Source organism: Brassica napus, chromosome C4 (assembly GCF_020379485.1).
Source record: "Brassica napus cultivar Da-Ae chromosome C4, Da-Ae, whole genome shotgun sequence".
Lineage (NCBI taxonomy): Eukaryota > Viridiplantae > Streptophyta > Magnoliopsida > Brassicales > Brassicaceae > Brassica > Brassica napus.
This window is the reverse complement of record NC_063447.1, coordinates 27,749,805-27,821,086: the sequence shown is the minus strand read 5'-3', so window position 1 is coordinate 27,821,086 and position 71,282 is coordinate 27,749,805. Positions and strand designations below refer to the sequence as shown.

Sequence of the window (71,282 nt, the reverse complement as noted above, 5' to 3'; positions counted from 1 at the left end):
TAAAGCTAGACAACTTATTTGTAAGTCTTCTCAGGTTAGTTTGCAATTCGAAAAAGAAACTTAAATATTTAACTTTACCCAGACAACTTACTTGAAAGTCGTCCAGGTAGACGACCTACGAGAAAGTCGTCCAAGATAAGCAAGGTTTGACCAGAATCTAAGAAATAAATCTGGACGACTTTGTTTATCCTGGACGACTTTCAAGTAAGTCGTCTTACTTGACGACTTCCGCGTAAGTCGTCTGGGAAAAGTTAAATATTTAAGTTTTATTTTTCAATTGCAAAAGTAACCTGAGTCGTCTAGCTTTAATAAAATATTTAAATTTTTGTTTTCCCGGAGGCGACTTACTGGTAAGTCGTCCAGGAAAAGTCAAATATCTGACACAATTCGGTCAAATGCAAAACTAACCTGTTTATCCTAGACGACTTACCAATAAGTCATCTAGGGAATTCTCTAGATTTTTTTTAACAAACAAAGATGACGACTTACAAGTAAGTTGTAAGTCGTCCGTTTGACTAGAAGACTTACCCGTAAGTCTTCTACAGCTAGACTACTTACGGGTAAGTCTTCTACGCGAACAGATCTGGAAAAAAATTTCAATTTCATACCTTAAACTATTGAGATGACTTCCTTAGCACACAGAGTCTTCTCCAAGCACCCAGAACCTCAAACGAAAGTAACCCACCAAGAATTGTATGCTTGAATGGCTCTATCAACCATAAAAAAAATTGAATCAAAAGCTTGAGTTTTTTTGATGAATATGGAGGCAAAGTGAAAGAGATGTTGTTTTTAGTTCATAACAAGTGAGAAAGAGAGAGTGTAAATCGATTTTAAGTGGATTAAGAGCTTCAAATTGGTTGTTTATGGTGGTTGGGGTATTGAAGACAATGGCAATTTTGTAATTACTTGAAGATGATGAGGGTGAGAGAGTAAAAATGTCATTTTCGGAAAGAAAAAAAATTTGATGGCATTTTCGTGAATTATATGAACTTGTGGGGTGAATAGGACAAAAGAAAAATCCAAAAAAAACATGAGCTAGTTTTAGGTTTGACTCGAGTTTTGAGTCAATTTTGCAAAAAGTCCAATCTTAAAATCAGAATTCAGATTTGCTTTGATATTTTGATTATGGTTATATTAAGTTCCACAAACATAAGAAACATAAAATTTGATAGCAAATTTAATACTAAAAACAAATAACTTTAATAATGATAAATTATAATATATCTACCTCATTAAACTATTTTGTAACTATTTGATCAAACGATGTTTATTTTTAAAATTTATTTTTAGTTTTTAAATATCTCTTAAAAATAAGCAGTAAACAAAATTGTGATTGTATTTAGAAAATAATATTATATAAGTAAAATATAATTTATCAATATTTTTTTTATGTGATTGAAAGAGATTATAGTCAACTAAATATATGAAAAATAAATAAAACACTTCAATAATACTAATTATAAACTATTTTAGTCAATTAAACATATATCAGTTTATGTTACTTAATTATTTTATGTAATCATCTACGAAAATAGATAGATATATAAAAATATTTCTATTACTTTGAATTTTTTTATTGTTTAAAATTATGTTTTAAAAGAAATAATATTTATTTTTCTAATATCAAGATTATCTGTGTAAATTGTTTTTAATGAAATAACATTATATACAAATTTATATTTTTCATCTAAGAAAATATAGATATAAATAAAATATTTTATTACTTCAAAAGTAGATTTTATGTTATTTAAAAATATTTTTTAAATGTAATATTACTATTTTGTAAACTTTCCTTTTTTTATGAAATCATATTATATATACATATATATTTTTTCAATTAGTTTTTTTTTTAACTTTATAAAACTTCCCTTTTTCTTATATGTATATGTTTTTGGAAAAATTTAAAAAGAAATCTAACTAAAAAATAAATAATAGTATTTTAAATGTAATATTTTTAATTCATTAAGGGTATCAGTGTAATCACCACCGTGAGAGTTAACGTGAGCGTGACACATAGGAAACTGACTTCTCAAATAATATTATAGAGATTTTCAAAATAAGATATCTAAAAAGATATTCTTAAGTATCTTTTTTTAAGATTGCATTTTAATAATATATTTTAATACCTTTTTATTTAAAATGTAAATATACATTTATTTTTCATATTTACTTTTAAATAATAAAATTCATAATTAATATTAAATATAATTATTAGCGAATGTTAATTATTATTTTTATATAAAATAAGAAATAACATTCCTAAAATATTTATATTCATAATTAAATTACTACACCAGTTAATAAATATAAAGAAACTTAATACGTTTATTAACTATTTTATACATTATAAATTTAAATAATGACATATATTCATGAATTTTACAACATACTTCAATTTATTAAACAAAATGCTAAAATAAGATATATAAACTAATAAATAATTTCATATTTTAATATACATATTTAAATTATAATATAAAAAACAATTCAATAATATGTATTTACCAATTATGATAGAAATTGAATGACATATAGTTAATTTATATAATAATAAAAATAATCTTGCGATTTAAAGACGAGTTGAATAACATATAGTTAATAAAATATATATATATATATATATATATATATATATATATATATTTGATAAAATAAATATTAATAGTTAGCTACTATTAATATTTAATGATATGATGGAACATGTTATTATTGATATTTTTGTGAGATAGTTTTACGGGTTATTCCAACAAATATGCAAAATATTTATCAAATATAAATCTAATTGAACAAAATATAAACCACATTTTAAGTTAGGATTCTTTCGGGTATCCTTATTTGAATTTTTTTCTAATTTATATTACATCATAGGTCTCATTCTGGAAAATTTGTAGATAATGATCAGGTTCGGATATAACACATCAGTTTGGTTCTAATTTGTATCATGTCCTAAATCCATAAAGTAACTTTATATCGTTCGGATTTGGGTTATATTGGTTTGGTTTGGATATATCTAAAGTTAAATCCAAAATTTAAAAGAAAAAAATAAGAAATAATTACTTATTTATATAAAATTGGATATTTAAGGTACTTATTTAAAATTTAAATACTTATTTTTAATATCATTGAAAATAAATATAGAATTTAATATTTGAAGTACATGTTTATGTATTAAATATTTATATTTGTGCTTAATTTGGACTTTCGTTTTTGTTGGGTTAGACGTTAGGGCTCAGGTAATAATACTTCTAGTTTATATATGTTTTATACCACCCTATAAGACCCAATCTGGTATTTCTTATATTTCGGACCAGGTACGGATCAAGTTTTTTTTTGGATTTAGTTTGGACTTCAGGTAATGGATTTTATATCCACGCCTATTTTAAATAAAAAGAAAATGCGATTAAATAAAACAAAATCACTTTTTATCTACTTAAAATAGTCTACATTGAACCATTACATTTAATTAATTTTCCTATTATTTTGACGGACTCCTAACTTAATTATTATTATACACCATAACTTAACAATATCCCAAAAAAATAAGTCAACCATAATCCCAATAACAATTTGTTAGGATTTTATCTATTTTGTTTTTTTTTATTTATCTAACGATTTCATTAAAACTATTTTGAGGATATAAAATACATCATATGTACTTCACATATTCTAAAATGTTAACGTTCATATAATTTATCATCGTGTAAAAAATATAATTTATGGAGATGTATATTGCATGCCATGTTATCAAATTTCACAGCCCTAAAAACGACATCTAGCCCAAAACGAAGGAGGGATGGGTTCCTAGTTAGGAATCTCAGAGGATATTAGTGGATCAAAGTGTAAACTATTTGCTTTCTTAAAAGAGAAACTATTACACAGAGTGAATAGTTGGACTGGTCGCCGGTTATCTAAGGGAGGAAAGGAAGTTTTAATTAAGTCTATCTTGTTAGCTCTTCCGACTTATGTCATGTCCAGTTTCCTGCTTCCTTTGGAGATATATGAGAACTTAGCGAGTGCCATTGCCCAATTCTGGTGGAGTTCGAATCCACCAGAAAAAAGGAATTCACTGGGCAAAATGGGAAAAAAATGTGTCCACCGCGAGACGAGGGAGGAATTGGATTCCGTATGATCCATGAATTCAATCTAGCTCTTTTGGCTAAACAGCTATAGCGTCTTGTCCAATTTCCAGACTCATTAGTGGCGCGAGTTCTTCGGAGGAAATATTATCGTCTGAGTTCGCCATTGCGAACCGGCGCAGTGGATACGCCATCGTATGTATGGACAAGTATTATAGCTGCGCGGAAGCTATTACTTCTGGGTATTAGAAGCAAAGTGCACTCAGGATATGAAATTAGCGTATGGTAAGATCCTTGGATTCCTTCGATGCCAGCAAGACCGGCTCGCGCCCGGGTCCCAGTGGTAAACCCAAAGATGATCGTCAGCAGCCTAATGAATGGGATGCCCGATTATTGGAACAATATGTGGATCGAGAGGATATACCGATTATTCAGAGTTTAGCCATAAGCCCTACTCACCGACGTGATACATTTTGCTGGAGTTATACCAAGAGTGGACAATATACTGTCAAGTTTGGATATTGGGTTGCTACAAATAACCGAGTATAACCAAACTTCAAACCTTTGCTTGGAAGGTAAATGCGCCACAAAAGATTTGTCATCTTATTTGGCAATTAATTTCAGGACAGATAGCGGTAACGAGAAACCTGGTACGTCGCAATATGTGATGCGATAATTATTGTCCAAGATGTGGAGAGCCAAAACAGAATGTTACTCATGCGATCTTTGAATGTCCACCGGCCGTACAAGCCTGGGAATTATCTTCAACACCATCGAGCCCTCAAATCTTCCCTGTACCAAGTATTTATGCTAATATGGACTATCTTTGTTGGAGGAAGAATGGTATTCTGAAGCCGGAAGATGTTAGAGACCCTTATCCTTGGATAATTTGGTACATCTGGAAAGTTAGGAATGATAAGTTGTTTAGAGGCATAGACAGAGACCCTTTGTAACTAGTCAGATATGCAGAGAGCGAATGTCAAGCATGGTACAATGCGAGGGAAACTATACCGGTTCCTCCGCAAGCACATATTGCTGAAGAAACACAGGCCTTAAGCTTGAGTAATATTTGCATGGTGGATGGTTCATGGACCTCCACAACTCAGTTTAGTGGATTAGGATGGGTGTGGAAGGATATCATGGGGAAGATTCAACTCATGGGGACTAGGAATCTAAGGAGGCGTGAAACAACACTCCACTCGGAACTGGAAGGGCTACAATGGGCAATGGAGAGCATGATACAACACTCGACCTGTCAAAGATTTGGGACAGATTGCAAAGACATGATTGCAATGATAGAACAGCCACAATCTTGGCTTAACTTCTCAACTGAGCTGGAAATCATTCAAACTCTTCGGTTGTGTTTTTCGGACTTCAAGATCAGCTACTTCCCAAGGACGCAAAATGAGATTGCAGATTTGTTAGCTAGGAATGCACGTTCTTTACATCGACCTTTATGTTTTATTGGTTGTTCTATTCCGGTTTGGCTACTCAGACCACCTCATGTTTGAGTAATAGAATAGCATTTTGCTGCAAAAAAAAAAAAACAAAACAAAAAACGACATCTAGCCACTTTAAAATTAGTTTGATTAACTAGAGCTTCCAACTCTTGCGGTTAAAAACATATAGCTGTGAATACCACCATTTGGATTCGATTCTTGCGATCCGGAACGCTTTAAGTGGTAAAAAAACATAGATTTTGCGGGGTTCATGATGATTAGTCTTTCGAACTACAAAATCTTTAGGATCACATCACAGTTATCCGAAAAAAGTCTGATCACATCCGTTTCATATACATATATTTTAGGGAAAATTGGAAAAATGAGACACTTTGAACTTTTATTTGTCACAATAGGATTTCTGATATTTTGGGCAATTCTGGACATATTTTACCTTTTTTTTATGGAAAAAATAGTAAACTGAATTTTTAAAATGTTAAAAAATATCAAAACTATTGGAAACATAAGTATGACAATATATATGTTTAAATTGTTTTTTTTTAAATGAATCATATTTTATTTCATCTTTTAGCTACAGTTACAATACTCATTCTAGTCATTGATATCTTGCATATTTCTATTGTTTTATCCATTTATCCATGTGCATTTTAATCATATAGATTAGGATTTAGCCATGTTTAGGTTGCATTTTGCATACATGAGTCCTTATCAGGCATTGGAGTACCACATGGAGTTCTTGGAGGCACTTGGAGGCATTTGGAGCTCAAAAATGAGTGTTTAGAGTGGTCATTGGGCGAGCAAGGCATGGGAGCGACCAGTCTGGAGCGACACCACCAAGTCGCTCTGATCACCCTACTGGAGCGACCTAACCAGAGCGACAGGGAGAAGTCGCTCGCGGTTTCATCACTCGGAGACGCGAGAACGAGCCCGGAGCGACCTCTCGGAGCGACACAGCGAGGTCGCTCCAGCTGAGAGCGACGTTATGGGAGCGACAGGGAGAAGTCGCTCGCGGTTTCATCACCCAGAGACGCGAGAACGAACCCGGAGCGACCTCTCGCAGCGACACAGCGAGGTCGCTCCCGAAGCCTAGAGCGACTTGTCGGAGCGACGGGCTGAGGTCGCTGCGCGTTTTATTTCTACTCGAACTTGTGATTTCTCAAGGGCCTTTTGGTCATTTCATTATGCACGTTTTTATTTTCTAAACCTATGTTTTAATACTCTAGGAGCCACCAAGAGGGGGATCATCTTTGTTCTTAGAAAAACCACCAAAAATCTTTGGAAAGTCATCTCTTTGAATCAATTGATCAGTTTATTATTGAGAATTCTGTGTTCTTATCTATTTCCTGTGTTTCTCTACATGATTAATCTGAAATCCAACATGGGTTTAAGAGGAATCATGGAGATTAGTGAGTAATCACCTTTTGAATTCATGGGTTAGGGAGATTGAGGGTGATTAGGTTAGAACTAGGATGTTTTAGTGTAGATCATTCATATTTCCTTGCTAGTAGAGTGAGCATAAAGCATCTTCTGAGTTGGCCACTGAGTAGTTGAACCTTAGGCATTTCCCCCCCGAAAGGTGTTCGAGGAAATGCCCGAGACAACTCTTCTTAGCTTTTAGCATACTTTGCCAAAGACATTTGTTGTTAGAGGTGCTAAGATAGCCATTGGACTTGCTAGTTATGATTGCTTTCATATTATTCAACCAAAGACATTTGATGTTTGAGATATGTTAGCAAATGAGCATTCATCTAGACATAGAGCTTGCTTAGAATTGTGTCTAGGCTTAAGGTTGATAGTTTGATTGATCATTTGCCATCCTTAGTTCGATACTTGATCACCAAAGGTCTAATCCCTATGCCCGTGAGTTCTCTTTTCCCTTAGTCAAGAAGTATCATTATGTTATTGCTTTCTAGTTTTAGTCATAGCTTAAAACCCATCTAAATCATCGGTTGCACTTAGATTAAGTGAGTACTTGCATTCTCAGTGCTTTGATATCCCTCAGAACTGGTTCGACAATCATTTATACTACAGCATTTGTCTTAGGAGCCTTGAAAACTCCTAACATCAAATTGGCGCCGTTGCCAATTTCTGAGTAGATTTAAACATTGAGATTTAGTCAATTGCTTGAGACTAAGTCATTTTTATTTTCTTTTGTTACTGACTCTTCTTCACCTCCCTTTAATCTACAGGTGTATGAACTTGCGGAGCAGGGGTCCATCAAACCTAGTTCCAAGAGCAGCAGACATCAGAGCTTTAGAGAGAGAGTGTGCTAGAAAGAGAAGAGAAGAAGAACATCAGGCTCAATTGCAGAGACTGAACACTGACATGGGAGACGTTCATCAAGAAGATGCAGGCGTCAATGGCGCTAACAACAATGGTCCACCTAACCAACAGCGAGCAGCTCGGCCCATTGGCACTTACGACCGTCCAAACATTCATGGTTATCGATTGGGAATCCGAGCACCCGCTGTGGCAGCCAACAACTTTGAGATCAAGTCAGGACTCCTCAACGTGATCGAGAACAACAAGTATCATGGCTTGGCTCTAGAGGATCCATTTGATCACTTGGACAGGTTCGACAGCTACTGTGGGTTGTCAAAAACCAATGGTGTCTCCGAAGATGCCTTAAAGCTCAAGCTATTCCCTTTCTCTTTAGGGGATAAAGCACGTCAGTGGGAGAAGTCTCTACCAAGCGACTCCATCACCACTTGGGATGACTGCAAGAAAGCATTCTTGGAGAAGTTCTTCTCTACTTCAAGAACTGCTAAGCTGAGAAACGAGATCTCCAGCTTTCAACAGAAGGGCTTGGAAGGTTTCAGTGAAGCCTGGGAAAGATTCAAGGGGTACCAAGCTCAATGCCCACACCATGGTTTCTCTAAAGAGAGCTTGCTGAGCACATTCTACCGTGGTGCTCTTCCTAAGTACAGGGCCAGACTGGATACAGCTAGTAATGGATTCTTCTTGGGGAGAACTGAGGAGGATGCAGAGGAGCTGGTTGACAACATGGTTAAGAGTGATGCAGTCTACAGTGGAGACCACGACAGAGGCAGTAGATCTGATGATAAGCAAACGAGGAAGGAGTTGAAAGCTCTACAAGATAAGATAGACATCCTCCTTGCTGATAAAGCTACCCAAGAGCAGCTGCACTTTGTTGGCAACCCAACCCAAGAGACACCAGCTGTTGTCCATGAAGTTGAAGGTTTGGAAGGTCAGGAAGAGTTGTGTTTCATCAACAACAATGGTAGCTGGTACAAGAAAGAGCCCAACTTTCAGTACAACAACTACCAACAGAAATCCTATTCCAACAACCATCAGAGTGGTTACCAGCCTCGAAACAATCAGCAAGGCAGCTATCAACCACAGCAAAACCCTCCTCCTGGTTTCAACAACAAAGGCAACAATTCTTCCCAACAACAATCTAATCCCTCTACCTCCACCCCTCAAGTCAGCAGCACTGATGCTCTACTGAAACAAATCCTGGAATCTCAAACAAGAAGTGAGAAGCATGTTGGCTATGAGTTGAAGAATCTTCACTCAAAGATTGATGGGAGCTACAATGAGCTCAACAACAAGTTCAGAGCTTTGGAGAACCAGTTTGCTGCCATGAACACTCAACAAAATCGCCAACAAGGTTCTCTACCTGGAAAGTCTGAGCAAAACCCCAAGGAAACCATGAAAGCTATCACTCTCAGGAGTGGTAAGGAGTTACCTCAGAGAGCTCTCACCAAGGATGCTGAGAAACAAAGTGAGGGGGTTGCCATCACCATAGATGATGAAGTGGTGATTGTTGATGAGAAGATCAATGACGAGATCTTGGAAAAGATAGTGGAAGCCAAAGGAAAAGGAAAGGTTGGAGAAGAGAAGAAAACAGTTAAAGATGGTGAAGTTGTCACTCCTGCAAGTGAAAGTTCTTTTGTTCCTCCTGCCTATGAACCTAAGCTTCCATTCCCAGGTCGATTCAAGAGGCAGTTGCTAGAGAAGTACAAAGCTCTGTTTGACAAGCAAATGAGTGAAGTCCAGGTCACAATGCCCATTATTGATGCTTTCATGCTGATTCCTCAGTACAGTAAGTTCCTAAAAGATGCTGTAGCTGCAAAGAAGAAAGAGATGGAGGGCATGGTGATTCTCACTCATGAGTGCAGTGCTATCATTCAGAGGCTGGTCATACCAAAGAAGCTAGAAGATCCAGGATGCTTCACATTACCTTGTGCTCTTGGGCCTATGGTATTCGATAGGTGTCTCTGCGATTTGGGAGCTAGTGTCAGCTTGATGCCCCTATCTGTTGCTAAGAAGCTCGGTTTCACTCAGTACAAGAAGTGTAGACTTTCTCTGGTATTGGCTGATCGTTCAGTTAAGTACCCTGTGGGTATCTTAGAGGACCTCCCAGTGATGGTTGGAAATTATGAGATCCCTACAGACTTTGTAGTGCTTGAAATGGGTGAAGAAGCTCAAGACCCTTTAATCCTTGGAAGGCCTTTCTTAGCCACAGCTGGAGCCATTGTTAATGTGAAAGAAGGCAAGATTGATCTCCATCTGGGTAAAGGGCACGTTCTCCATTTCGACATCAAGGAGGTAATGAGGAGGCCAACAGTTCAAGGGCAGGTGTTCTACATTGAAGAGATGGACGCCCTTGCTGATGAAATCCTTGAAGAGTTGTCACTAGAGGACCCTCTACAGCATGCTTTGACTGTAGAGAAAGAGGCTGAGGTGGTTGAGAACCTGGAGAGTACTGCCTATGGGATGATGCTGGATTCACACCAGGGGTTTTTCAGTGAGGATCAGTACGAGGAGCTTCCCCAGATGGTTCACCAAGAAGTCTCAGTCACTCAACAAGAGGACAACCAGCAAGATGACTGGAGTGAACTTAAGGCACCTAAAGTGGAGCTTAAACCTCTTCCCCATGGTGTAAGGTATGCATTTCTTGGTCCTAATGAAACTTACCCTGTCATTGTGAGTAGTGAACTTACTGAAAGTGAGCTATCTGAACTTTTGAGAACACTTAAAAGATTTAGAAAGGCAATAGGTTACTCACTAGATGACATCAAGGGGATATCACCCTCTCTGTGCATGCATAGGATACATCTTGAGGATGAATCAATGACTTCTATCGAGCATCAAAGAAGGTTAAATCCTAACCTGAAGGATGTTGTAAAGAAAGAGATTCTTAAACTCCTAGATGCTGGTGTTATTTACCCTATCTCAGATTCTAAATGGGTATCACCTGTGCATGTTGTACCAAAGAAAGGTGGTATCACTGTGATTAAGAATGACAAGGATGAATTGATACCAACAAGAACCATCACATGTCATAGAATGTGCATTGATTACCGAAAACTAAACTCTGCATCTAGAAAGGATCATTTTCCATTACCATTTATTGATCAGATGCTTGAGAGACTTGCAAATCACCCATTCTATTGTTTCCTTGATGGGTATTCAGGATTTTTCCAAATCCCCATACATCCCAATGATCAAGAGAAAACGACATTCACATGTCCATATGGTACCTTTGCATATCGAAGGATGCCATTTGGTCTATGTAATGCTCCAGCCACCTTTCAAAGGTGCATGATGTCAATTTTCTCTGATCTGATTGAGGATGTTGTGGAGGTATTTATGGATGATTTCTCTGTCTATGGATCTTCGTTTTCTGCTTGTTTGTCAAATTTGTGCAGGGTCCTACAGAGATGTGAAGACACCAACCTTGTGCTGAATTGGGAGAAGTGTCACTTCATGGTCAAGGAAGGGATTGTGCTAGGACACAAGATTTCAGAGAAGGGGATTGAGGTGGATAAAGCCAAAATCGATGTTATGGTTGGTCTGCCTCCACCAAAGACAGTGAAAGACATCCGGAGTTTTCTTGGCCATGCTGGATTCTACAGGAGGTTCATCAAGGATTTCTCCTTGATAACTAGACCTTTGACCAGGCTGCTGTGCAAGGAAGCTACCTTCAGTTTTGATGTGGAATGCCTACAAGCTTTCAAGAAGCTAAAAGGTGAACTCGTTAGTGCCCCAATTGTCCAGCCACCTGATTGGGATTTTCCTTTTGAGATCATGTGTGACGCCAGTGACTATGCTGTGGGAGCTGTTTTGGGGCAGAAGAAAGATGGCAAAACCCATGTGATCTACTATGCCAGCCAAACCCTCAATGATGCTCAGATGAGGTATGCCACAACAGAGAAAGAGATGCTGGCAATTGTTTTTGCCTTTGAGAAGTTCAGGAGCTACTTGGTTGGGTCTAAAGTCATTGTCTACACCGATCATGCTGCCTTGAGACACCTTTTGGCCAAGAAGGATGCAAAACCCAGGCTTTTGAGGTGGATCCTTTTGCTCCAAGAGTTTGATATGGAAATCAAAGACAAACCCGGAGTTGAGAATGGAGTAGCTGATCATTTGTCCAGGTTGAGGGTAGAGTCTGGTATCCCTATTGACGAAGGACTTCCTGAGGAGCAGATCATGGCTATCGAAGCAGTGATAGCAGTCTGTGAGACTGGTAGGAAGCTGGAAGAAGTCCAAGCAACAGAGGAGAAAGAACCTTGGTATGCCGATTTAGTGAACTACCTAGCCACAGGAAAAGAACCTCTGAATCTTGTGGGCTATGCCAAGAAGAAGTTCTATAAGGATGTGAAAAGATACTACTGGGATGAGCCCTACCTCTACATTCTCTGCAAGGATCAGCTTTATAGGAGAGTGGTTGCAAATGAGGAGATTGATGGGATCCTTGCACAGTGTCATGGATCATCCTATGGAGGTCACTTTGCCACCTTCAAAACAGTTGCAAAAGTATTACAAGCTGGATTCTGGTGGCCACATATGTTCAAGGATACACAAGACTTTGTTTCGAAGTGTGATTCTTGCCAAAGAAGAGGAAACATCACCAAGAGGAATGAGATGCCTCAAAATCCAATCCTTGAAGTTGAAGTGTTTGATGTCTGGGGTATTGACTTCATGGGACCATTTCCATCATCTTTTGGCAACAAATATATCCTTGTGGCTGTTGATTATGTCTCCAAATGGGTGGAAGCCATTGCAAGCCCCACCAATGATGCTAGAGTTGTAATCAAGATGTTCAAGAGCATCATCTTCCCAAGGTTTGGAGTTCCAAGAGTTGTAATCAGTGATGGAGGTTCCCACTTCATTAACAAACTGCTTGAGGGACTTCTCAAGAAGAACGGTGTGAAGCACAAGGTGGCAACTCCTTATCATCCCCAAACAAGTGGCCAAGTTGAGATTTCTAACAGGGAGATCAAATCTATTCTGGAGAAGATTGTGGGGATTACAAGGAAGGATTGGTCCAATAAGCTTGACGATGCACTTTGGGCTTATAGGACAGCGTACAAGACACCACTGGGCACCACACCTTTCAACCTAGTGTATGGGAAAGCTTGCCATCTGCCAGTGGAGCTTGAGTACAAGGCACTATGGGCAATAAAGTTGCTGAACTTTGACATCAAGAGTGCCAAGGAGAAAAGGCTCTTTCAGCTACACGAGCTTGATGAGATAAGAATGGATGCTTTTGAGAACTCAAGAATCTACAAGGAGAAGACTAAGGCTTTCCATGACAAGAATATCCTGAAGAGAGAGTTTAAAGAAGGAGATCAAGTTCTTCTCTACAACTCTAGGCTGAAGTTGTTTCCAGGAAAGCTTAAGTCAAGGTGGTCCGGTCCTTTCAATGTCAAGGAGGTTAGGCCATATGGAGCAATAGTTTTGTGGAGCACTGATGGAAGAGACTTCACAGTCAATGGACAAAGGGTTAAGCTCTACATGGCTACTGCACCAGAGGAAGATGGAGTTTCAACTCCACTGTCTGATCCTACCCCGGCCTAATCTAAAAGGAGGCAAAGTCAAGCTCGGGACTTAAAACAAGCTCACTTGGGAGGAAGTCCCATGCGTATCCTTGTATATATTGCATTGGTATTTTCATTTTTCATCTTATTGCATAAAAAAAAAAAAAAAAAAGGGGAGAGAAGTTGTGTGCAGGTGCTTGATCGGTTCAGTTTTGAGCAGGAGTCGTGTGTGGGAGCGAGGTCTCACAGCGACACCTTGAAGTCGCTCCAGCTCAGAGCGAGGTTTCTAGAGCGACACTCCAAGGTCGCTCGCGGTTTAGTCGAAACACGACGCGAGGAAACGACTCGGGAGCGACCTCTCCCAGCGACACCCTCACGTCGCTCCCAAACCGGTCCATGTAAGTTTCCTAACTCTAAACCCCGGTTTAATTCAAGTAAACCGACCCTAACCACCCTAGACCGAACCGGACGACCCTAAACCTACCCCAACCCCTGCGACTCCATCTCTATCACTCTCCCCTCCTCTCACAAACTCACAAACTCTCTCAAACTCACCCACACCAAAATTCCCAAAACCTTCTCAATTCTCACCCAAATCAACTAGTTCTTGTTTCTAAATCCAAGCTTTCGCCCCTGTAGTCTATTCTTCACTACCCATTCACCATTTCCTTTCATCCAGAGCAAGGTATTGAGTTTTTAAATTCAAATTCGTAGGTCCATGAACCCTAGAATTTGAAAGTCGAAATTTGGTCCTTTTCTTGCTAGAGTGTGGTGAAATAGACTAGGGAAAGTTTATCTATCAAGTTGGGTTGTTGAATTAATGGTGAAATTGAGTTTAAATTGCACTTTGGCAAAATTAGGGTTCATGGATTTGGGGGTTTTCGAATTTGATCTTAATTGGGTGTGTTTGTGGGTGGACTAGATGCGTTAAGATGTTACATTGTTGCATTGTGTTGAACTTGAGTTTAAACTGAAAAATTCACCTGTTAAGTTCACTTTTGCAAAATTTTCACTTGCAAAGTCTTGCTTTTCTTTACTTCCATCTACTTATCCATTTCCAAGTTTGTAATTTTTCAGGTGAAAATGGTTAAGAAGACAAAGGGAAGGTTGGAAGCTGAGAGGCAAGAAGCCGAAAGTCAAGAGTTTGCCCTAAGAGGAAAAGCTTTAACCAGCGAGCCAACTGGCTCAGGGACGCAGAGGACTGTGCGACAGCAGACGTTGGCTGCAAGGAAATCGAAAGAACACGAGAAGAGGGCAGGGAAAAGTGTACCAGTTCCCACCCATGAGGAAGGTGAAACTGAGAGTGAAGATGAGCCGGCACCTACGAAGAAAGCCAAGATGTCAAAGGGCAAAGGGGTTGCTGTTGATCGAGACAGAGCGAAAACTCCATCTGTGGAGGAGCTATATGATCATTTGAAGAATGGAGTCACTTGGGCTCCAACCAGGTTTGCCGACCTCGATTTGCTGAAGGAGTTGGGTCTAGAGTCTGATATTGAGGCGATGCTGGGACATTTGAAGATGCCAAAACTCCTCACCATGGCTTATCCTTTCTACAAGGATGTCACTTGTCAGTTCCTATCCTCTCTTGTGGTCACTTACCACGACACGGCGCATGTGAGACAAGGATGGGGAAAAATCAGGTTCAAGGTCAATGGAAGAGAATACAACATGAACTTCAAGGACATTGGGAGGGTCATGGGGTTCCAAGACCTAGAAGACCACTCACTTCCCAAGTGTGAGAACCTCCCCACAGAGCTCTGGAAGTTGATCACTGGAAACAAGCACTCTACCGGGGCGGACAAGAACTCACACATCCGACACCCGTCTGTACGCTACCTCCACAGATTGCTAGTCCATGCTTTTTACCCACGGAAGCAAGCTGGTACGGTTACTGAGGAAGACATGCGACTGCTCTGTCCGGCTATCCGTCCCTACGCTCAACCTGGAGTGTTACCCCTTCCCAGCACTGACATCTATGCTACCTTTGGGATGGTCAGTTTCTTTGTGGGCCGTCTCGAGCACTACAGAGACTGGGCGTGGTACACCACTGATTCACGCCCAAAGATGGGGATAGGCGGAATGATCACACCACTGCTCCAATTTCTGAATGTTCCCTTGGGAAAGGACGCAGCGGGGCCTAGGTTCATTGATGGCACCTACTTGAGGATTGCCACCTATTTCAGTGGGATGTATGGGAAGGACTACGTCTACCACTACTACTTGCAGGGCAAGCCAGTCGAGGTGGTTCTTCCAAACCGGAACCTGACGAGTTTAGAGATACCTGGAGCTGTCAGCTTCAACATTCCCCAGGAGTACTTTCTCGGAGAACACGGGCCTCTCGATCCAATTCAAGCAGCTCCATCAAGGAAAAGGAGTGTCCCTACGCAACCTGATTCGCCTGTTGCAGACACATCTGAGCATATCTATGGACCTCCGCGCTACTACTTCAAGCCCCATGACGGAGTCCTTCCCCCTGGAGCTCTCCGTGATGCTCATGACCACATTGGTCGTCTCCAGAGGTGGAACAAAGCTCAGGACAGAACGATAGAAAAGCTGAAGGATAAGTGCAAGGCGCTCAGCAAGACTGTGAAGAAGCAGGCAAAGACTTCAGCAAAGTTCATGAAGAAAGTAGCTGATGTCTTAACTAGGGGAGGAATAGCTGGATGTAGCTCAGCCGATTTCGCTTTCGCGAACACCTCAAACCCCCAGCCTCCACCCCCGCCTGATGCTCTTGGCTTCCCCCTCACTGCTGCGCAGCTTCAGCGTAAGTGGAGGAACCCACCCACTCAACCTTCCACTTCCGGCAACAAATCCCCATCCCTCGCTTCTTCAGACAGTGAGGACGAGATTGACGAGGTTGAGAGCCAACCATGGTATGGAGGCTCCGGTTCAGCATCTGGTGGTTACTACACCACCTTCCCTCCTGACGACGACGATGCTGGGGCATCTGCCCCCACCTACTATCCATAGGAGGTACTTCTTTCTCTCCCTTGTATATACCATTTCATTTTTGCATATTATTTTTCTTCTCGGTATCTCTCTCTTTCCTTGACCACACAGAGACTGTGTATCTCAAGTTTGGGGGAGGTACCAAGCATTTGATCATGTTTGCTTTGATTGTGTTTCATTTGAGTCATGCATTGCACACCTATTTGCATAAAAAAAAAAAGATTTTTCATTTAGTTTGCATCATTTGCACCATTAGGAGAGTCTAGAGCATATAGGTTGCATTCACTTGCATTGGGAGCAATGATTTTAAATGCCTTGTAAAGAACACTACGTTGCACCTGAGTAGCCATGCACCTCTCGAAAAGACTTGTATGTTTCGAGCCTTGAAAACTCTTCTTGAAACTTGTTGATTGTAGAAACTCAGTCTTTGAAGCCAGCTACAACCTTATTTGAACTGAATGAACTTAATGCTTCTTGCTTAGGGTCTCTTGTGTACTGAGTCATGGCTATACACACTTGAGTTGTCACATCTTTTATGCCATTCTTTTTGACAAACTCTAGTGGTAGACCACTCCCAAAACCTTTCCTTCCTTTTAAGCTTTCATTGTTTGATGAGTGAGGCCTTCTTCGGAAAGTTTTACATGTGCATAATGTTGAGAGTATCGGGAACGACAATGCTTGATCTTCATTTTTGCTGGATTGGACACTCTATTGTCTAGCTATAGGTGGGAGGGTGAGCGTTGTAATCATGATTTGGGAGAAATAAAAAGGATAGATTCTTGTGCTCAAGTGAATTGATTTATTGGGATAAGTAGAGAACCTCCAGCTCTAGTTTTGAAAAGTCTTGGCTCCCAACCTAAAAAAAAAAAAAAAAAAAAAAAAAAAAAAAAAAAAAAAAAAAAAAAAAAAGAAAAAGGGGGCTAGCAAAGTTGTTAGGAGCTGAGAGACATTTTGAGGTTGTGAAAAATCCCTTATAGATTTCAAGGAAAAAGAGCTGATGTTTTTAGAATCTTTTGGTGAGAGGTGTGAGTTGGGTTTGACATTTGAGAGTGAATGTGTAACTTATATGTTTGGGAAAAGGGTAGAACAATGGAGATTGAGCATTGTATGCATGAGTTGGTCCCTTTCTTAGATATATTATGTGCAATGTCAAGGCTACTTGTTTTGAGAGTAAACCACCTTAAAGATCATATGTTTTGAACCTCTTGAATCACTTGAATAAAAACCTTCCCTTACCCAACCAAATGACTTGGACCAACTGACCATTTGCAAGAATTCACTTGATATCTTATGCTTAATGAATGTGAGAGTTGGCAGATTTGAATGTGTGGATGCTTGATGATGAGTGTAGGGACAAAAGGAGTTGAGATAGGCCTAGAGAAGCTAGAGTGTAATAAGAGAGTGGGCTAATTGTGTTTGCTAGTGGTGTTTCTTTTGGCTATGAGCTCCCACCTTCAACCTCTCTCCCTATGAGTTCTAGAAAGTTCACTTGTGGACAAGTAAAGAACAAGTTTGGGGGAGTTGATATCTTGCATATTTCTATTGTTTTATCCATTTATCCATGTGCATTTTGATCATATAGATTAGGATTTAGCCATGTTTAGGTTGCATTTTGCATACATGAGTCCTTATCAGGTATTGGAGTACCACATGGAGTTCTTGGAGGCACTTGGAGGCATTTGGAGCTCAAAAATGAGTGTTTAGAGTGGTCATTGGGCGAGCAAGGCATGGGAGCGACCAGTCTGGAGCGACACCACCAAGTCGCTCTGATCACCCTACTGGAGCGACCTAACCAGAGCGACAGGGAGAAGTCGCTCGCGGTTTCATCACTCGGAGACGCGAGAACGAGCCCGGAGCGACCTCTCGGAGCGACACAGCGAGGTCGCTCCAGCTGAGAGCGACGTTATGGGAGCGACAGGGAGAAGTCGCTCGCGGTTTCATCACCCAGAGACGCGAGAACGAACCCGGAGCGACCTCTCGCAGCGACACAGCGAGGTCGCTCCCGAAGCCTAGAGCGACTTGTCGGAGCGACGGGCTGAGGTCGCTGCGCGTTTTATTTCTACTCGAACTTGTGATTTCTCAAGGGCCTTTTGGTCATTTCATTATGCACGTTTTTATTTTCTAAACCTATGTTTTAATACTCTAGGAGCCACCAAGAGGGGGATCATCTTTGTTCTTAGAAAAACCACCAAAAATCTTTGGAAAGTCATCTCTTTGAATCAATTGATCAGTTTATTATTGAGAATTCTGTGTTCTTATCTATTTCCTGTGTTTCTCTACATGATTAATCTGAAATCCAACATGGGTTTAAGAGGAATCATGGAGATTAGTGAGTAATCACCTTTTGAATTCATGGGTTAGGGAGATTGAGGGTGATTAGGTTAGAACTAGGATGTTTTAGTGTAGATCATTCATATTTCCTTGCTAGTAGAGTGAGCATAAAGCATCTTCTGAGTTGGCCACTGAGTAGTTGAACCTTAGGCATTTCCCCCCCGAAAGGTGTTCGAGGAAATGCCCGAGACAACTCTTCTTAGCTTTTAGCATACTTTGCCAAAGACATTTGTTGTTAGAGGTGCTAAGATAGCCATTGGACTTGCTAGTTATGATTGCTTTCATATTATTCAACCAAAGACATTTGATGTTTGAGATATGTTAGCAAATGAGCATTCATCTAGACATAGAGCTTGCTTAGAATTGTGTCTAGGCTTAAGGTTGATAGTTTGATTGATCATTTGCCATCCTTAGTTCGATACTTGATCACCCAAGGTCTAATCCCTATGCCCATGAGTTCTCTTTTCCCTTAGTCAAGAAGTATCATTCTGTTATTGCTTTCTAGTTTTAGTCATAGCTTAAAACCCATCTAAATCATCGGTTGCACTTAGATTAAGTGAGTACTTGCATTCTCAGTGCTTTGATATCCCTCAGAACTGGTTCGACAATCATTTATACTACAACATTTGTCTTAGGAGCCTTGAAAACTCCTAACATCAGTCATCTACTTAGTCTAGAAATCGGCTACTAATGTTTATACATAGATATATCTTTGGTATACAACGTAACCTATCTTTTCTTATATATTCTAACCAAAGCTAGGTTACGTTACGCTATAATCAAGAAAGATGTCTTTCTTATACCTTTAGCTTGATAACGACATATAGCCACAATGCGTTGATATACCCTATCTATATTTGGAGCCATGACATGGTCTGTCTTTTACCTTATGTGGCGCCTAGGGAAGAATATGTTTCACATCTACTCTACTGTATTCTGACTTACATAGGTTATACATTCTACAGGAAATCCGAAAAATATGGAAACTTCCATAATCGGTTAAAGATGTTTCCTAAATGTAAACTAAATCTTCCCTAAATATCTCCAAGAATATTTTCTCCCACGTTTTTCTCCTTCTCCCACGATCTTTTGTCGTCGTTCTTTGTGTTTCTCTCTTCTTCATCGACATAATCATCTCTCTTTTCTCTATCAATACAACATGGTTCTAATCTATGTCAAATCGGGTGAATGGATGTGTAGTCGCGGTGATGACTGGAGTTTCGTGGTAGACAAAGAAAGGCGTGGTCGAATGGTAACATTAGCAACTACTACTACGTTGAAGCAGCTCAAGATAACGGTGTGTGAGGATTATGGGGTGGACCATAATGCCATTAATGCCGAGTTCAGTTATTCGTTGTTGAATCAAAAAGGGAATCCTCCAATTATTATCACCAATGATCGGCAAGCATCTAATTTTGTGGGCTATGCAAAGAGGGAATCGTCTACTACCTTGTGTGTGATGTTCTCTGTTTCTGGTGTAAATCAAAAGGAACGAGTCAATATCGATTTGAATAAGGAGCCTTGTGATTCAAGTAATGTTGAGGATGAAGAAGTTCCTGAGATAAATCGAGCAGAGTTTGTCAAGCCGTCAAAGGAGTCTTTTGTTAAAAGAACGAATCATGTCGCTGCGGATGGTTGCGGTGCTTTAAGGAGTGAAAACATTGAACTTTGTCAAAACAATGGAGACAGTGATAAGGATGGTCGAGCTTGGAGAGGAGACTTCGTGAAGAAGGATCAAATTTTCACAAGTAAAGGGGTTCTGAAGGCAACAATGGAAATTTTGGCGATGAAGAATAATTTCGATTACACTGTTATCAAATCCACGAGAAAATGGTGGTATATTCGATGTAAGGATGCATTGTGCAACTGGACTGTGCGTGCAGAAGGAATAGATGGGTCTACATATTTCATGATCAACCAATGTGATGGAAGACATTCATGTGCTCCTTCAAAGAAAAGGAAATTCGGAAAAACAGCATCTGCAAGAACAATTGGGACTCTGATACAACATCGATTTGATGATGCAAACGATGGCCCAAAACCGAATGACATCATTCAATTTATGAGAATGGAGCATAGTTGTGAGATTACTTATTGGCACGCTTGGGAAGCTCGTGAGTTTGCTATTGCAGCTGCTAGAGGTATACCAGATCGCAGTTACTCTAAAATACCAGCATATTTGCATATGATTAAAGAAGCAAATCCTGGTACGCATACTCACTACGAAACTAATGAGAAGGGAAGATTCATGTATCTATTTATGTCATTTGGGCAATCAGTTAGAGGATTCTACAATGCAATGCGAAGGGTGATTGTCGTTGACGGAACTTTTCTGAAAAATAAATACAAAGGGACACTTCTTGTTGCTACTGCTGTAGATGGTAACTCTAATTTGTATCCGATTGCATTTGGGGTTGTTGATTCAGAGAATGACGATTCATGGGGGTGGTTCTTCAGACAGTTGAAAGTGGTTATTGCTGATTGTCAAGATCTAGCTTTTGTCTCAGATAGAAATGCGTCTATTTCTAAAGCTATTGGGACTGTCTACCCTCGATCAGCACATGGAATTTGCATTCATCACTTATTGACCAATGTGGTCTCATTTTTCAAGACAAAAGGATTGACTGCGTTGGTGGAAAAGGCTTCACGGGCATATAGGTACACTGAATTTCAAGAACGTATCACCGAAATTTTTGATATGAGTCCTGAGCTTGGAAGATATCTACGGGAGGCTGATGTGCGCAAATGGGCTCGTTCTCTCTTCCCTGGCTCCAGGTATGACATTAGGACCACGAACCCTGCAGAGTCTATAAATTCAGTTCTTAGAATACCTAGAGAATATCCGGTTATTCCTTTGCTTGATAGTATAAGAGAACTGTTGACTCGATGGTTCTATGAGCGTCGCTTGTTAAGCTCAAAGCATGTAGATCCTTTAACCGCTAAGGTGGAGAGAAAGATTGATAGGAGAATTGTGAAGGCAAAAGGATTCCAGGTTTACAAGGTTGACAACTTCAGATCGGTTGTAAAAGGAGACATATATGATTGTCATGTTGATTTGGAAAGAAGAACATGCACATGTGGTAAGTATGATATAGGAAAAATTCCTTGCCGACACGCCATTCCTGCAATTTATTCACGAGGTATGGAAGTATAAACACATGAATACTTGAGAATTATTTATTTTCGGGATTTTCATCATATAGACTTCATATTGATCAAGTTTTTTTTGAGATTGACAGGTATGGAAGTGCACAGATTCACTGACGCCTTATACAGCACTGCAGCGTGGAGAACCGCCTATGCAGATTCCATTAATCCAATAGCAGTTCTAGAGTCTGAATGGAATGTCCCTGCTGAGGTTAAACTTGCAAAGGTTTTACCACCAAAGACAAGAAAGAGTGCTGGTCGACCAGTAAAGAGAAGGTATGAATCAGTAGAAGACAAGATCGCATCTTCTCAAGGATCAAGGAAGAATAAAAAGCATAAGTGCAGCCGTTGTGGAACTGAAGGACACAAGAGAGGAACATGCGATTTACCCATCTAGTTTGTTATGTGTCTGCATCTGTCTCTGTTTTTTTTCTTATTGCTTTTGAAACTATTTGATCTTCTGTTTAAGAACCTATTTGACAATTTGGTATTTGCTAAACTATAGAGACAAATCGATTTATTCTAGTAACAACCAAAGTATTTGCAAAATAATTCGTTTCAGTAGATGATGATCACCTCGAAATAACAAGAAACATGGTCTTAACTTCTTTGAAAAAAAGAAACAACAAGTTGAGGAAGCACATAAAAGTAGTTGTGCGCGAAGTCGCTGCCTTTGTTGAACATCATGCATAGATATGGTACAAGAAGACCATCACCAAACAACACACAAACAAAGCTTTTATGCCCCTTAGTTCCCTAATGCATTCCGAGGTCTTCTCTTCGTAATGGCACATTGCATCTTCCATCTCTTGAATTCTACTCTCATGGCGTGTCATCATGGCCTCACCAGCTCTCACTGATTTCTGAAACTCGGAATTGTCAACGAGTAACACGTCAAACAGGTCTTGGAAGTCTTCAATCTCCTCAACAACTGACTTGTCAGTCCATTTGAACAAGTGGGTTTTGTCCTTCATCAGTAACATCCAATACACAATTAGATTGACTAATTCTACTCTCATCGGACAACAAGGAGACAGTTATATGATAACACGACTAACCTTCTGAGATCCCAAAGGACAACAATGAAATAATCTTCCCGGATTTTGAATTGTTTTTGAAGTGAAACGATTCACTGCCTCACCGCAATTGCATCTTGTGGGAATTCCCCGTTGTTTCGCGAGGCGATCTCTTGTAGTGGATGAAGAATTTACTGAAGACATGAGGGAGTCGATCTCCAACTTTTCGCCGCTGCAATCTCTCTGTCGAGGAAGAATGAGGAAGAAAAGTGATTAGGTCAAAAAAATAACCAAAACTACGTCGTTTCATACTCCCATAACGCGTATTCTAGCTAAGGCAGAGCAGAAAAAAGTCACTAAATTTATCGATAACACCACAAGAACTTTGTCTTTGAACCCTCTAAATTAGTGTTTAAACATCTATCAAACATAGTGGACGGACGTACTTAGATAGTGACCAATGTACAATAATCAATAAATAGGTGTGTGTTTGAGGCGTTGGATTAATTTGTACTTTGGTTTTAGTTAAGGGTTTGGTTAGAGTATGTCTACGGTTATGGTTTTAGAGTTTGTTTAGGGTTAAGGGTTTGACTATGAATTACGGATTTAGGGTTTGTTTAGGGTATGATTAAGAATCATTATTGTATTATGGTTTTAGGGTTTGGTTAGGGTATGTCTATGGTTATGGTTTTAGTTAAGGGTTTGTTTAGGGTTTGGGTCCTCAGGTTTTATGATTTTGTAGCACACAATTCTTTATAGGATTGTTTCATAATTTATACAAAATCAAATCTATAGTTGTTTCTTAATTCAAATCAAATACCAAAGCCAAAGTTATTTTCTAATTCTAACAAACCAAACTAATAAAATCACAGTTAATCAATCATCCTCGAGGTCAAAGACCTCAGACCTCTCCCATGGTGAAGGCACATATCGTGTCATAACCTCAGCAAAGATGGGGTCGTGTGCAGCCTCCCATAAGTCCACTCCAATCTTCTGGACCAAGTAGCGAGCATTCCAAGTGCTTCAGAGCGTATGCACCGCAATCACAACAACTTTTGTACAATCTCAACTTCATAGGCACATCCACGATAGAATATGATGAGAGGAGTAGCTGCTTCTGTCTTTCTTGTGGTGCAACGGACTTCACTATCCTAGGAATGATAGCAGCAAACTTCTCAACGTACTGTCTGTTCTTTCCCCGTCCGCAATCAAAGACTTCCACTTTTCTTTCAATGATGTTTACACAGACACCAACCCAGTGATTACCTGCGTTCGAGTCCACAAAAATATGTAAACGAAGAAATGTATACTAGGATGTAAAAAGAACTGAATGGTTACCATTTACAAACAGAGGAAAGTAGAGTCGATCAACATCAACACCCCAAACTAGATCAGTCTGCCCATGAGATGGAAGCTCTCCTCTGCCGTACCCAAGAAGGAAATCAGGCAATTGATAGGCTTTTTTGTTTGGTAAAAACTTCTTGTATGCAGCGTCTACTTGGAGGCAAAACATAGCACTCATGAAAGCAACACGGCGAGGGGCCCAACGATTCAATGTAGTGTTCACACGCCATATAAACATAACCGCATCCATCTCCTAAAAATTTACAATGAAAGTTAAGTAATATAGCATATAAGAAGTATTAGGAAGATAAATTCACTAAAGGTTAGTACAAGATTCATTACCTCGTTTCCAAGCCATTTTCCAGCACTTACTACTCTTGTAGCTACAGACAAATTAAAGCATGTAGGACCAATTGTTAAAGGTATAGGCTTTAATGCCCATTCCGTGAATCCTTTCCATGACTCTTCGGAGATATAATAAAGTGACGCCTGCGGAGAAGCATCTTCTGGCAATGGTGAATCGCTAAGCTGAAGTCCATGACCTTTTCTTTTGCACCATTTCTCCCACTGTGACGGCGGTGGAGCTGTATTCATCTCTGTCTTTTCTTTCTTTACTGGATTATCCACTGAACCTCGGACCGAAGTCATTGGAGTCCACCAGTCTTCTTCTTTTTTGTCCTGAGATGGATCAAAGCCTGGCACATACGACGTCTGAGAAAGCCCTTCAACCCCTTGCGTACCTATCCCGCGACCCATATCATCTGCTTCACTATAATTCACATCGAATGTAGTCTCGGAACCATCCTGTTATGTCACGACAAATAAGCAATAATTGAGACACCAAAATACATTATCATTACATAATTATTTTACATAAAAGTTCCAGACCATTACATAAGTTCAAACAAGACACTTACAAACCAAGGACACTTACACACCAAGCACACATACAAACCGAGACCTTATAAAGTACAACAAAATTCAGGCCGATAACTTAGATGCCAATAAAACAAACAGACACGCAAACCACGAACTTAAACAAGACAAAATAACATTGAAGAGGATGGTGAAGACTAGTGTTTGTTTACCCCGCGTGTGGACCTCCTCAACGGTGCCTGGCTCGTCGATGGCTTTGTCGGTGAAGGCTCTCCAAGCTCAACTTCAACGCTGGCTTCCTTACGTGATTGTTTAAGCTCTGTCCGCATCTGCTCAAATGTCTCGGCCATCTGTTTCTGTATCCTTTGTTCCATTCCAGAGAAGTTGTGCTCAAACAACTGTGTCATAAAAGCCTTCATGTCTTCATTAAAAGGAGCTTGCTTTGCACCACTTGCGAGAACCTTATGCTTTCTCTTCTCCATACCACGATCGGGAAGCCTCTTTTTACCCCTCTTTGATCTAGAACCAACGTTTTTTGATCCTTTCGGAGTCTGAAAGTCGTCATCACTCTCGGCTGCTTCAACATTCACGCTTGCTTCATCATTCACAGCTGATTCGTCATCGAGAGATAAAGAAATCACTTCATTTTCTTCAGTTTCCCAAACATGCTCACTAAAATCATGCCCCTTCTTTATCATCTCCATCAGAACATTGATTCTATCATCCTCCACATCATCATCTCTGCGAAACGCCTGAGCTTTGACAACATCATAATTTCCTGTCCATGAGATGTATGGGTAGATGTCATCCTACACAAGAAAGGGAAATACAGTTAGATACTAAATACTCATTTCAAACCGGAAGGAATCGTCATAAATAGATAAAATTACCTTGGGTGTAATAATCTCCTCCAAGCGAATGATCTCCTCATATGACACCTTCGCAGCTCCCATCCAGTTTATGCATCTAGGACCGTCCTTGAAACCCTTATCCAGCTTTTTTCCACAAAGCTTCCCAATTTTTGGTACCGCTTCCATTGCCCAAATCTGCAAGGCGTATGAGAAGCCATCCAAGACATAGCTAGTGGTCTTTTCCTTCAGTTGGGAACGATTTTTGGCTATTGATTTGCAGAGAAGGTCATAAGCAGCAACTCCCCAAGGATACCTTCGAACTCTGTCAAGATCCATGACCACCGCGATGTACTTCAGGGGGATATTAGCCTTCTCATCTCTCGCCAATACCACACAAAGAATGATCGCCAAGTAGACAAGACGTATGCGATCTGCATTCCTCCACTTCTTTACAGCTTCCTTGTCCTTAGTCCACAGGTTGAAGAGTGTAATTGTTCCATCTTTTCTCCTCAAAACCTTGCTCCAAAACCACCATCATATTTCCACTCTTCAAACTCCTCAAGCGAGATATGAGTATCGCATTCAAACCCGGTTACAGCGTGGAACTCTTGCAATGAGAATCGAAGCGGTCTCCTCGCAAAGACAAACCATAGCTCGTGCTGTAAGAAAGTCACCAGCTCCCTACACAAGAAGCTGTGTATCACCCTGGCAGAGTATCCAAGACCATTCTCATGGAGCTTAAAAATCTGATGAAAAACCGGGTCTTTCTTCACGACATCCAACTCCTTTGGCAGCCACGCTTGGAACTTTCGGATTATGTAGTCGATCCTGCAGTTGTTGTTGATCTGAGTAACTCGGGGCTCCTCGCCCTCCTTAAAAAGCCTCTTCGGTAGCTCCTCAGACATAGCAACAAACCGTGACAAAATTGTTAGTTCAACATGTAAAGGTTTCAATATCATCACACAAATAATGATGTATAAGATGTTTAACCAATCCGTGAAACAAAATTAGTTTAAGAAACACGCCAAATCGTTTTTAAAAAAAATCGAGCTTTAATGGAAGAACACTTCGATTTCGTTTAATATGAGAATCTATAGATGTAATCCAATACCTTATGTGAAGAATTGTGAGATTGAGAAGCGAAATTGATGGAAGAACACTTCAAAAATCGATTTGATCCAACGAAGAGGAAGAACGATTCGCAGCCGTTGTGTCTTCAGTGAGATCGAAAAGGATGGTGACGGAGACGAGAGTAGAGACCACGGGCTGATGAAACACCGACGAAGAACAGAGCTTCTCACCGTTGAACCCTAAATCGCCGTGGGAGAGCGACGACTCTACGACGGAGAAGACAAGGAGAAAGAGGAATTAGGTTTGCGGCATCTCGCGTCTCCCTTTTTCCCATTTAGTGTTTTTTTTTTTAATTTTTATAGATTTTAATTTTAACATTAAAACGACTTTTTTTTTAATTTTTATAGATTTTAATTTTAACATTAAAATGAAAATTATTACAATTTATAATTTAAATTCAACATAATTGGTAAATTAAGGGTACTTTGGTATTTTACAAGATCTAAAATCCTATTTTCCTAAAATATCTTCTAGAAATCCTAATGTGACAAATACAAGTTCAAAGTGTCCTATTTATCCAATTTTCCTTATATTTTACTGTACAAATATATCAAATATAAAAAAAAAACTTGCGTCACTCTATCATTTAATATTTTTACACTTCCATATCATTTTTTTGAAACTACACTTCCAAATCATATCACTGGAACATGATGATACAAATTCCTTAAATCATACTTATATTGCTACACAGTTAACCCTCTTGCACTCATATTTGGCATGAACACGTATTTGCTCTACATTAAATTACATACGAGCAAAAACAAATTTAAGAGAGCTTTCCATGTTACGTTATATTTTAAAATTTCTTACCGAACCATGATAATCAAATCTCAATAAGTTTAGTAGTTTTACTAATATAATTCTTATACATATGGTATTAAAATTAGATATATATATATATATATATACATATTTGATATAAATATTTAAATAATTAGATACTACTGATATTTAATGATAAGATGGAAAAATGTTATTATTGATATTTTTATGAGTATAGTATTAGGGTTGTTCCTACAAACATGTAAAATATTTATTAAATATAAAACTAAACGAAGAAAACATAAAACACACTTCAAGTTAGGCTTGGATGTTCAGGTACCCCTTGGGATAAATGTTGGGTATTTTAATTTCAGCTCTAATTTATAACACATCATAGTTCTTGTTCTCGTAAATTTGCAAAGTACGGATCGGGTTCATATATAACACAACGGTTTTAGTTCTATATTTTATCACATCATAAAACTCATAAAGTAACCATATATCATTCAAATTTGGGTTATATTTGTTCGGCTCGTTATATCTGAAGTTTAATTCAAAATTTAAATTAAAAAAATATAAGAAATAGATATTTATTTATATATGATTAGATATTTGGGGTACTTATTTAAAATTTACATAATTATTTTAGATATCATTTGAAAATAAATATAGAAATGAATATGTGAAGTACATATTTATGTTTCATATATTTATATTTTGATTAATTTCGACATCAAGATCGATTTTTCAGATTTTTTCGGGTTTTTGTTCTTTCAAGTTACTCATTTGGGTTCCGCTAATAACACTTCGGGCTTTGATGTTATTTTTTACCACCGTACAAGATCTATTCTGGTATTTCTTACATTTCAGACTGGGTACGGATCAGGTTTTTTAGTTTGGGTTCTGTTCGGACTTCTGGCTACAGATTTATGACCAAACCTATCTTTATATATATAAAAGAGTTTACTCTCTCCCTAGAAAGACAACTAGGATGCCATATAGGAAAGTCATCTCTTAATAGCTCGACACGTGTCCCTCTCTTCAAAAACTCACTGTTTCATTAACTTGGGAAACCAATTGACGTGGGCTTATCTATGTGTTAAAAACAAAAGTCCATCCCAATTGTCCAATTAATACATCATTTTCGAGAAGGCAACCATTGGCGGTCACCGTCTCCTTCGATCTCTGCATATCTGAACCGCCATTGGAGTTCCTGTATGGTGCTCTGAGACGACCCTTCGTGAAGAATCTCTGGAATCAAGCTCGGTTCGTGTCGTTTTGATTGAGATTCTTCCCTATGAACGGTTACGGATGCATTGATTCATCGTAATTAATGACGTTCTTAACTCATTCAACCCACCCCAAGCACGATTCCTCATTCAATGCACTCTACAAACGATGAATCTCCAACAATAAAAAGATGAACCTTCATCCCGTTCATCCCGTAGACAGAAGACTTTGTAACGAACAATGAGTGGAAAAAGTCTTCGTTTTTCATGTTTTACAGTTTGATTTCATCTCACTCCTTCTCCAAGAAGGCTCTGACGAGATCTCCAGTGACTAATGGGAACTCCACGCCGAAGAGATTCTTCAAACGGCCGTTTCGTCATCCGTCTCTGGCTAAACGCATCATCGCGAGACGGCACGGCTCTGTGAAGCCGAAGGAGGCAGCGTGGGTTTTGGATAAGAGCTTTGATTCTCCAAGAGTTTCTCTAGGAAGTACGAGCTCGGTTATGAAGTTTGTCGTGGCCAGTTCTCTTAAGTTTAAGAAAGGTGATAACAAGTCGCTGTTAATGTTATTCACGAAGCAAAGTTTAGTGCTTTTTGATTTTTGATTAAAAAGTGTTTTTTTGATTTGATGTCTTTTGGCTCTGTATAATCTATTAGATTGTTTGTAATTGTTGTGTTAATTAGGACGGCTATTGCCATTGAAACGTGAGGAGAGAAGTGAAGATATTGAAAACTTTGTCTGGTCATGATAATCTCCTCATTTCTATGATGCATATGAGGATCATGATGATGTCTACATTGTGATGGAGCAAGCTCTCTTTTAGCTCAGACTTCCTTGGAGAGTCTTAAAGAAGTGGTTTGTTGCTTTAGGCTAGGCTATGTGAAGAAGGTTTTGGAGATGTCTAGTAACAGAGCAATAACAACAGTTGTAAGAAAAGATTTAGAGCCAAATTCTCTAATGAGAAACTTAAGAGTCATTCTTCATGCTAATAATATCTTTTATGTTTTTAGGTTCTGAGCCAACATTACAGATGAAGCTTCAACCATGTTAAGAAGGTGTTCTATTCTGTTTTAATAACATGCCAATGTTTATATCCCTATCTATATATCTCTTTTTATTTGGATGCATTATCGACTCTTTATTTACTTTTTTTCAGGTGATCCAGTGGGCAAAATAGGCAGAATAACCACACGCTCTTTGTTTAAGAGTTGTGTTGACCACATTGTGATGTCTCCACTTTTTTTTTTAAACTGATTAGTCTCCACTTTGATTGATAATTTTCCATGCTTAAATGATAGAAAAGAATGTGTCACTGATATACAAAAGATAGTTATGCAGATTTTCTAGAGTGCAGTTTGAAACTGATTGAACATCCAACGTAAATGGTTTAACTTCAAAAGGGTCAATCTTGAGTGAAGAGATTTTCTAGACTATTAAAAGAGTAAAAAAGATTTGATTGAGTTACATTGATTGAATCAAAATCAGTAAACAAAAAAAATGTCATATCAGATCAATTAAAGTACAAACCCATGACCTGGGTTTCAAAATAGCGCTTGCGCTCAATGGTGATGAGCATTGTGCCTTGCGCGGATGTCTTAGAAAAGACGTTAGGTTTGTATACAATATGGAAGAGAGATTAACATAATAAACATGAAAACAACACCAAGCTTTCACTACAAGAAAGATGTACATTGTTAGCGCGAGAAATATGCTATAGTAGATGTTTGATAGCGAATTCACAAATGCTATGTATGCGGCAGCAATCATAGGTACCCCTCCTACGATAGTGTTTTCTGAACGCTACGAAATATACAAATACGATAGCAACACTTATATGATATTATTAACTTAACTATAGGTTCTGATTCGTGTTATGATGTACATATAATGATATTGATATAATGCTATAACTAGAAATATAACAATTAAAAATTATTTTAAATATTTAATTAGGATTAATTAGTTAAAAGTTAAATAATTATAAATTAAATCGAAAATTATTTTGTAACTGAAAATAAAATAAATTTTATTAATAAATTAAATTTGGTTTACAGATTAATTCTGGTTTACAAAACTAAACCACAAATTAAAAAATAAAATCAGACCACTACAATTTTCCTAACTCGGTTTACACTTAACCAGACCTAAAAAACCTAAACCTAAAGAAAAAACTCATGCCGCCTCCTCCATAGCCTTGTCCCTCTTCCAGCAGCCATGAACTTTGGCTCCTCCAGCCGCCACGAGACTTGCATCCTCAAGCCGCCATGAACCTTGGCTCCTCCAGCCGCCATGAACCTTGGCTCCTCCACCTATCTTTACCAAAAACAAAACAAAATCAGATTCGTAATAGAGCAACAGAGAGAAGGAGTTACACAGATACGAAGAGAGAGAGAGAGAGAGAGAGAGAGAGAGAGAGAGAGAGAGAGACGTCGACCGTGGTGGTGGTGAGACAAGGGGGAAAACGGTGGTGGTGAGACGAGGAGGAGACGCGGTGGTGGTGAGACGAGAGAGGCGTTGAGAGAGATGGGAGAGATGAGAGAGGCGTTGAGAGAGATGAGAGAGAAGAGAGATATGAGAATGAGAACTTAGAGTGAAGAAGAGAGAATCGGAAAAAAAAAAGCAGAGAAGGAGATGAGATGAGATATGTCGTGAGAAAGGGAGAGAGAGAAGAAAAAAATAAAAATTAAATTGAATAAATCTCTACCTTTAGATCTAAGTTAATCCAATGGTTAAGAGTGTGATTTATGTATTTGAATCTGATTGGCCAGAAATTTTGTCTTTCTTTTTCTATTTTTATTTTTGTTTTGTCCTTAAATAATTGATAATTTGTTTTCTAAGTAATTTTTCTTAGTTATATCTTATATAAAATTTTGTATTTTCGAGTTTATAATTTAAGTTTAGAGTTTTCTTTTTTGAACATAATAAGTTTATATTTATTTTAAGAATTGATGTTTAAGTTTGAAAATATTTGATTAATATCAAGACTATTATTTAATATTTTGGATCAGAGTATGACAATATTAGATTTGAATATTAGGTCTAAGATTTGTAGTTAAATTTTCAAAATTTAAGTTTTGAAGTTTATATTTAGAGTATTGTATGTATAGTAAAGTTTAGTGTATATGGAATCTAAAGTTTTGAGTAAGGGGATTTGGGTTGAAGATAAGATCTAAAAGTAAAGTTTAATATTTTAAATTTTAAAATATAAGATTTTATGTTTAGATTTATGATTTGGGGTATAGTGTTTATGTTTATAGTTTAGGGGTTGGAATATAGTATTTGGGGTTTAAATTATGATTTGAAATTAAATTATTAATTTAAATTTAAGATTTAGGTTAAATTATGAAAAAGAATAGAGTTTTAAGGTTTATATTTAGGATTTAGGATTTAAAAGAATTTTAGGGTTTAGAGTTTTAAGCATGTACAAATAAACCGTGGCATTTCGTGGCTATTTTATAAAGACCTACAAAAAGTTTCGTTGCTAAATGGTAGCAAAAAAATACTCTTTATAAATTGTCTTTTTTTTGTCCTTCAATCTTTGATGATTTGTTTTGTAAATAATTTTTCTTACTTATATCTTATTTCAAAATTTATATTTTGTACTTTGGAATTTAAGTTTAAAGTTATTTTTGAACATAATAAATTGATATTTATTTTAATAATTAATATTTAAGTTTGGAAATATTAGATTAATATCAAGATTATTATTTTGGTCATCATTTAAAAAGTTTGTATGTTTACAGAGAATGTATAATTTATGTTTGAAGTTATGATTTAGGATATATAGATTGATTAAAGATTAAGGATATGTGGTTAGGAAATTATAGTTTAAGATCAAGAAGATTAAATTTTAAGTTTAATTTTAAGAATTGAAGTTATAATATAAAAAGATTAGAGTTTTAAGGATTGTGTTTAGTGTTTAGGGTTTAAAACCATGTTTAAGGTTTAGGGGTTCAAATAGCTTTTCTTAGCATTATAAAAATGCTATTATAAGTCTTTCGTAGTTTTATTAAGCCGCTTAAATAATATTTTTGGCGCTTAAATCTAAATTCCCGCTAAGTATTGGTGAAACCGGTGATTTTATTTTTTCCGCTCACGTAATTCTTAAAATAGCATTAATTAAGTGATATTTTATGTTTTTCTCTATCATAGCGTTTATCTAATGCTATTATATAATACAGAAATTTCTAAATCATCTACGATAGCAGTTCAGTAAAACGTGCTATAATAATGTGCTATCAATGTAGACTTTTTGTAGTGTTTAGAGAGAGATTAACATAATAAACATGCCCACAACATAGCGAGAGTTAATTACTTTATTAAGAAACGACCAATGCCTTTTTGGCACAAGACCAAAGTTTTTTTGGGTTATTCAGTGACTAAAGCTACGATATGCGGTATTTCTTTGTTAAAAGTTAAAACACATAACATAAAATTAAGCCATTGATCACAAATTTTCAACGGGATTTTTAATATGTTTTTTAATTTAAAGTCGTTTTAAAAATTCAAGATATAACATATAAGAAAATTTCTAAATTTTTTTATTATATGGTTAATGTGATTGTTTAATTTCTTTTAATAATATAAAATTAAAGAAAAAAAGAGTACAAAAATTGTTATCAAATTTTTATTATTCATATCATTAGTTGTTATATATATGTTAATTATATTAGGTAACACCGTAGCTTTTGTTTAAAGAAAGAATATACGCTTCTTATATTTTTGGTTAATATAATGTTCTTTAGCAATTAGATTTTAGACCTACAAATTATTCAATTGATTCTTATGCTGCCAAATTGACATCATAATTAAGTGACACGTCATCAAGTGTCTTTTGTAATTAGTACAAAATATAGATTACAACTTTTTAAATGATTCTTAAATTGACAACCTAATTCAGTTAAACCTTTCTTTTTTGTCAAGATTACTAGGTTTGTCTTAGGGGTCGCTCTTTCCCGCTGGTATCATTTCCGAAACTGGAGGTTAACAATGCACTTTTCAAGCTAAAGTGACGGATATTTGTACATGATTCAACAACAAAAGTTTGTTGACAAAATATCATCACTCCATTGGTTGGAAGCTTCACATCTAAACTATTAAAACATGAGTACAAATTTGAAATAGTTCTGATTTTTCTTAAAAAGTTACTCTCATGCCACTGGTCTAAACTATGTGTAATTATTAAGACAAACCATTTTTTGTTAATAATTTAACCAAACATCACGACTAAATCAGTAAATCATCTTTAAGAACTTTACCAAACAACCTAAATTTTATCCTTTACTTTAACCAATTGACACGACTTAAGCATCTTTAACAACTTTACCAAATCCCCTCAATTAAATTGTTTGGTAAATTATATTATTACAAAGCAATAATTTAGGTTAAACCTAGACAACAATATTATGAGGAAGCGATACAACTCAAATTCATCACAAATCAAATTGTCTCATTGTACTCGGTTAGATATCGTACTCCGGTTAGACATCACAAACCAAATGGTCTTAGAAATCAAAAAGTTTATATGGTTTACGTTTACGATTACATACATATTAACATAAAAACTAACATAGATACATACAATCAAATGTGTTTCCCGGTTCGTGTAGACTACAAATGTGGAATATGAATTCTTTTTCTGTTAAATATTTTTAGAATAAAATACAAACTAAAATTATGAATTTTTGAATGTTATACTCAACTGATTTTTTTACCTACAATCAAGGAAGTTTGAAATACAATTTCTATTTTTTTAGGTATGAAATTAACCACATGATTATCATAATTGTAACTACTTTATTAATTGTTTTTTATATTTTTTAAAATTACCATAATACTTCTTCAGATATTACCAGTTATTAAATATATGCTATATATTATACTAGATATAGATTAATAAATAAATAATTTATTAGTTACACATATAAATATGTATCTTAGAACTTGACCCGCAAGACAAAGATATAAGAAAAAAGATATCATAATAATAGTTATATTTATTACTTACACTTACTTAGCAATAAACGAGATATTAACCAAATTTTTAGCTATAAATGATTCAACTAAATGGGAAAAGTTTGGAAATATTTATTTATTATGAATTTATTCTATTATTTAGATTTCTAAAATATTTTAAAATAATTTCCAATGTGATTTGATCACACAAAACACTTAACGCTAAATAACAATGTACATAAATTATATACATAATTAAAAAATATACGCAGTTTAAATTAACAGAACTAAATATTAAAAAGTGGTTATTTTTTTAAAAAGTATCATTTAATCAGTAATTCAACCAATTATAAAAAATCTAACATTATTTAAATGCTCACACAATGTCCAATAAATTAAAATATGCACTGAAATATGGAAACTACTTATATTGTGAAAAAAAAAATTTTTGCTAAAATTATATACAGTAAGAAACAGAGGGAGAACTTATGTATATTGTTATAATTTTTATTAAATAAAATTGTATCAACAATAAATTATCATACGCTTTGAAAGGGTCCAAATGTAACTATAGAATTATATTAACTATTAAACATGTAAAACAAATATCAATATCTATTTAATTGAAGACAAACATCTGCACGGACGTGCGAGTCAAAGATCTAGTGCATCTTAAGACTTTAAACACAAGTCTTCGTAGATTGGTATATATATGAGCTCACGGGCGGACCCACCCTTTGAAAATGTGTGGCACGTGCCACGTACTAAAATATAAAAGGCTCTGGTACAAATCAATACTATTAAAATAGCAACACGATCGATAAAAGTTAGGTCCAACAATTAAAATTATAATGATAAGTTGGTTAGTGGACTTATTTTTCTGTCCAAATGAACTTTCTATTCGATAATTCCTTTTATTTTCAAAGCAAACGTCCAAAATATGGGGGGACCCACATTCTCTCATCTAAACTTATTAATAGATGGTTTATGATTTTGAGCAACAGTTGAGTAAGATTGAGCAAGGATGTATGGATGTTTCTACGTATTACACTCAAATTATGACTCTATGGGAAGAGCATAAGAATTATGTAGAGCTCCATGTGTGTATTCGTGGCGACTTTATTGTGTCTTTGTTCATCTATGTTCTTAATGCTAGTTATAACCTGATCACTTACTGCTAGATCTTAGGTTGAATCTGCTCATTAACCGTGTAGGAGATTATTTGATATTGAGTGAATGAGCCGCACATCTCTAGTCAGCGAAAGTAGATACTAGAGTGCTCGGTGAACCTATCGGACTTGATCTCTATTGCTTGTGGTCGATCCTTGATCCAAACGATAGTTTAGGCGTCAAGATCGAACCGCAAAGGGAGCATCACCACGACAGTGGGCTGTTCTGCTTGAGTGATCCTTGTTCTAGATTGTGTTACATCGCGCTTGAATAAATGTTTGGTTAAGCATCAACACCCGATGAGAAACCCTAGATTGGCTTATCTTTAGTATTAAACTTACTTCTTTGCAACCATTTACTTTACTTGCACGTTACCACCTAATTTTAAACCCCACTTTTAGTTTTAGCTAAGTAGAAAACTCATAAGAATAAAGTGTAAATTGGTCATCTAGATTGAATCTCAAATACTATAATTACCATTGTTAACTTGACAGTAGGAAAGGTTCAGTTTTAGTGTATCAAGTTTTGGCGCCGTTGCCGGGGACCAGATACTTACCTCTATTTTTCAGTTTAATACTGAGTCTAAAATATCTAATTTGCTTTCCTCTCTTTGTTGCAGAAAATGATCCAGGTGCATGACCATTATACATACTCGGAGCAACGCACAAGGACCATTATTCACGCTAAGCAACGAAGAGCTCGCAAGATTAGAAAGACATAATCGTCAACAACCGCGGCCTACTAACATCAGAATGGATGATCACGGAGGCCAGGATGATCTCAGTGCTGCAATGGCACTCATGCAACAACAGATTCAGCAGATGAAACAGACTATCAACACACAGAGAGCTGCTCGCCAAGCAGCAGCTGAACTTGATGCTCAGCAAGTTGAGCAACAAGGCACTCCAATCGGAGAGCAGAACCTTCCGCGGAACTTTCCTACCACACGCTCCACTATCAACCTCCCTCTTTGCACTCGACATGATTATGAGATCAAGTCTGGTTTGATTAGCCTAGTGCAGGAAAAGATGTTCAACGGCCTCGGCCCCATGCCCTAAGCCGCCCTGCTCATAAATTAAGGTTTGTTTTACTTGGGGGCTTTCTGAGTTTAATCAAAAACGCGATTACGTTTAGTTTATATTTAAGATGTTTAACTAAAAGTTAACAGTTGCTTTTTTTATTCTAAATTTGCATAGTCAATTATAAGATGAGGACTAAATTTGTGCAACCAATAGATGAGGATTAAAATTGCTGATTTGAAAAAGTTTGGGAATAAAAAGACCATTTTCTTCCCCTCCGGTCTCTATGATTCTCTGATTGAAGTTGGTGTGGAAGGACCGAATCAATTTCTGTTTTGTTACCTTTTTATCGTACCGGTACCGGTTAAATTGATACGAATTTGAAACCCTTGGTATGTTTGACTTTAACCGAGTCAACAACACAGGCCAGATCACCACCGTTGATCCAAGCAGGCTATTCGATGCACAACTTGTAGCTTCGAATATTTTTTTATCAAATCTTGAAAAGTGCATGCTTTTGGATTTCAAGATTGAATGAACAAATCACTTTTACTATTATTACCTATACATACAATATTAGATTGCTGTTATAATTTCTTTTGGCACTTAAAAACCAACGGTTTGGACTTTGAAAAGGCTTCAGTTAGCAGTAAAATGTCATTTAGGTCTCTGTATATTGGGTATCAGATTATTCAATATTACTACATTTTTCTATGTAAGCAGACATATACCGTATGAGACGATTATTCTTAGACCCCATTTGAAATACAATTCATTTCAACACTCATAATTTGATTAGACAATAATATCAAAACACACGAGTATCAATTTCAAAGAAGAGTATCAGAGTTGTCTCAACCACTAACAAAACCGGTTTACTCTGGGTTCGAACTTATAAACCGGACCAAAAACCAAAAGTCACAGACTTCAATCTTGAGTTGGTGCGTTCTGATTGAGCTCACCAAACCGCATACTAACACGCATTGTGTGCTTAAGGAACTTCTCAGCACACCTCATAACACAAGTCTCCTCTTGTTTCTGCAGAGTCTTGCGCGTAAATGTGTCGACACAGTCCACAAAACACCTCTCCACCAGCGAATTGTACATCCTCAAGCTGCAAGTTTAGCAACAATTTTAGAAAGAACAGAGACAAAAACATCTTTCGATAAAACAAGAAAACCAAATCAAGGCAGATCATAGATTGTTGTTCCATTAACGTCCAGAAACAGCATTTAATTGGCTGCTCTGGTTTTAAGGAGATCTTTTTCTCTCAGCTTCAAATCTCAGACAACAAGCCACAAGTTCAACCTGGTTCCCAAATAAAGAATCATATGAAGCTTTCTAAGTTTTTCTAAGAGCAGACAATACAGATCAATAATTAGCTACGGAACAGATCTAGAAGACGAACCTATCACGAAGCTGAAGCTGATCGATCATGGAAGCCATTTTGGCTTGGTCTTCTTCAGCAAGACCATTAAGTCCGGCCATCATGCTCGGGTCCATTTCTCCTAACCCTTTTTTTTTTCGTCTAGGTTAGATCAGCAGTTCTTCGTCTTCGCCTCCTTTCTTCTTTCTTATTATTCATAATAAACCCTAGTGATCTTCTAATAATGGGCCTGATGGGCTTTGTCCCTTGCATCTTAATTATAATTGGAAGCTTTGATCTTTCATGGGCCTCCTAATACAAGAAACCATAGTGGATTCAACATCTCTTGATACATGTATATGAGTGTGTGTAACTCGAGTATATATTGAGTATATATTTCTTATATTTATATTAAATTATTGTTGATAAAAATTGCTATATGGATCTAGTTCACTGTTCTTAGACCATCCACAACGGGATATGTTAAAGGAATCCTTACCGCAAATCCTTAGGTTTGTTTTAATAAAATATTATTAATTATTCTAATTGAACTAAGGATTGGTCCGTCGAGAAGGATATTAAGGATCAAGTCCTTGTGTACGTGTCACCGCTTGAGTGGGTAGGTCTCGGTTTAGGGTTTGGCTTGGGTAAAAAAAAGAAAATCATTCTCGACCGAAGGAGAAAAAAAAAGAGCTCTCGAGAGAAAGGCGACATCGTGGCGATCTCTCTCCCTCGGCTTGACCAAGGTAAATCCAAGCCTTAAAGTTGTAGATTTCTCGATTAAGATCAGTTTCCATCTTGTTTGTTGTCTAAAAAGGGTTGGGTTATGTAGTTTCGATCGATTTGGGAAAAGTTTTGAAATTAGGGTTTCAAAACTATTTGGGAAAAAATCGATTTCTGGATTCTTTGCTTTTGTAGATATGGTTTCGAAACAATTTTGGTTTCAATCGGAAGCAAATCTTCTCTTTATTTCTTATACGGTTAGAAATTCCATTTTTTGTTTCAATCGATTAACGGTTTCAAAACCTTTTATTTTTTGAATCGAAACTTGTTCTTATTGATTTGTCATTTTTAATGTTTGCAATCGATTACAACGAGATTGTGTTATCTTATGTTTATTTGTGTTCGATTTCAATCTGTTCTTATTGATTTGTCATATTTGTTCTTATAAAAAATGATAATATTGGTTCCATGATAATATTATCATTTAACTTAGTCGGATATAACTTGCATCCTTGGTCGTTGGTTGATGATGATTTTTGTGCTTTAACTCTGTTCTTACTCGTTGCTTGCGTTGGTTTGATGATGATTATTTTTTTTAACCATGTTCTTACATCATTTCTTTCAGGTAAACGAATATGGGACAAGATTACAGTTACAGCCAGCCATCTTCATCATCAAACTCTGTAGACATAACCTCCCTCCTTGAAGCAGAAGGTCAGATGTACGCGGATGAAGCTGAGAGTAGCTACTTCAATGCAGAGGCGATTGAGTACCAACCTCAACCAGAGAAGAAGAGGCTGTAGGAGAACCAGAGGGTAGACCTCTCGGAGTGAAGGCTGCGAAAGCTGCTCTTAAGAAGAAGAAGAGTGGCAGAGAACAGGAGTTGTCAAAGTTACAAGGCGTTTTAGAACTCAAAGTAAAACTGTCTCGGCAAAAGCTCCTTGATCGTTTATTCGCGAAAAAGGAGCCTCTCTCTGAGATGGAAACAACTCTAAAACTCAAACTAATGTCTGAATTGATTTGATGTTTATCTGTTCGGTTTATGGTATTACTGTTGTTTTGAGTACTAATTTCTTTAAAACTAAACTAACTCTTCTCTTGATTCTCCTTGTTTCAGGTTAAGGCTGAAGTTGTCACGGGTGCATTGAAGCTTGGGAAAGTCACGGGTGCATTAGGAGTAGGGAAAGTCACGGGTGCATTAGGAGTACTGAAAGTCACGGGTTCATCTCTTTCAGTTTATGTAGTATAAGTAGTTCTCGTTTGGTCTTTAGCTATGTATCACCTTCTCTTTGTTTCCTCTTCATCAAAACTTGACTTATGTTCTTGTGTTTTCTCGGAGATGTTGTAAGATGTTGCTACCATGATCTTCTAAAGATCACAAAACCTGACTGATCTCTTGTAATATTTGCGTGTAAGAAGTTCTTCTCTTGATTCTCTTTGTATCAATATTACGACTTGCTAGAATGTTATAGTAAAAAGGATGTTCTCTTGATTCTCTTTGTATCAATATTATGACTTGCTAGAATGTTATTGTAAAAAGGATGTTCTCTTGATTTGAACTCAACACTTGGTACAATATTAAGACTTGCTATAATGTTATAGTAAAAAGGATATTAAGACTTCACAATATTAAGACTTCTCTTGCTTCCGATTGAAACCAAACGAATACACACATAATTTTAAGCGTAGGACTATTGATTATGTTAACATAAATTTGGAATTAAACTTTTGAACTTATACATAAAAATAACTTATACATAATTTGAGATTATACATAAAAATTAACTTATAGAAAAAAAAACTTAGACATTATTTTCTCAAGCAGGATGTCATCATCTTCATCCGATGAATTGGAAGAAAAATTAGACGAAGTTTTCGACGATATCTACGAAGATACATTCAACGAAATTCTCGAGGCCCAAACCAATAAGCAAAGGAAACATGCTTATATAGAACGAAACCGTGAAGCAGGACACAGCCATTTATCGAATGACTACTTCACCGAAAATCCGACATATGAGGCACATTTTTTCAGACGCCGTTTCCGTATGAATAAGGAATTATTCATGCGTATTGTCTATGGCCTCTCACAGAACGTTCAATTCTTTCAACAAAGAAGAGATGCTACCGGGAGGCTTGGTCTTTCTCCACTACAAAAATGTACGGCAGCAATTTGTATGCTTGCTTATGGTTATGCGGCTGACGCGGTAGACGAATATCTCCGACTTGGTGAGAGCACGACACTTTCCTGTTTACATCATTTCACTGACAGAATAATACAGTTATTTGGAGATGAGTATCTACGAAGACCCACAGCAGAGGATCTTCAGCGATTACTCGATATTGGAGAGACACGCGGGTTTTCTGGGATGGTTGGGAGCATTGACTGTATGCATTGGGAGTGAAAAAATTGCCCAACCTCTTGGAAAGGACAGTACGCACGTGGATCAGGCAAACCGACAATTGTCTTAGAGGCTGTAGCTTCACAAGATCTTTGGATATGGCACGCTTTTTTTGGTCCTCCAAGTACCTTAAACGATATTAATGTCCTTGATCGGTCTCCTGTTTTTGATGACATTATAGAAGGTAGTACGTGGTCAACGGACACAAGTATAAGTTCGCTTACTACCTCACAGACAGTATATATCCAAAATGGTCAACATTTATTCAATCTATCACACTTCCTCAAGGTCCTAAAGCAAACTTATTTGCTAAAGTTCAAGAACCAGCCCGAAAAGATGTGGAGCGGGCTTTTGGAGTATTGCAAGCTCGATTTGCGATTGTCAAAAACCTGGCTCTTACATGGGACAAAGAAAAGATAGCGAAGATTATGCGAGCATGTATCATACTACAGAATATGATAGTCGAAAATGAACGCAAAGAATATGCTCGTATCGACATATCGGAAGTTTGAAGAAGGAAACGTCACCAGAAGTTCACAGGTGGAAACCGAAACCGACAGGCCTACAAATCTCAATAACATATTTGTCAATCAGAATCAGAAAGATCTTCGGGATAGGCGTATACATGAACAATTGAAAAAAGATTTAATTGAGCATATTTGGAACAAATTTGGTGATGAAGATTAATAATTATTGTATCTTTGAGTTTAGTTATTGTATTTTTTTTTTCCATCATGCAATAAATAAAAAATAAATTTCAATTTTTTTTAAAAAAATGTTTTTTTATTCCTAAGGACTCCTAATTGGGGATCACCATTGGACACATTATTTTGACTAGACTTCTTAACTATTTAAAAAAAAAGAAAAAAAGAATTATTAAACTAATCCTAAGGACTCCTCCCACAAATCCACCATTGTGGATGCTCTTATTGCGATTTCATTCATAAACGTGTTCAGTGGTAAAGAAACATTTTTTTAGTTCATGTTGTTGGGGGTATTTTCGTATGGATGAGTACTGCTGCCTATGTCGCACCGAGATGGATACGGAGACGGATATGGGTACGGAAGCGGGGACGGGAACAACAAAACTAAAAATTTATGGGTACGTGTACGGCATAATCAACAAATATATGTATATATGTATATTTATATACTGAAAAATGAAAAATATCATTGTAAATCTTTGGTGCAAATACCTTTGTATAGTGAAAAGTTTATAAACTAAAACATTAGAAAGAAGGCTATAAATTCAAAATCTAGTTTAGACTTCTATTTTTTACTTTTTTCTTGGATGAAAAGAAAGGGAACAAGCTTAAGAAGGGAAAATATTAAAACAAACTGTTCAGAAACATTCCAAAATTAAATGTTTCCGACCCAGAAACGTCTCCGGTACGGATACGTCAATCCCTTTGACGTCCCCGTGCTTCATAGAGTCTGCTGCCATTTTCATTATCACTCTCATACAAAAATCAAACATATCATCATTACACACTTTGTCTATATAGTTTTATATTTATTTGTTTACTTTCTAATAACATGTTCTTCTCCTGATCTTTGATCAATATGTTTGATCCATTTCCTCTTGTTGTTGTTATCACTCTTCCCAGAGATTCTCGCTGCAGCCACATGAGCAATTTCTAGACCACCTGAAACCGGAAGAGTCACCGTTCTCACAACGTTCCGGTCACTAAAAACTTTTGTCCAACTGAAACATGACGTGCTTCTCCTGTAACCGCTTCTGCACACCACAACAGCTCCTCTGCTACCAAACGCAGCGTTTCTCAAAACGTTTGCTGCAAAATCCTTTTGATCCCAATCAATTACCAAGAAATCGATTCCTTGCAGCTTCTGCATCGTGCTCTCGGAGTTTCCTTCTTCTTCCTCGTTCATAATGATTGTTTCAGGCAAGGTGGAGCAAGATTGTTGTGTCATGGCTTGAAGATAAGCGGCTTCTGATATTGCGTTTGGTACAATACAAATGTGTCTTGCATTTGTGTGTTGACTCGCTACGTTTAAACCAACGCTAATGTCTATGGTTTCTCCTTCCGACCATGTTTCCACGATTAGAGTCGCGTTCCACCCCGCCGCCATAGCCGCTACTAGCTCCGCCGCTCCTGGCGTTCCAAGCTTCTCGCACTACACAAAGAAAATTAACCGAAAATCAACTTTAGAAATTGTAAACAAATGGCTAAAACGTGCAAAAATCAAACATCTTCACCTTGAAATCTCTAATGGTTTTTTAAAAAAGTGCAAAAATCAAATATTTCGGAAACTCAGAAACATGATGAACGGAAGATATGACTTTTACCGATTTAACGGTGTCGATGTAAGCCTTTGATGCTGTTTCCGGTGACCAAATAAGTTTCATCTTCTTCTTATTATTCTTTTTTCTTGTGTGTTTCTTTTAACTTTTTCGTTGGGTCACACAGAGTCTGGCGTAAAAACTACAAACAATGTCTGCTTTTATAATAACACAAGCTACGCTACATAAGAAAAGTCTTGTTTGGATACTTTTTTCGGCAACAAATGTTCCGCGTAACGGTCAGAGAATGCCCCTCATACTTCTTGTTTTATTTTGTTTATAGCCTATATATTCTTGAAATAGAAACTATCACCCTAAGCTTTCTTTTGTCTCCAGCAATCCTAAATAAGAAATCTAAACTAGTCTCCACTGAAACGTATTATATTATTTGATCAGATTACCATTTTAAAAACAAAATGTAATTCTGATATTTTTATTAATAATTACATTCGATCAAATTTAATCTTTTCAAGTTTTACAAAAATTATTTTACTATATGTTGGGTATGGGCTTGACCCTCCCAAAAGGCCCACAAAACAATTATCCAGACACATGATCACAACAAAGAAAGTCGGTTCGTCGACTCGCGAGCCGGTGATCGACTCGGCTTTAGACTGCTTTTGATCGGCGATACAACCAACTGAAAGTCGTCGGTTCGATGACTCGAGTCAGCGGCCCGACACTTTGGCCCAACCGCTCGAGGAGGCCCGTCAGGACAGATCACATTAGGTTAACGAGCATGTGTCTATAAAAGGAAGAGAAAAGACAACAAGGAGGGGATCCGCAAATTACTACACTCACTTTCGGCTAGATCTAGGGTTTAATATCTTACTTCTCGCCGACTTGTACGGTCCGACGAACCAGCTTTCGCCGGACTAATTCCTTTGTTCACTCCCCTTTTGTAACACTGTTTCGACTCATTGATCTAATAAAACATGTCTTTGTCTTGACCCACCGACGAGAACTCGTCCTTTCTCTTTACCAGTCTCGGTTCAAATATTATATATAATATGAAAATGTAAAACATTTTAAATGCAATGGCAAAGTATGACTAAGTACTAAATCATTTTATGTTAGTTTCTTATTTAGTTTTTGAAAACTCTATTTTCATTATTCGATTATTTTACTATTCAGTTATATCTTCAAAATATTTTTAAATAATGTTCTTTTATAAATAAGAATCCAAAGTCAAAGTTCTCTAATCTCTTCAGTAAAAAAAAAGTTCTCTAATCTCTAAATTTACAGTTGCAAGAGAAATTACAACTTCAATAATAAAGAACAAATGTCAACTACAATCGGCCTCGGTCCTCAACTAACAAAAAACGGCATTCTGCAATTGTGACTTTTGAGTATCGACTAGTAACATCCAAAAATTTTGATATGAAATGGCAGATAACATATGGGTTGAATAGTTCTCAAAAAAAAAGAAAAAGAAAACATATGGGTTGAATCCGTAAGAGACCATAAAACGTGGGGTCTATGATTAATTTGTACTTGAGATGATTTATTCTCTTTCTTTTCTTGAAGATATGTTGTGTTATTACATCGTTGACATTAAACATTTTGTCCAGGAGAATCCAACGTGTGAGAGTTTTGGATTTGGATTGTAACGAAATTAGACTAATAATCTCTGGTTAGTAGTCAGAACCGACTTAAAATTATTATATTTAATAAAACAATCTTAGAAATTTTCATTGCTTTGGTATAATAATAGCTACTAACTATCCTTAATTGCATTGACTCGGTACTATGTATATTAGTATTTCTAAGATGTATTCCATGTACTATACAGGTTGGTGGTGTTTATCCCTTTTATAAAAACTAGGGGTTTTCCGGGCTACGCCCGGATTTTTCCTATAATATTAGTTTAATTTTTATATTTATATTTAAAAACGAACAAATATGATATACACTGAAACTTGTTATAGAATTATAAACATAAATACAAATTTAAAACTATTTGAAATAATTTATTGTGTTTTATTGGTGTTTTATGTTGGATATTAGTAAGATTATTAAAAAGTTTAACTAAATTATAAGTTAAGATATATATATATATATATTCTTTATCTTGGTTATTTCTTTTTATGTAAAACAATTGTACAGCTTATAATTAGTACTGTATAAATTTTGATTGGTTTTAAAATTATTAAGTTTCATTTTTGTACTTGTCTTTAAAAGAAAGTACCACCGATTTGTATACCGTTTCTTTATTTGTTGTCTTCAATTTATCGTTTTAACCAAAACAATTTTGTCAACCTTCTTAACCAAAATTTAAATTAACATTTATTGTTGCTATTTAATTTCTTTGTTTTTTTTTAAAGTTTGTTTGTGATAGAAAGAAAATTTTGCTTCATGATTTGAAATATTTTTAGTTGTAAATTTATAGAAGGTTTACTTTCTTACCGTTGTTGATGTAATATTAATTTAACAGTTTCTTGTTTTAATTATTTAATTAATCAGATTTTTTGGAAAAAATTTTGAATATTAATACTATTATTTTTCTGTTTGCTGGGTAGTGTTTGTGTGCTCGGTCATCCCTTTATGCAAGGCTGAGATACTTGCTCAAACATGGTCTTGAATGACCTTTCGAAAACAGGTATGAGTGAGGACTTCAAACCTAACTTAAAAGCTTTCTGAAATTTATAAATGGTAGATATATACAAAAATTACCACTGTCTGAGGTCTGGAATTAGGTTTTAAATCAAAAATTCTAAAGAACTCTTAACTTAAATTTGATTTAACACATTGCAAGACATTTTGTGTGTTTCTGAAAATAATTTATATACAAAAACGGTTTAAGAATTCTAACTCCTACGGTTTGATCATGCCCTACAATCTGAGTTGCAAACCTACAAACTGCATTATTTTTATTCTCGTATTTGCCTCACTTCTTCTTTTGTGTGTCATGACCTTTTTTTTAGGTTCCATGACCTTTGTCTATGATGCTTTGATAGTATTGTGTACAAACTCAATATTAAATTTTACTTTAGTTATACACATTCTAAGTTATTATCCAGGCTACACATGTTTATATTAATAATTTGTTTATAATAATTTTAAAATTATCAAAATAGAAGATCGTTTTTAAAATTGTAACCTTATAATTAACTACCATTTTCTATTTTTGGATATAAATACACATAAATTGTGTTTTAAATGTACTTTTCATATGTAATACACATTATGTAAATATTTTTTTTGTATATGTAATCTTATGATATAATATTTTATAATCACATTTAATATGAGTAACATATACTAATTATTGAATAAAATTAAATTGCATCTTTTTCCCCAAAAAAATTACTGTTTAAATAAAATATGTTCTATAAATATTGAATAATTTGAACACTAATTGTTTTTGTTACAGGATATTATTATTAGCATATTGTTTACAGTTCCATAATCTTAATATATGACTGCTGCTACTGATGTTTAGAAGGACTATGCTTTTGATTTCAAATTGCAAAATTCTTGATCCATTGGTTATAACAAATTTGGTTTAGTGTCCTAAACTTTTGAGAGTTCCAAATTTGGTTTAGTGTCCTAAACTTTTGAGAGTTCCAAAGATGTGGACGTGGACACTCTAGATGCTATAGCTCAATCCCTTTTCTATATTGGGATTATTATCGAGCAGAGTAGCTAACATTAAACTCTCGAGCTTCCAATTGTACTTAAACTCTTAATTTGCACATGATTATAAGAATAAGATCATCAAGAGTAGAATCGAAGGAGTATAAGCAGCATAAGATTGTGTAGACCATATAAACACAGCACCCATGTGACCTGAGATAAAGGAACATAGACGACAACGGGCTCACCAAGTTCCTTAAGTGGCACATGCCTTAATTTTTTTTTATCAGCACCATTAACATCAGTCGGTAAATCTACGTTGAAGTTTGCATCCTCTTGTCTTCTACTATCAGGAAGAATTGTTCACGTATATGATGGAAGAATGGCTGTTTAGAGTAGATTTCTGACAATATATTTTAGAAACTCTCAGGAGCTAACCTTCTGGTAAGCTTTGACCATAACTTCTCTCACTTCTTTCAAGGGTTTTACTTGATTCTGCAGAGACCAGACCACAGTCACATCATATACATAAAGTGATTATTACATAATTATTAAAAATGATATTTACTCATGCAACTGCACCTGTATATCAGTAATAGCACGATTAGCTTGAAGCTGAAAGAAAGAATTGCTGAGAAGATTCTTAATATTACCATTTTCACTCCACAACTGATTTAGAAGCATGTTATTATAGCTCAAATGGAAGACCCTTAAGAATATAAGAAACAAAACAGTCTAGGTCGATCAGTGGGCTAATCATTTTACATCTTATGGATATAATATATACTATCAGATACTTACTAATGAACATAAACAAAAAAAATTATCACTTCCTTTGAGAATCGTAGCAACAGTGGGTTCCACCTTCTCATTATCAGGATTATAATACTACACAAACAAATTGAGAGTCATTTTTTCTACAATTTTGATAGAATAAGCAAAACGTGTTTTGGACAGGAAGCTAAAACCTTCGTTCTCAAAAATGAGATGTGGCTTTTAGCCTTGCCTCAATCTTGTTCCACTTTTGAAGAACCCCGCGAGCACCCTGTTAATTTGTATTGAGAAAAGCTATTGAGCCAACCAATCCAAACAAAAGTCAGAGAAAAAGAGTTGCATAAAGAGCAAGAAAGTGTTTGTGAATGTACTACTTACACTTTCTTCGATGATGACAGAGCCTTTTAAGTTTTTTTTTCCTCGAGAAAGGGACGGCTCTGCATAAATATCCATGCTTCTGTAGCACAAAGCTGCTTGAAGTGTTTCATGATCATATGGTGAGATATGACGCTAAGCCGAGGGAAACCACATAGCAGCGCAAGCTGGAACACATCAAGTACATTCTCAGTGTTACGCAAACCATGTTGTAAAAGACATCCACAGAGCATTTCAGCTGACGAACCACGTACGCGTCACGAAGGCAGCAAATTCATCAAAAAAAAAGTCAGCTTTAATCTTTACTAAGAGAATGTTAGAAGAAGTGAAGCAATATTTTGTACTAAGAGTAATGGAAACAAATAAAAACGCATACCACAGATTGATTGAGACTGTATGCAACTTGCCATGTCTTTTGGCTTACTTTTGATATCACAGTCGATCCCTGTTAATTTAAAAACATAAAAGAGACAGATTTAGTTTGTATTCGGTTAATTAAAGATCTGAACTACCCAACGAATAAGTTTTATAAGTAGGGCTTTACAATAGTATTTGCACGAATTTTTAAAGACGAAGATAGCAATAGGAATTTGAAGAGGTATTCTAGAGGCTGTACGAACTTGAATAAGGGATGAAGAAGGTGGGTTAAGCTGAAATTAAGATATGAATAAATAAAGGATTGGATGATTGAGAGTAAATACTTAATAGTTATAACTTCAACGAAACAGAGAGTTGCAGAAATCAATCGGCAATACCATGGAGAAGTGGAAGAGGCAAAACGATATCGACGGTCATTGGGTGAAGAAAGAGAGTTGGGCTTATGGCTACAACAAAATATTAACAGGCCATAGCCCGTGTAAATTTTATGCTGCGTAAAGGAATGTATATGTGGCAAATAAAAGCTTTTTCATTGGCCTGAATAAAAAATCTGACGTGGCACGCTGTATGCTCTGCGTATTCGGCTTTTAGTAGTGTTAGATATTTGTTTTATATGAAAGGTTTTAGTTAATTAGATTAACTTAATGATAGATTTCCACCACCCACGTCCTTTGTTAAACCAGGATCAGACCGATTCTTCCGTCGCTGGTTTTGGATTTAGTCGGCAACTCATTTTGGACATTTATTTTGCCAAAGAATCAACAAATTTGATCCCATTCATACACAAACTTACAAACCGGTTAGGTCAGCTTCCAGTATATATTTTTAAGTTCTTGCCGCCACAAAATAGATATAAGTTCATTAAAAGAAAAAATCTGTTGGACCAGAATCAAATATTGGAATACAATAGCTTCCTGTCGTTGCATGCATTATCAACAATCAATTAACGAATTTAACAAAAAATAACGTTAATTTAGCTTAAAAAAAAAAAAAAAACGTTAACAACCAGTTTAAGATTTACATAAAAAGCTACGAATATGAAATTCTGATCAAAGTAGAGAAGATATCTTAAAATAAGAAATAAATAAGTTAGCCTTCAAAATATATAAGCAACGTGATGTTATAATATAGTGTTATGTGATATACGTGCTCATATTACAAACACACAGGTAACTAAAAGCAGCTGTTTTGCTTGGTCATACAGTGTTGATGTAATATATTGCTTTCTCACTAAAGGCGGTGTTAATGTTTTTTGTTTGGTGGATTTTTTAATATTTTCTGACGTAGATTAATTGATCGATATCATTTTTTTACGTGTCGCACTCAAATTAATTTTCACGTCAATTATGTTGGTAGTCTTAATAAATTAAACTTATTATGTTGTTGCCATTATCAAAATTTCTAATTTAGTTTCTATAAATATTTTTTTTCTAAAAATAACAAAAAATGAAGATATGTATATTTCTTTCTAAAAGCTACTTGGAATGTTCTTTATGAACCATTCTTACAATATTATTTTTCAAAAAATCATTAATATATGTATACTGGATTAATAGAGATTAGTTTAATAAATAATTACATTTACAACTATTGTCAATTTTAAACATATATATATATATATATATATATGTATATAATCAATTATGCATAAACAAATATAATTTTTATTTATATTTCTAACAATTAAGGTATTTTTATTTACAAAATATTTACGGATCATGAATATTTACTATTTCATTTTCAAAATAAAAGTTACTAATTATTTAATTTTAAATTGAGAGAATCAATATTTTTAATTTCTTAATTTTTCTTCTAATGTTTTTTTTAGACATCATATCTCAAATTACATATAATTTTATCAAATATTAACAAATCTAATATAAATAACAAATTATTGATATTTTAGCATAATTAGAACCAAGAAAAACAGTTAGTTCAATTTAATTGAATATGTTTTAAAGTGAATAATCAAATTGGTCTCAAATTTTATACCTAAACTGCTAAAATTATATGTCAAACTAAGTTAACAATATAATTAAAAATTATTTTTAACTTTCATATATATATATATTATAAACCATTTTAAGTTTTTAAAATCAGTGAGAGTAAAAAGTTAAACAATTATTATGATTTATTTATTTATACATATAATATATATATATATATATATATATATGTGTGTGTGTGTGTGTGTGTGTGTGTGTATTTTTTTTTTGAACAATGTGTGTGTGTGTATTTATATTTAGAATATCCCTGATTATATTGGTTAGTGAAACTCTAATTAGATTAACACTTTTTATTTTTCTACTTCTTCTTCTAATAACATATGTATTAAATTATAAAGATTGTTATAAAATATATTTACAAATTACTATAATGAATAAAACTAAATATAATTAAATATGATCGTGTTTCCTACATTTAAAACAAATTAAATTATGATTTAGTTGAAAAATATATATAATTTAATATACAGAAAAGAAAAATTGAAATGATATAAACTGTATTGAAATCACATATTTAATTGTGATAATAACTAATTTTTTTAAATATAATAGTATATTTAATTTTCACACACACATATATATATATATATATATATATATATATATAAGAAAATGATCTAAAATGGAAACAACACAATCACTAATTATACTTTGATTATTATGTAAATATTTATATTTGTGCACGAGCACGGAAGAATCACCTAGTCTAACATTAAGAGTCGAGTAATTCAGATTAATATATAGCACTTCAAGTATGCAAAATTATACTTCAACTTTAACCAAGTTCAATTTTTTTTTTGCCAACAAAGCTAAACTAATTAGAAAAAAGACACCAATTTAGAAACCTACAACCAATTTGAGTCAACAATGGGTTTTCATTAATTTCATGATAAGATATTTGCATTCATGATCTGATTTCCCGAGAAATTTCTAACGCCTAGCTTATTCTCGTATAGTTTACATCGTCTTGATTTACTGCTTAATATAGTTGCATTTTAAAACCTATATCACTGTGTATTCTATCTTGGTTCAAACTAAGAATTGAAGTGTGTATATGTTCCTTATGGATTCTATCCCTCATTTCTACTGCATACTTTATTATGCAATTGCATTTAGTTTATCACAATGAATGGAACCGGCAACAATACAAGCAGTTGAAAATAATATGAGAATGGTAACATATATAGTAACCATTAAAGAACATATGTTTGAATAAAGGCATGTATAATAAAATTTTGAAATACAAATAATATATTTATATTTTACAAATTAAAATTATTTATGCTAATATAATATAAAAAAAGTATTCCATTTAGTATAAAATTATATATTTGAAAAATTCTGCAAATTATCTCGTATTTTTGTTGGCGCAAAAGAGTACAAATTGTTTTGGTACTTCTCGTTTAAAAAAAATTAAAAAAATTATAATATTTATCATAATTCAAAAATAAATTTATAAATTATTTGATAAATAAATTTATTTTAGCATAATTAGTTTTAATATAAAAATACTCATTTAAACCTTAATTCTATATATTATATAGATATATAAGTGGATATATATATATATATATATATATTTTTTTTTTTGATAATCAAAAAGAATAAAATAATTTTATCCACAATTCTAACCACATCAATTTAGTTTATTTTAAATAATAGATGTGTTTCAAGCAGAAATCAGTCTTGGACTTCATTTTTATCTTCTTTTGTTTACTTAGTTATAATAAAAGTAAAAGCAACAAAATAAATAGTTGAATGGTGACAAATTTCTGTTCCGCAGTTTGTTTAGGTATGTGTTTGCGTTCCACTAATAACATTCAAAGACATAATCTACTATTTCTGTTTAGGTGTGTGTTCATGTAAACACACCAAACTAAGGGTAGTGTCCTCCAGCAAAGAGAAAGTCGTGTCGTCGAAAATTGGCTTTATTGGGTCTGAGTACTTGATCTGAGCTGAAGCAAAAACACTGCATGGCCAAGTATGGGAAACAGCTTGTGTGGTGTAAGCGATGTTGTTTAAGTCTGTCGCGTACAAGATCTTATCCACGTCGTTGTTGAGCCTAAGGCTTAACTTAATTTTTTAGTAAATTATTCTATAAATTAACATGATTTTAGTAAACTATTCTATAAATTTCACCTAAAATTGTGAGATTTGATTTTTTTTTTCTTTTACTAAGATTTTACCAAACACTCTATAATCACTATAAAATTTTTAAGGTCTCAACTTAAAATATTTTCAGTAACATTGGATATCAAAGTGATTTATGAAATAACAAATTCAATAACATTAGATTTCAAATGAGTTTTAACATTCAAGTTTGAATAACAGTAAATTTATTGTTTTAATACAAATCAACTCAATTCTTAGTTAAATACACCCTCCTAAGATGTGTATGTATGTGTGAACACTGCAAAATGAAAATGGCTACGCCTTTCAATTACAAACACGACTCACATTACGTGCATGTCAATGTCTTCATATCTGGCATGAGCACACTGCTGAATTGGTAAATCGAGTGATTCGTCATATAATTCGATTCAGATTTAAGCAAAAAAAAAGAACATTAATTTAAAATTTAAAATTTGGAAACTAAAAAAAATCTCAAAATGTCACAAATTACATGTGACCTGTAATGATTGAACCGGTGGGTGACCATTATCTATAATAATTTTAAAATATTTAATGTTAAAAAAAACTAGAAGAAGAAAGAATATTTTTTTTGGTTTGTCAATGTTTGATATTGATGATAAGAAATCACTAAGGCACTTAAAGAAAATTAAAAAAAAAACTATAACTAAAAGAAAATTGGTGTAATTAGTTTTTTTTTGTTGGACATTTATTTTGGATTGGATGTTATATTTATAATTATTATTTATTTTTAAATATGTATATACATGTTAACTTATGTTGTGTTTTTTTAATCATAATTTGTTATGAATAATTTCTTTAAATTGCTCTTTTGATATTATATATGTCAAACAAATGGAATTGTATATTAGAATTTATCAATTTGTTTACTCGTGATTCAACCATGGTCAATTTAATAACCCAATGAAACATGCTCAAACTTGGTAAGCAACATCTTGAGAAAAATAACTTTTGGCTAATTTAACCTTGATTTCTTTTACTATTATCAAAGTCAATTCACCTTGTGAATGATTTTTATGATCGTTTCATCCGTTTTCGTGGATTTCACTTATCATGCCGTATTTTTTTTTTGATAATCCAGGTATCCGGTCAATGAAATATATCCATTTTAAGATTTTTTTAAAATATGTATATTACTGGACTGTTTAAAAAAAAACAAATTAACACAATTAACCCCACACACACACACATATATATATATATATATACTATTTTAACTTACAGTTTTTATTTTCTGATTTTAAGCTATTTTCATGTTTTCTAAATGTACATATTCTTAAATATGAAAATTAGCCAATACATTAGAATTCTGATGTAGTATGCTTACAATTAATTGCTTAATAGACTTCAATGTTTATTAGACTATTAAAATATGATGTTAAATTATAATTTTTATGTCTTTCATGATTTTATCTTTATTTTGTAGGCATTTTCATCCATGATTTTAACTACCCCTCCTAAAAATATAAGATTTAAATCTATTAGTTATTAAATATGTAATTTTATGTTTTTATTCAAATAAAATGATAGATTCAAACTCTATGTGTTTGATTTGCTATTATGTTATCTTATAAATTCTATTTTTAAAGTTTTTTTTTCAGATTGAAGCTATTTTGATGTTTTTAAAATGTACAGATTTTCCAGATTTGAAAATTATTTGATATAATAGACTTCTACTTCAAAATTAAGGCTAGTATAATTCATACTAAACCATAATTTTAAGCTGACTTCATCAGAAGTCTACAAAATATAATTTTGAATTCTCTGTCTTATGTACTTTCATAAATTTTATCTTATTTTGATGGTATACTCTTCCTTGGCTTTCATCTCTCCCTCCCAAAAATGTAGTATTTAGATCTACAGATTTTAGATGTGTTTTTTTTCTGTTTATACTTAAATAATGTTAGATTCAAACTCTTTTGTTTGCTTTGTAATATTTTAGTTCAAAATATTTTTTTTTTTAAGTTTGTTTAAGATTTAAAGCTATTTTCAAATTTTTTTTTTTAAAATGTACATATTTTAAAAATATGAAAATGATTCATATAATAAACTTTTGATGAAGTCTACTTAAAAGTTAAGGCATAAATGTGGTTTCTAAAAATGAAGTATATTAAACCATAAATTTTAAGCAGGCTTCAAATGAAATTTACAAAATGTGATTTTAAATCTTATATCTTTTTTATAATTTTAATATTTTATTAACATAAATTTATTGTTTTTCAGATCTTATTTGTTGACATCATTAGAAGACTTCATTAGTAGACTTCACTTGAGCCATCAAGATTATGAATAATCAAATAAAATCTAGAAGAGTTTTATAAAATTCTTTGTAATAAATTATCATCATAAAGTATTTGTTTGTAAATTAATATTTTGATGCATAATCCTTAAACATAATATTCATTTTAGTTGTGTTTCAATTGTATGATATTATCATTTTTTGTTAGCTATCAAAATTATCACAACATACTTTAATCAACCAAAATATTGAATCCACCATGATTGTAATACACAAATATATCAAACTCACTTATATGTGTGTGTATGTGTATGTGAAGATATGATGAAAGTGAAACAAAAATAAAATTAGAAATATTTAATATTCCATAACTTTAAATAAAAACATAATAATTGAAAATAATTACCAAATCAAAAATATTTGGGACTACTATTGTTTTTGCCAATTGACCAATGTTAATATATAAACCAATTAAGTATTAAGGCACAAAATATAAAACATGGCATATTAATACCAAATCAGTATTCATGAATAGTGAATGTGGAATAATATATATGAAAAGAAATAATATGAATGACCAAAATTGTTTTTTTTTCAAGTTATTTCTATAAATTTTATAATAACATATAGAAAATATGTATAATGGAAACAAAATAAATGCAAACAAAAAGTATAATGATTTTGGTTTCCAAACAGACAATTAAAAGTTTGGAATTAATCATGAAATGTCATTTATGTAAACGCTAAGAATCAAAATCAATCAAATTATGCTTTGAATTTGGCCGAACCGGGTTTGGTGACTAACCCAAGTAGCCGGTTTTGCCTTTTCGAGGGTTTTGGCAGTTTAATTCAAATCCGAGTTTTAGTTCAATCCAGACTTGATTTGATAAACGGTTCATGGTTGAACCAGTCTGTCCGGTTTTCAAAACATTCGTAGATGCACTTTTCAAAAAAAAAATTAAACAATAATGACATTTAAAAAATATATATTTAAAATTAATGATTATATTGAAAATAAATAGCAAAATATAGTTGACGATAACTTTAAATTTCAGGTCATTTTAGAAAACTCTCTGCTTTTAAACTACAATAAATTAGAGCATGATTAATGGAAGGTTCTTAAAGTGGAGTTCTTAACGGAATATATTTAAAAGCCGGTTATAAGTTTTTTTAGTTAAAAGGTAAGAGACAGTTTCTTATATTCTGTTAAGAACTTCACTCTAAGAACCCACCGTTAATCAAATGAAATTTAGTTTCCACATGAAAGAATGCTTATTCAATGGATTTCGATTATTTTATAGTAGACCACACAATACGTCTCAGATCTAACTGATAGTAGTCTCTTCTCATTTACACTAAGATACTGTCCACACAAGAAAAACAGTGTAGCTTCGTATATACTATATAGTACAGAGAAGCTCCTTCAATATCCCTTAACGCTAAACGTGCTACATGATACATTGATTCAGGTCGTTTTAATGCAAAGGATCGTCAACTTTTTTCTCATATTCTTTTTGATTTGTAATTCTCCGGTTTTATGTTTCTATGTAAACAAATTAGAAACTAGAAAGAACTGATAATGTGTATTTTCCATTTACAATCTCCAATATGGCGATCATATCCTTCTTGTCATTACACTTGTCACGACAGGAAGAAGTGGGGCATACCAATTTTTCAAGATCTACTCCAACTTGAAAATATCTCTTACATGGTAGGTTTAAGAAGTGGTTTGAGTAGTTTTCACATGTTTTCCATCTTTTTATTTTTATTTTCTTTGAATAATGCCCTTAGACCAACTCCATCAACGGGTTCTAATAGGGTTCTATACCCAAAACTCAAAAAAAATTAAATCAAAAAGGCCCAAAATTAGTAGAACCGGTGCTATATTTGGGCTTTGTAGAAGTGGTTAGAGTCGCATACGTGGCAGTCCCTTATTGGACCGAGCATGTATTGTCTCTTTCTCTCCTGTGTTGGGGTTGCGATGAAACCGAAGAATTTTCTTCTCTCTCGGTGTCTCCGTCGTCGCTCTCACGCGATCTTCTCTCTCGCCCACTCCGTCGTCTCTGTCGGCTCTCTCTGGCCTCGCCGTCTCTCTCCGTCCGTCGTCTCTCTCCGTCCGTCGTCTCTCTCTGTCCGTCGTCTCTCTCCGTCTGTCGTCTCTCTCCGTCCATCGTCGCTCTCGCGCCGTCGTCTCTGTCGATCCATCTTCTCTGTCTATCCATCTTCTCCGTCGTCACTCTCGCTCCGTCGTCGATGTCGGTCCATCTTCTCCGTCGTCTCTCTCGGTCCGGCGTCTCTCTCGATGCATGCGTCGTCTGTCTCCCTCTGTCTTCTCTCTCGATTCCGAGTGTAAGTTTTTCTTTTTGTTCATAAAAATTCTATTTTGCATTATCGGTTTTTGTGAAATTGTTGTGATCTCATCGTTTTGTCGAGAAAGGTGGAATCGTTTTGAGATGTGTTTGACAATCTTAGATGAGGTTCATGTTTTAGAATCTTGTTTGTGTTCGATCCTTGTTTATGTTGTTGAGATTAATGAATGTGAATCTTGTTTGTGTTCGATCCATGTTTTAGAATCTTGTTTGCTTCTGTTTTCTCAATATTGATTCATGATTTATAGATATTGCGTCTGTTTTCTTACACATTTTACTTTGTTCTGTCTTTGTTGGTTGTGTAAGGATTGGTGTTGTGTGGAAGAGGCAATGGAACCCACACGAGTCTCTAAGAGACGGATTCAACTTCATCAAAGCAAGAGGTTAGTACACTTTTCTTTTAAGTAGATGTTAGATATATATTAGGTAGAATTAAATGGAGTTCAGTGTATGCTGGTATCTGGTAGTTGCGTGTTTAGATATTGACTAGCATGAAGTGATTTACATTTAGTTTTGTTGGTTGAATTTCAATGCAATGCTTTGTTAGATAGGTTTATCAATTAAATGGACTTTAGTCTGATGGTATTTGTTAGTTGCGTTGATGTTATTAATGCAATGCTCTGTTTGGTGGTTGTGCCATTAAAATCTCTTAACTTAAACTTCCCTTTAAAATCTATCTAACTTGTTTCAACAAGTTAATGCGTATCTCCTTCTTCGTATCTCCTTAATTCCTTCTTCGTATCTCCTTCTTTTTTGTATCTTCTCCTTCTTCTTCGCCATGGATCCTTTTAGCACACCTTGTAGCTTTCAAAACCTCTTAAACAGACAACAACCAAACACCTCCTTCTCCTTTGTCACTCCTAGTATAGAGCTTCCATCGGATGCCTCTGTGTTTGGTACACAGTGGGCTGAAGATGCAAACGAAGAAGAACACATTGTCTCTCACCGTAAAGAAAGAAGGAAGTGGTCACCAACTGAAGATCTCGTGCTCATCAGTGCTTGGCTGAATACCTCCAAGGATCCTGTCGTGGGGAATGAGCAGAAGGCAATAGCTTTTTGGAAACGGATTGCGGCCTATGTTGCATCTAGTCCAAAGCTTTCTGCTTTGCAGAAGAGAGAGCCAGCTAACTGTAAGCAAAGGTGGGGGAAGATCAACGACGGTCTATGTAAGTTTATTGGGTGTTATGAAGCTGCAACAAAAGCTAGATCCAATGGGATGAATGAGGATGATGTTTTGAAGATGGCGCATGAGATATTCTTCAATGACTACAAGGTCAAGTTTACGCTCGAGCATGCGTGGTTGGAGCTTCGCCATGATCAGAAATGGTGTGGAGCTTCATGTACTAAAGACAAAGTGGTCTCAAAAAGAAGGAACCTAGATGACCAATCTGCCCAATCATCAACCTCTGTGGCAGGAGAGGATGATCAAGGCTCACGGCCTGTTGGTGTTAAAGCAGCGAAGGCAAAAGCTAAAAGGTCTGTGAGGAAGGTGACGTTGGAAGAGGAAGGAAGGGAGTTTAAGAGCATTTGGGAGATTAAGCAGAAGGACTTTGAGTTCAAGGACAAGTTGAACAAGCAGAAATTGCTTGACAGCCTCATTGCTAAGAAAGAGCCATTAGATGAACTAGAACTTGCTTTGAAAAACAAGCTTATTAATGACATGTTGGCTTAGTTTCAGTGTCTAGCTATGCGTCTCTAGATTCAGTGTCTGATTATGCCTCTCTTTACGCTTTTGGTTTGTGTCTGCGTCTGTAACTTTGTGGTCTTCGTGTTCAATCATAATATCATCACTTTGTGTTCAATCTTTAACTTTGTGGTCTTTGTTGGTGCTTGTGTTCAATCATAACTTTGGGGTCTTTGTTGGTTTGTATTTTCTTGGCTACTTGCGCTTGGAACATGACTAATTGCTGTCTATTTTTTTACAGGTGAAACATGACTAATTGCTGCCAAGACTTGTATCTCGTGACATAAGAAGCCAAGACCTGTGTCGCGTGACTTGTAACACAAGAAGCCAAGACACAAGAAGCCAAGACATAGTTGTTGTTGTTATGTATCTCGTGACTTGTATGCCGAGATAAAAATAGTTGTTGTTGTTATGTATCTCGTGACTTGTATGTCGAGATAAAAATAATAGACATAGTTGGTTGTGATACTTGTATCTCATGACATAAAGAAGACACAACAATCTCACTTCTTATTTTTGCATCCTCTCTCTCTCCCGAGTTCAAACAACAACTATCTCACTTCTTATTTTTGCATCCTTTATATTCACATTTCTTTCTTAACAACAACAACACGAAAGAGAGAGAATATATTCTTCACAAATCTTTTTAATATGGCATCTTTTTCTTCTAATAATTTCGAAGAAATGGATGAAAGATTTGATTAAATTTTTGACCAACAATTTGAAAATCTTCTCATTCATCATGGTGAGCGTCAAGAAGCATCAAGGTCAAAAAAGAAACGAGCCTACATTGAAAGATCACGAGAACAAGGACACACACAGTTATGGAACGATTATTTTAGTGAAGATGCAACATATCCTTCTCACATGTTTCGACGCCGTTTTCGAATGAACAAGCCCTTGTTCATGCGTATTGTTGATCGACTCTCCGCTGAAATCCCATACTTTCAACAAAGAAGATATGCTACTGGAAGGTTCGGTCATTCTCCGTTACAAAAGGCAACGACAGCAATTCGTATGATGGCATATGGTTGTCCAGCTGATGCGGTAGACGAATACCTCCGACTTGGTGAGACCACCGCGCTTTTATGCTTAGAACATTTTGTTCAAGGAATCATAAATATATTTGGAGATGAGTATCTAAGAAGACCCACGCCAGAAGATATTCAACGACTACTCGATATTGGAGAGATACGCAGATTTCCCGGGATGATAGGAAGCATTGATTGTATGCATTGGGAGTGGAAGAATTGTCCGACCGCATGGAAAGGTCAATATACCCGTGGATCAGGAAAGCCAACCATTGTTTTAGAGGCTGTAGCTTCACAAGATCTCTGGATATGGCATGCGTTTTTTGGACCTCCAGGTACATTAAACGATATCAATATTCTTGATCGATCACCGGTTTTTGATGATATATTACAAGGTCGAGCTCCAAAAGTTAAGTACAATGTCAACGGACACGAGTACCATTTGGCTTACTATCTCACAGATGGTATTTATCCAAAATGGGCTACTTTTGTCCAATCTATTCCACTTCCACAAGGTCCGAAAGCATCCTTATTCGCTACACATCAAGAAGTTGTACGTAAAGTTGTCGAGCGTGTTTTTGGGGTCTTGCAAGCTCGATTTGCTATTGTCAAAAATCCAGCTCTTTTGTGGGATAAAATAAAAATTGGAAAGATAATGAGAGCACATATCATTCTACATAATATGATCGTAGAAGACGAACGAGATGGGTACTCTCAGTTTGATGTATCAGTTTTCGCACAACCGGAATCAAGCCGCAGTTCAGAGGTGGATTTCACGTATTCTACAGATATGCGTTCAAATCTCGGCAATATGATGAGCATTCGGAATCGAGTTCGTGATAGAACCATACATCAACAATTGAAAGCTGATTTGGTTGAGCATATATGGCAAAAATTTGGAACAAATCAAGATTTCGACTAATCGGTTTTTTCTCATTTACGATTTGTATTTGTATTTTTAATGTGTTTTATGTAATTTTTATTAAACATTTTATGTATGCTTTTATTTTAAATAATTCTAATTAAAAAACATTAAAAACTTTTTTTTTAAGAACCCCTATGGGGGTTCTCCCATTGGAGGAAGAAAAATTTAATTTTACTAACCAATGTTCTAAACTTATCAAATCACATTTTATCCAACTAATTTAATCATTAGAACTGGGGTTCTAATGGAAGGAGTTGTTCTTAGAGTGATGTTCTTAGTGAAAATTAAGAAACTGTTTCTTAACTTTTAATTAAAAAAATTAAGAACCGGTTATTATAGTCCTTATTTAAGAACCGGTTCTTAGTTTTTTTAGTTAAAAATTAAGAAAGAGTTTCATGCTCTTGTACCCCTCAGCTTTTATAAGTAAACTGTACACTCAGAACTTAAAAGTCAAGTATGGCGGAACCATCTTTAGCTCGTCTCTCTGCCTTGTTCTTCGGCTTTCTCCTCCTCTTGGCAACTTACTCTTGGATCCCTGGACTCCACTCAGGCTACTTATCCGGTACCGGGGTCCGGAAAACTCTCGGACCGGATCCTAAACTCCGCGTTGACCACTCTTCCGCAAAGCCTCATCACCCACTTGACCCACTAACGGTGCAAGAAATCGAGAGAGTCCGAGCCATCCTCTTGGATCATGAACAGGGTTTTGGTTCCGGGTCGGCCACGATTCACTCCATGGCTCTTGACGAGCCGGATAAGAAACGTGTCGTCAAGTGGAAGAAAGGAAATCGGCTACCGTCGCGAAGAGCCGAGGTCCTCGCGTTGTCGAGTGGTCAGTCCCACGTGATTATTGTGGATCTTGATTCGGGTCGGGTCGTTTCCGATGTGGTCAACCCGACTTCTGGGTATCCGATTCTCACCATGGACGACCTCATCGTGGCTTCTCAGGTATCGCAGAATAGTTTTATTGGTAAACGACATGTTACTGATTTGGTGTTTGGACTTACTTTATCACCAGTAAACCGGTTTAGCTTACCGGTTAATTTTCGGTTCAATTTCTGACCAATACGGTTTACTAGATTTCCATTCAAGTTTTTTTGGTACATTCCGGTTTGTGGTTTCAGATAGGAATACTCTAATTAAAACGGCTTGGCTCAGGTAGCCAGTTACATTTCTAGTTTCAAATGAATATATAGCTTTTTTTTTTTTTTTTGGCATCAAAAGTAAAACTTTATTAAGTAACTAGAGGTTCAAACAGACAAGCTTCATGAGCAAGCCATGGAGGAATCTTGGTATCCAAGTAACAGAAATCATGAGCTCGTGATCGTCCTGCCTTTGCAAGGCAGTCCGCACGGACATTTTCAGTACGTCTTATAAAGCGGATAGAGCAAGAAGAGAATTAAGAGCTCAGAAAATCGATCTCATCCAGTTCAGGTCCTATGGCTGGCCATTCCTGCGGGTTTTGAGTAAGGCGAGTCAGTTGTTGGCAGTCTGATTCGAAGCAGACCTCATTAACACCACTCTGTCTCGTCTCTTTCATTGCCCAGGCGAGGCTCTCAGCTTCAGCATGCAATGGCGAGGAGGCACAATTTACTTTCCTTATTCCCACGAGCTTAACTTGCTGCTCTTCAAAAAGGATGAACCCCCAGCCGGCTTCTTCATTCTTGTCCTGCCAGGATGCATCAACTTGACATCTCCATTTACAGTCTGGTACTTGTCTCTCTTCCTGTTGTAGTGAAGTTCCTTGGTCTTGTACCGCATCAGCAACTTCCTCTACCACTTGTGCTATGCGCCACGTTTCCGCTTCGCTGCTTGCGAGCTGGATCGTATCCATCGGCGACACATCCTTTCCATTGAAGCATTTTTCGTTAGGGGCTTTCCAGATGTGCCAGATTAACCAAGGAAACATCAGCACATTTCCGGCTAGTAGAGATGCATTTGCTATATATCCTAACAGGGTATCAAGGTTTGTGTATACTGAAGAATGTCGACAATGCCCAGCACTGCACAGCTGGTGGGCATTCAAAAATGATATGATTGATAGTTTCTTGTTCAGCCCCACACCGCTGGCACGTCGCATCTATCTCGCAGTGCCTTTCTTTCAACTTGCTTGCCGACGCCACGAAACCTGACATCATGTTCCAGACGAAGTGTTTAATCTTGCATGGACACTTCAGTTTCCAAATCGCCTTCTTAAGAGCAGTTGTGCTTGGTTCCACTATTCCTTCGTTTTCTTTCTGCCTTCTTTGATTCACGACCGTAGTATAACCCGATCTAACTGTATAGTTTCCATAGCTAGTGAAGCTCCAAGAGTAGCTGTCTCTTCGTCCTGTCTTACTTATTTTAAGCGATAGAACTCGGGGGACATCTGTCGCAGCAATAAACTCATGAACCATGTCGGCATTCCACATTTTGCTCTCGAAGTCGATCAGATGATGGACCTTCAACCCCAGGTCGATGTTCGCTATGCGTGGGAGAGCTGCTCGGGCAGGTGTATCAGGGATCCATAGGTCTTCCCAGACCTTTGTTTCTGCCCCTGTTCCAATGGTTCTTTGCAGCCCATCCTTTAACACATGCTTTGCCGCCATTAAACTCCTCCAGCCAAGAGATGGATTATTGGCCTTACCTGTTAAGAGAGGGTTCGTATGTCTATAATACCTTCCTTTTAAAACCCGAGCCAACAGGGTATTCGGCTTGGTGAGAAGGCGCCAGACCTGTTTAGCCAAGAGGGCTAAGTTGAAATCTCGGAAGTTCCGGAATCCTAAACCTCCTTCTTCAAGAGGTACACAAATTTTATCCCAGGCTACCCAATGTAAGCCTCTATTATTATTTCGTGTACCCCACCAAAAACGCGCCACTGCGGCGGAAAGTTTATTACAGGTATCAATGGGGAGGAGGTAGCAAGACATAACATATGTAGGAACCGCTTGTGCCACATATTTTATCTGAACCTCCTTGCCCCCTCTAGATAAGAGTTTACCCGACCACGAGTTGATTTTTCCATTCATACGATCTTGAACAAAAGAGAAGACTTGCTTTTTTGGTCCACATATTTTTTCTGGCATTCCCAAGTACATACCCATCCCACCTTCTTTAGTGATACCAAGAGACCTTTTCAGGTCAGATTTTGTGGACGCTATGACCTTAGAACCGAACAAAACTGAAGATTTTTCTTTATTCAGTTGTTGTCCTGAGGCTGTTCCATAGACGTCAATGATTCGAACCAGTTCTTCGCATTGAGATTGCTCATGTTGTCCTGAGGCTGTTCCATAGACGTCAATGACGAAGAAAAGACTGTCATCAGCGAACAGAAGGTGGGAAATCGATGGACTTCCTCGTGCTATTTTAATCCCGGATATCTTCTTCGTCTCCTCCGCTCGTTTAATATGAGAGATCAGGACCTCAGTGCAGAGGATAAACAGGAATGGCGATAGAGGGTCTCCTTGACGAAGGCCTCGAGACGGTTTTATATGTCCCTTTGCTTCGCCATTAATCAAAACCTGATAAGAGACAGAAGATACACACTTCATGACCAAGTGCACCCATTATGCATCGAAACCAAACTTTAATAGCAAAGCTTCCATGAAGCTCCATTCCACCCGGTCGTAGGCTTTGCTCATGTCAGTTTTAATCGCCACGAATTTATCTTTACAGCTTTGGTTTGTCCTGAGAGCGTGGAACATCTCCTGAGCTACGAAGATGTTATCTGTTATCAGTCTCCCCGCCACAAAGGCGGATTGCGTCTCAGAGATGATATTGGGTAGAATACTTTTCAGTCTGGAGGATAGAATCTTCGAGATGATTTTGTACCCAACATTGCAGAGACTAATGGGTCGAAATTCTGACATCGAGGTTGGTCTCTCCGTCTTAGGAATTAGACATATGTTGGTCTGGTTCAGTCTTTCATCAAAGTCGCCCGTAATGAAAAATTCACGAACCATGGCGCATACATCTTTGCCTACCGTTGCCCAAAAACGTTGATAGAAGAGGCTTGTCATACCGTCTGGCCCGGGTGCTTTCTCTGGATTTATTGCAAAGGTCGCCTCCCTAATCTCCTTATCTTGAGGGTTTATTAGTAATCTCTGATTCATCTCATCGTTAACCTGCGCGGCAATATACTGGATTGTGTCATCAATAGTTGATGGGTTCGACGAAGTGAAGAGTTGTTGAAAGTACATCGTAGCCACCTCCTCAATACCCTCCTCCGTCTCCACCCAATGGTTCATCGATTTTTTTATTCTAGTTATTCGGTTCCTGGCTCTTCTTTGCTTGGTCTTGCCATGAAAATATCTCGTGTTTCGATCTCCTTCCCTTAGCCAGAGCATACAACTCTTCTGTTTCCAATAAATCTCCTCCTCCCTATACGCAGCACACAATTTCCACTTGAGCTCCAGTTCCTCCTCGCTGGATACTGAGTCATCCGCCTGCGCCTTATCTATTTTCTCCTTCAGCTCTGCGATGAGGATCTCATTGTTTGATGGGTTCTGTCGCTTCCATTTAGATATGGCCCTCCTCGTTCTACTAATCTTCTCATACAAGCTCGAGTGGCTATCAGATACCGACGACTCCCAATCGGCCTTAACCACTTCTCTAAATCCTTCTTTACTCATCCATCGCTTGTCAAATTTGAAACTTCTTCTGTTCTGTTTTTCTTTGGAGAGAAAGCGTACTAGTATGGGTCTATGATCAGAACCCCACCGAAGTAAATACTCCACATAAGTGTGGGAAAAATTATGAAACCAATCTTCATTTCCGACTGCTCTATCAAGATGACATTGTACTCTTCCTGCTCTTGTTCTTCCTGCCCAAGATAAAGAGTTTCCTACGAAGGGAAAGTCAATCATTCCACAGCTTGATAGCATATTCCTGAAAGGTAGAAAGGACGAGTCAGCACGCCTTCGTCCTCCTCTCTTCTCTTTATTGCTTATTATCTCATTGAAGTCGCCCAAGAGTAGCCAAGATCCGTCTCTGTTTGCATTCAGTCTCAAGAGTCGCTCCCAAACATCACCACAGTATTCAACCACCGGATCTCCATACACAAAGGTGATAAACACCTTGTGTCCTTCCACTTTTGCTTCAATATCTATCATACGATTATTAGCAAACTTAATATCAACATCAGAAGCATCCATATACAATAAAGCCAGTCCACCACTACGACCAACCGGGTCGATGGTGAACAAATGATCATAACCAAATTCAACTTGAAAGTCTTGCCAAAAAGTAAAATTATTTTTTGTTTCTGAAAGAAAAAGAAAACTAGGATGAAAACAGCGATACAACTCCCTAAGGTGTTGTTTTGTCAAGTAGGCTCCCGCCCCTTGACAATTCCAAGCGATTGCACTCATATCTGAGTATTGGGTGGTTTCTGGGACCCCACCGAACCTGATGCAGTAAACAATTTCCGGCCTTTCAAAGAAGACGGATACACCTCATTACGAGGGATAGCAGAAGAGCCAGACACTCTTGAAGAGTTCCCACGATTATGCTTCACCATCTTGCCTTTTGGGGAAGCTCTTCCTCTGATCGCTAGCTTTTTTGATGCAGCAACTCCTTTTGCATCTGGGCTTCGTGTTCCCCGTCGCTTTCCGTGAGGTACAAGTGATCTTCCTCTGGGGGCTTTTTGGTTCTCTTTCAGAGATTTTTTCCTTTGACTTCTGTCAGCTTCTTCATGAGGTTGTCCTGACGCCAGTTTGGGAGTCTCTTTGTCCTTTCCGACCTCTGCTGCCTTATTTTGTAGTTCTAAGGTCTTGGTGATCTCTTGCGTCTCAGGTACCACTACATCATTTTCCATCTCTTCTAGGAGGTCGTCTTCGTCGATCATACTTTCATCCATATCAAAATCAATACCAGCATATTTGTCAGCCATTTCGTTTATCTCTTCTTCCGTTAGAAGGTCATCTCCTTCCGGTATTGTCTCCTTCTCTGATCCAGGATCCCCACTTTTCCTTGTCTTACATATCTCCATGCCTGCACCTTCATCGTTATGAGCCCGCAGTGGTAAAACACCTTCTGGAAATTGCTTAGGAGAATTCTCATTTGTTTCCCGGTTCGCATGATCCCCAGGGATATTTATACCAGTTGGTTCTCTTATCGTGAGAACTCCATTAGAGCTTCGGTTAGAATCTATGTAAGCATCCTTTACAGTCTCCTCTGTTGCTATAGCTTTTCCTTTGAGGTTACGGATTCTCTCCTCGTCTTCTGTGTCTCGCCTAGTCTTAGGAATTTCTTTATGTCCTGGTTCTTCTCTTTCCACTGATCGAATTGGTCTCCACTCCATTCTTGTCTCTTGTCTCCGATAATGATCATGTCGCCTTGTTGGAGTATCTCCTCTTCGTTCTCTAGGATATTCAGAAATCGTCCACTGCGAGTCTGGTGAACTTCGGTATGATCGATTAGTTCGCGGAGAGAACTCCTGCCTCTTTCTTTCCTTTGGTTGTACGCGTTCTCGAGTTTGATCTCTGTTCCTATCTTTGTTCCCATGACTTATTTCTTTTACTCTCCAGCTGGAGGATGAATATGAGTCTCCACGACCCCTGTTATTAAAGCTTTCCGATCCACCCCTTATCCCTCTCAGGTTCTCTCTCGTTGACCGTTGATATGGGTGATATCTCTCCCGATCTCGGGGAACTATTCCTTCCTCCTGCTGTTGGTCCAGTCGAGTCCAGACTTCTTTAGCTCGTGTATCTCTCTTGAGAGAGATTCTGTTGCGCAGATCTCCATGGTCTGATCTTTGAGCCGGTTCTGCATTAACTCCAAAGCTCCTACGGGCGGTCATATCCCTTGATGTTCTGTCCTGGCCAGCGTCTTGGTGAGTTCTGGAGTATGGTTCAAATCTCATATGCGCCTCACGACTTGCTGGTTTATCCAGTCCCCTCGTTGAGAGAGAGAAAGCCTCCTTTGCTGCTAGTTCTTCCATCTCCTTCTGTTTCAATCTGTTAATTCTCTTATCCTCTCTCTGCGTTGGAGTTAGGTTGGGGCAAGTACCTTCCTCATGTGAGACTCGTTTACAGGTAAAGCAATACCTGTGAAGCTCCTCATACTGGAGACTTACTCTTATAACATCTCCATTAGCGTATCCAGCCCGTCTCTCAAATTGAAGTGGCTCATCCATGTTGATTTTAACTCTAACTCTGCCATTGTCAACATCTACCTTATCGACTTCTCCTAGTGCCTCCCCAATACTCCTAAAAGACTCATCTTTCTTATAGTGTGAAGGTATTCCAGTTACCGTAACCCATATAAGCATTGAGTTGGGGTAATCATCGTTTATTGTTGGTGTCCATCTCTCCAGCGAGAAACTCCATTTATTGAAGTGACATGGACGACGCATTAGCACCTTCTATAGATCTTCTTCCTTCTCAAAATCGAACTGGAACTTGTTATTTCCTAGATTGATGCCTCGAACTCTTCCTTCAACGTCCCATATCCTGCGTCTCAGCATGTGGTTGAGCAGGGCATCCACACTCCTTCCATCCTGATGGAACATCCTTCCAACTGGAGATAGTTTAAACTTCTCAATGAGATCTGTGTAATCAAATGCTGGCACCTTGATAATCTCTTCGTTGTTTTGTTGCCCACGCTTGCTAGTATGTCGAGAGCTCTCGGCCCTCGATCGCTCATTCCTCTCTCGATATATCTTGTTTAAGTCTACACAGGTAGTAACCACCGCCCTAGAATAGGAGAATAGTAGACCGTGATCAAGATCTATATGACTTGTCGGCCACGGTAATCACTTTAGGTTAAACAAAGGTTGAAAAACCCAAAAACACTGCAAGGGGCAGGAATGACCTGAGGCCAAGAGGAGTGTCGGTTAGTCTCCCTCTCTCCTAGGTCACCGGAGCTCTCCCGTTTGTATCTGAGGAGAAGGCGGCGCAGCTCTTCTAACCTAGTTTTATATTCAGTAAAACACGTTTCTAGTGGTTGTTCGCCCTTAAATATATAGCTTTTGTTTTGTCTTTTTTGGGTTTAAATCTGAAGTTATTATTTTTCCACACTTTCGTTACCCAATACTACTAATAAACACGAAAACTGAAGACCCAAACCGAGAGATTCCACTCTTAACCGGTTTGATATTTTTCTGTATCTCTCTTTAGAAAGCTTTGACTTTTAGGATATTTTAATCTGACATACTATTTAGATCCATTTTTTTTATCATTTTTGAATATTTCGTTTTTATATATCTTTTTAGTTCTTAGGATATTTACAAAGTATACTGCCGTTAAATTCAGTTTTCTTGAATTACTTATTTTATTTTCAAAGTTACTGTTGTTATAAATGTATAAAACTGTTTGAAATTAGATAAATATTTTTAAATAAAATAAGGTATACAAGACTTAATTAAACTATATTTTTTATTGTGTTTTATGAGATCATGATATTATGCCCATACACAAAAATGAGCAATAATTTACTTTTTTTCTTTGTCAACACAAAATGCAGGTTGCTTTGAAGAGCATCGAGTTCAACCGCTCAGTCGAAGCTCGTGGGGTTAAGCTTTCCGATTTGGTAGCTCTACCGACGTTCACCGGATGGTTTGGACCGGAGGAAGAAGGACGTCGAATCCTAAAAGTCCAATGTTTCACGTCACAAGACACTCCTAATTATTTCATGAGACCCATTGAAGGTCTTTATGCAACGGTCGATATGGACAAACTAGAGGTTATCAAGATCGTCGATAAAGGCATGGTTCCTATTCCCAAAGCTGCCGGTACAGAATACCGGTATAATGTTCAGAATAAGCCGGTACACATGGATCGAATCAACCCCATTTCGATTGAGCAGCCGGAGGGTCCTAGTTTCCTGGTCGAAGATGGACATTTGGTTAAGTGGGCTAATTGGGTTTTTCATGTTAAAGCTGACCACCGAGCCGGTATGATCATCTCTCAGGCCACGGTTCGTGACTCCGAGACAGGTATTTAACACCTTAACTCAAAGTCTCAAATATTCACTTGTTTAAAAATGATATTAAAATATATTTTTGATGTTTTCTATACTTTTTAGTTAAAATAACAAACTGATTAAAAAAGATAAAATGTATTTATTGAATTAGTACTAGTTTAAATTATGAGAAATAGGTATTCACAAAAAATGATGTATATAATCAAATTTTAATGTGTTTTCTTAATATTTTTGGAAGCACAAAATATATTTTTCAAACACAGAAAAAGTATTATATACATAACAACTGTGATGGTTAAAAGAGAAGCCAAATTCTCGAATCTTGATGTTTACTAATGTGGAGAGAGCAGGTGAACCAAGAATTGTGATGTACAAAGGATTTCCATCAGAGTTGTTCGTACCATACATGGACCCTGGAGAACTATGGTACTACAAAAGCTATCTGGATGCAGGCGAGATCGGTTTAGGACCTGCGGCAATGCCGCTTGTGCCCCTCAACGACTGCCTCGAAATGCTTACTATATAGATGGCGTTTTTGCCTCGCCGGATGGAAAAGCCATTGTCCAACCTAACATGATATGCTTGTTTGAACGCTACGCAGGCGATGTCAGCTGGCGACATTCTGAGATTCTTATCCCCAGTGCTGATGTATGTCCCTTACTGTCATGATTTTTTATTTTGCTTTGAATTAGAATCGATTCCTGATTTGTCAACTTAACAGATAAGAGAGTCAAGGCCAAAAGTTACATTGGTCGCTCGGATGGCTACTTCGGTCGGAAACTACGACTATACTTTTGATTGGGAGTTTCAGACTGATGGTTTGATCCGCGTTACGGTATGTCAGTAAATGGTTTTTGTTTTGTATATGGTTATTTTTTTTTTCAAGTTTCCTCACACTTAAATGTTATTCTTACTAGGTCGCGGCTTCAGGTATGTTGATGGTGAAAGGGACACCTTACGAGAATGTAGATG

General features: G+C 36.5%; 6 protein-coding genes, 2 long non-coding RNA genes and 1 other non-coding gene across 14 annotated transcripts in view; 3 read left to right on the top strand and 6 right to left on the bottom strand.

Moving 5' to 3' along the window:
- Positions 1–8,302: 8,302 nt before the first annotated feature.
- On the bottom strand, positions 8,303–8,409 carry LOC125586634. The gene has a single exon (XR_007323171.1). It is a non-coding gene; the product is annotated as a small nucleolar RNA R71 (small nucleolar RNA).
- Positions 8,410–23,794: 15,385 nt separating this feature from the next.
- Positions 23,795–26,742, bottom strand: LOC125585958. Its single transcript, XM_048755697.1, has 3 exons — positions 26,434–26,742; positions 25,877–26,353; positions 23,795–25,795 (listed from the first exon to the last, which is right to left on the bottom strand). Exons 1-3 carry the CDS (start codon positions 26,740–26,742, stop codon positions 25,184–25,186), a joined length of 1,398 nt encoding a protein of 465 aa, XP_048611654.1. The 3' UTR covers positions 23,795–25,183.
- A 4,231-nt stretch (positions 26,743–30,973) lies between these two features.
- Positions 30,974–33,948, bottom strand: LOC125585193. Of its 3 annotated transcripts, none has more exons than XR_007322118.1 (2): positions 31,393–33,948; positions 30,974–31,277 (listed from the first exon to the last, which is right to left on the bottom strand). It is a non-coding gene; the product is annotated as an uncharacterized LOC125585193 (long non-coding RNA). The 3 variants fall into 3 exon arrangements; XR_007322117.1 differs by having other exon boundaries at positions 30,974–31,273; XR_007322116.1 differs by having other exon boundaries at positions 30,974–31,273; positions 31,399–33,948.
- A 3,931-nt stretch (positions 33,949–37,879) lies between these two features.
- LOC106394515 (mitochondrial import inner membrane translocase subunit TIM9) lies at positions 37,880–38,685 on the bottom strand. The gene is made up of 2 exons (XM_013835076.3): positions 38,517–38,685; positions 37,880–38,222 (listed from the first exon to the last, which is right to left on the bottom strand). The coding sequence occupies exons 1-2, from the start codon at positions 38,609–38,611 to the stop codon at positions 38,036–38,038; spliced, it is 282 nt and encodes a 93-aa protein (XP_013690530.1). The 5' UTR covers positions 38,612–38,685; the 3' UTR covers positions 37,880–38,035.
- A 2,338-nt stretch (positions 38,686–41,023) lies between these two features.
- LOC125585957 lies at positions 41,024–41,602 on the top strand. The gene has a single exon (XM_048755696.1). The coding sequence runs from the start codon at positions 41,024–41,026 to the stop codon at positions 41,600–41,602; it is 579 nt and encodes a 192-aa protein (XP_048611653.1).
- Positions 41,603–42,841: 1,239 nt separating this feature from the next.
- LOC106394876 lies at positions 42,842–44,256 on the bottom strand. Its single transcript, XM_013835427.3, has 2 exons — positions 43,908–44,256; positions 42,842–43,735 (listed from the first exon to the last, which is right to left on the bottom strand). Exons 1-2 carry the CDS (start codon positions 43,965–43,967, stop codon positions 43,121–43,123), a joined length of 675 nt encoding a protein of 224 aa, XP_013690881.2. The 5' UTR covers positions 43,968–44,256; the 3' UTR covers positions 42,842–43,120.
- A 3,291-nt stretch (positions 44,257–47,547) lies between these two features.
- LOC106371644 lies at positions 47,548–49,614 on the bottom strand. Of its 4 annotated transcripts, none has more exons than XR_007322115.1 (6): positions 49,171–49,614; positions 49,003–49,071; positions 48,630–48,864; positions 48,446–48,545; positions 48,060–48,365; positions 47,548–47,972 (listed from the first exon to the last, which is right to left on the bottom strand). It is a non-coding gene; the product is annotated as an uncharacterized LOC106371644 (long non-coding RNA). The 4 variants fall into 4 exon arrangements; XR_001274615.3 differs by having other exon boundaries at positions 47,573–47,972; positions 48,446–48,522; positions 49,171–49,609; XR_002654676.2 differs by having other exon boundaries at positions 47,573–47,972; positions 48,060–48,522; positions 49,328–49,610.
- Positions 49,615–55,047: 5,433 nt separating this feature from the next.
- On the top strand, positions 55,048–59,578 carry LOC125585192 (glutathione S-transferase T3-like). The gene has a single exon (XM_048753792.1). It carries the CDS (start codon positions 58,548–58,550, stop codon positions 59,439–59,441), a length of 894 nt encoding a protein of 297 aa, XP_048609749.1. The 5' UTR covers positions 55,048–58,547; the 3' UTR covers positions 59,442–59,578.
- A 2,227-nt stretch (positions 59,579–61,805) lies between these two features.
- LOC106390213 (primary amine oxidase-like) overlaps positions 61,806–71,282 on the top strand; it is a 10,526-nt gene continuing 1,049 nt past the window's right edge. Inside the window, 6 exon segments of the mRNA XM_048753791.1 lie at positions 61,806–62,357; positions 69,852–70,323; positions 70,661–70,813; positions 70,816–70,958; positions 71,032–71,145; positions 71,228–71,282. The exon segment at positions 71,228–71,282 is cut by the window's right edge and continues 398 nt beyond it. Coding sequence (XP_048609748.1) covers positions 61,866–62,357; positions 69,852–70,323; positions 70,661–70,813; positions 70,816–70,958; positions 71,032–71,145; positions 71,228–71,282 — 1,429 coding nt within the window. The 5' untranslated portion in view covers positions 61,806–61,865.

What these genes read in the sequence shown, in the direction of transcription:
- LOC125585958 (XM_048755697.1), bottom strand. Translation starts at nt 26,742, where the DNA reads ATGTCTGAGGAGCTACCGAAGAGGCTTTTTAAGGAGGGCGAGGAGCCC. An exon ending in CATTGCAAGAGTTCCACGCT is followed by an intron (nt 26,354 to 26,433) that starts GTAACCGGGTTT and finishes TTTTGGAGCAAG; the next exon opens with GTTTTGAGGAGAAAAGATGG. An exon ending in AGGAGATTATTACACCCAAG is followed by an intron (nt 25,796 to 25,876) that starts GTAATTTTATCT and finishes TTTCTTGTGTAG; the next exon opens with GATGACATCTACCCATACAT.
- LOC106394515 (XM_013835076.3), bottom strand. Translation starts at nt 38,611, where the DNA reads ATGGACCCGAGCATGATGGCCGGACTTAATGGTCTTGCTGAAGAAGAC. An exon ending in CAGCTTCAGCTTCGTGATAG is followed by an intron (nt 38,223 to 38,516) that starts GTTCGTCTTCTA and finishes CTAAACTTGCAG; the next exon opens with CTTGAGGATGTACAATTCGC.
- LOC125585957 (XM_048755696.1), top strand. Translation starts at nt 41,024, where the DNA reads ATGTCATCATCTTCATCCGATGAATTGGAAGAAAAATTAGACGAAGTT.
- LOC106394876 (XM_013835427.3), bottom strand. Translation starts at nt 43,967, where the DNA reads ATGAAACTTATTTGGTCACCGGAAACAGCATCAAAGGCTTACATCGAC. An exon ending in ACATCGACACCGTTAAATCG is followed by an intron (nt 43,736 to 43,907) that starts GTAAAAGTCATA and finishes TTCTTTGTGTAG; the next exon opens with TGCGAGAAGCTTGGAACGCC.
- LOC125585192 (XM_048753792.1), top strand. Translation starts at nt 58,548, where the DNA reads ATGGATCCTTTTAGCACACCTTGTAGCTTTCAAAACCTCTTAAACAGA.